Source organism: Alosa pseudoharengus, unplaced genomic scaffold, assembly GCF_046254945.1.
Source record: "Alosa pseudoharengus isolate Yale_2024_CS ecotype anadromous, Long Island Sound unplaced genomic scaffold, YU_APseudo_1.1 YU_APseudo_1.1_scf_3, whole genome shotgun sequence".
Classification (NCBI taxonomy): domain Eukaryota; kingdom Metazoa; phylum Chordata; class Actinopteri; order Clupeiformes; family Clupeidae; genus Alosa; species Alosa pseudoharengus.
Genome location: NW_027468718.1, coordinates 17,822,023 through 17,894,111, shown reverse-complemented (window position 1 = coordinate 17,894,111; position 72,089 = coordinate 17,822,023). Strand labels below are relative to the sequence as shown.

Genomic DNA, 72,089 nt, shown 5'->3' with positions numbered 1-72,089 from the left:
GTTTCAGGTCCCTAACAACCGTAGTCAAGAACGAACTCGGAGGATAAGCACTTGTGGTTTACACTGACAGCGCATAGAAAACAAGCTGGCTGAACTTGATATAAGATGAAGAATAAAAACATATTGCCGAAATATTTCGGTGTAGCCGAGTCTGGATTGTTTTCATCTAGGGTTTAGCGGATTTACCTATGAAAAAACAACGGATTTTACGGAAGGTAGGCTAAACATGTGGCCAGTCACTGTAAAGTTAAGTTAGGCTTAAGCTAATGTTAACGTTAGGGCTTCGACTGCAGAAACAATTAGTTTAGATTTAGTGAGAACATTACCTACTCAAAGGGAACATAATGACAGGGGTGGACAATCATTTCCACCTGAGGTCAGAGGATAATTACTTATTATTAGGGCTGTCAATCGATTAAAAAAATGTATCTAATTAATTACATACTCTGTGATTAATTAATCTAAATTAATCGCATATATAATTTTTGCTGTGAAAGTATTTTAAATATTTAAATTCAAATGAATCATTGAATAATCAGCATTAGTGACATTAAAGTTCAAAAACTCTTTTATTATTATTTTCACTGTTCAAATAATTGGCATAATAATCTATGATATGACCTAATATGCTAATATGCTAATATGTCAACACTTATTTCTTTGCATTGATGTGCGACTATAGAGTTGATGAACTCCAGTGATATGCAAATTCCTTGCTGCAGACATTGCAGAGGACTTTATTTTCAACACTTTTCAACACCATCAAGCCATTTTTTAAAAGTAAATGTTCCAATCAATGATCCAGGCAGCACGTTTTCTTCTCTCCTTCATTTTACAGTCTAATTTTTACTGACTAGAACGGCTCGGGGTCAAAGGTCATAGGGAATCGATTAATTTGCACTAATTTTTTTAATCAGTTATTTTTTCTCAAATTAATTAATCGAAATTAATCAGTTATTTTGACAGCCCTACTTATTATATAAAGTAGCCTGGCCACTCATTGAACTTTTGACTGAAATAACGTTACAATGCACAAAATGCATTGTGCTGGATGTTAACTGACAGGACAGGAGCCTATGACTGATTAGCTATAAGCTAGGCTACCTTATAGTAGGCCTATGCAATAATGTTACTTGCAAGCTCATGTCTTCTTTTCTAAAACAAACAACTCAAATGGAGTGTCAACTTTAACTTTAGGCTACCCTGCATATTGTCATTTGCATGAAATGTAGGCTAACGTTAGCCTCCGTCCTCATGGATCATAAGTCTCTCATTAAAATGATATGCTGAGGAATATGATAAAAAAATCACTACCCTATGTTATTTAGCCTACATGACTTGAGTTTTTCCTCTTGAGCATGAAGATAACATTTGTGGCATAACTTCGTAGCTTCATAATGCATGCTTCGTATCCAAATGTCTAGCACCTAGGCCTGCCTACTTTATTGTTTTAATTTTTTTTAGCTTTGAACGGACACATCACAAAAAAATGAAATGTCTCCTGTACCACACAGGGGAATTTTCGTCTGCTCTTCCCTTTTTTTCTCTTCCCCTCTCCTCTCCTCTCTTCCGTTTTCTTCTCTTCTGTATTTGTGTGTGTGTTTGTGTGTTCTGATTGTATGCATGTGTGTGTGTGTGTGTGTGTGTGTGCCCCATTTTTCTCCAGACTCCTGCACCACATTTATGATCACCGAAGAAACCATCATGCATAAACACATCATTGCCCAGTTGTATGTGTATGTGAGTTTGTGTGTCTGAATTCTCTATGTGCAGTTAATGTTTTCTGTTGTGTACAAAAGTGTGTTTGTGTGTGTGTGTGTGTGTGTGTGTGTGTGAGTGAGAGCGAAGGAGAGAGAGAGAGAGAGAGAATGTTTGACTGTGTGTGTAAATAAAATTGTGTCTGTGTGTGTGTGTGTGTGTGTATGTGTGTGAGCAGTTTTGTGGAGCGGAGTGGTACAGGGCCAAATCTGCCAGGGCCTCTAACAGCTGGCACACAGTTGCCCACTCTGATCCATGACAGGGAAACAGAGGGAGACAGTATGTGTGTGTGTGTGCGTGCGTGCGTGCGTGCGTGCATGCGTGTGTGTGTGAGTGTGTGTGCGTGTGTGCGCGCGAGCGTGTTTGTGTGTGTGTGTGTGTGTGTGTGTGTTTGCATAACATGAAAGAGCACAGAGGCATGAAGCAGTAATGTATGCTTCTGCATCAAATCGACGGAGTAGCCCCTGCAAAGCCCCCAGCGTTGCTGTTTACTTCCCCCCAAGCTCTAAGTCATCACCTGATGTGCACCTCCAAAAGAAATGTTGAGGCAGGGCAGACCACAAAGAATTTTATTGGTCAACTCACCCTGTCTGATGATAGGCGGTGTGCTTCAACAGCCTACTGTGGGTAGTAGCAACATGCTAGTTCACTGACTGAAGCTGTGCAAATACACTCAGACATATTTTGATGACAATAACGGGGTTATCTGATTGTACAGGGTCTATTGTCAGCATCATTTTAATATCAGCACTTCACCAGCAATCAGTACCACACATAAACTGGTGGGCAGATACCACACAAATAACCTCAGACATATTTTCTGGTTACAATAACTACTCCATTGAAATATACTGTGTTTATCTCTCGATAACTTACAAAATCTAATCTAAGCTAGAAAAGGCAAAAACATTTCTATTTAAACTCGACAATCTATAGAGTTTGCCACTCTCGGTGGTGAGCTATGCAGACACAGGAGATCGTCAAAGCTACGTTGAAGCAAAGTTGACAGCAGAAGCATAAACTGGCTTATGTCACTTCAGCACTTTTTTCATTTTTGTCACACTTCACACTAAGGGGAACACTCAACACTCTCCACCCTTTCTTTCTCTGTCTTTCCCTCCCTCTCTCTCTCTCCCTCTCTCTCTCTCTTTGTGTGTTTGTCTATGTGTCTATGTGTGCCTGTCATAACAACAGCAGACAAGTTGATTAACTGTGTGCTCTATCACTTTGAATAATGAAGGCATAATAATGTTCTCAATAATATTATTTCCATTCCTGGTTTGGTTCAGGAACAAAACAGCAACCCGACCTCAAGTCATCATCTAGTGTCACTAGAAGCTGTGCATATGTGTGTGTGTGTGTGTGTGTGGGGGGGGCTTGTCAGCAGTAGCAGCAGGCTATGAGTGATTGGGAAGCTAACAGCACTGAGTGTTACAAACAGAAAGAAACCCATTGACAAGTCCACAGATTATGGTTGGCCAACACTTTTCGTCTAGTCTCCCTACAAGTCCTAAAGGGGATCCAGTATCTCTCACTTGAGTTTTTTTTAATAAGACATGAAGTACGCCCTGAAGGAAACTATATTGGGTGTAAAAGTTAGGAATTTTATTTAATTTTTCTTATTTAATTTCTCTTTTTAGGGGGGTTTATGAAATCATGCCATCACAAATGTACGGTATTGTACCTTGGAGCATTAACACATTTCATGTGTGACGTTTAATTTCCTTAGCATAACAAGAGCAGAAAAACTCCATTTCCCAGGGTGCCGACACAGAGTGATAAAGGGCCGTGCCAGGCTAAATGCACTCAGGTGTAATAAGTTTACAGCAACCGGAGAAGCTGAGAAACCCCTGATGAACGAAACAGATGACTGCTTTAATTAAAAAGCCTCTTGTGCTGTTTGCTCTCTCTCTCTCTGTGTGTGTGTATGTTTGTGTGTGTGTCTCTAACTGTGAGTTTCTATGTGTATGTCTGTGTTTGTGTACGTGCATAGAGACTCCAAACCCTGTTGGGTTGCATTTCCAAAAACTCCAACCATGGGTCCACCAAATAATAAGAAAATAAACAGAGAGGTTGGTGTGCTGATGTCACCACGGACCCTAATCCATGCTCTCCAGCACCATTATCATCAGTAATCTGTGGATTCCACATTTATAAACCATCATCATCAGTAATCCTGGGTCTCCCGAGTCCCACACTCTCTCAGCCCTCAGCTGTCCTGCATGCCTTCTCCGCGGGCCTCCATGAGTAATCTGGCTGCTCCGTGGCGGACCGGCCCATCAGTAATGCTCAGTCCCCAGGCTCCATCAGTAATGCTCAGTCCCCAGGCTCCATCAGTAATGCTCAGTCCCCAGGCTACACAGACACCGGCGCTGCCAGACCAGAGGAGCCCCGGCAGTGACTCCACACAGAGAACACTCTGATCATCTGCACATCAGCCAGGACAGAGGTAGGGATAGGGGCAGGGGTATGGGCAGGAGCAGGGGTAGGGATAGGGGCAGGAGCAGGGGTAGGGGCAGGAGCAGGGGTAGGGGCAGGGATAGGGCAGGGGTAATGGTAGGGGTAGGGGCAGGGATAGGGCAGGGGTAATGGTAGGGGTAGGAGCAGGGGTAGGGGCAGGGATAGGGCAGGGGTAATGGTAGGGGTAGGAGCAGCCACCACCTGTGGAGAGTGGAAATCACCAGCTGAAGGAGAGTGGTTGCATGGCTCTGCGCCTCATGGGACAGTGCTGAAGGGCTGACTAGGATGATGGGACCTCTGACTAAAGTGTAATTATATTTTATGTAACTGTGTTTTATCTCTATCCTTCTGTTTCCACTTCCTTTCATATCTCTTCTCTTCGTCTTTCTCAGCTATGCTGTGCTGTTTTTTTAAATAAACTAATAACTGCATGGGAATCTTTTATTGAAAAGTTTAAATGTTTCCTGAGATTACCGTTCCAATAAAGGGGAGTATTAAAAGTCAAAGTTTCTCTGGCCCCCTCTCCTCGTCTCTCACCTTCTCCCTCAGACACTTTCTTCCGGAACAGTCTTTGCCTCGTCAGGCCATGGGACCTACCGGCTGAGTCTTTGGGCTCCTCCATCAATCACCGTCTCTGCTTACACACTGCAGGGGAGCTGAGAGAGAGGAAGAGGAGAGGAGGGAGAGAGAGAGAGAGAGGAAGAGAGGGGAAGAGAGAGTGATTAAGAACGAGAGTGAAAGAGAGGAGGAAACTGGGGTCCATTTCACATTCACACCCTCGTAAATTAATGTGGGGATCTTAGCAGGGCAGTGTTACGAGAGGACGGAACATGTGTGTGTGTGTGTGGTTGTGTGTCAGATGATAGCAGCACAGTGTGAGTGCACGTGTGTTGGTGATGGAGTGTGTTTGTAAGTATGTTCATGGGAGTGCATGTTGGGGTTGGCATCAGTGATGTGTGCCTGTATGCAGGGATGGATTACTGCACGGGCCTACCGGGCCCAGGGGCCCAAGGGGTCAGGGGGCCCTGAAGCCCAAGCCTTTGCATGGAATCATTGCCTCAATATCAACAAATCAGGATGTAGGCTGTGAATCTGATTGAATTTAGTATTGGCCATCCCCAAAATGCACCAGAATACAGGAAATCACATCAAACAAACTAAAACATTTCTGGGGGAGGACCCCCAAACCCCACCGCCCACATATACGACAATTATTGGGGGGCCCTTAATACATCTGGGCCCAGGGGCCCGAAAGTTTATAATCCGCCCATGCCTGTTTTTGTGTGTGTGTGTGTGTGTGTGTGTGTGTGTGCGCGCATGTGTGTGTCTATGGGAGACCTTGACTGGCCTCCTGCCTCCCCTGTTGGCCTTTAACGAGACAGACAGGAGGACAGAGTGAACAGAGAGAGGAGAGGGAGGAGAGAGGAGAGGAGGAGAGGAGAGGAGGAGAGGAGATGGGAGAGGAAGAGGGGAAGGCTTGCTCAGGCCCGGCTGTAATTCAGAGCCGTTTGAGGGCAAGAGGAAGACGAAGACAAGGGGGCGGCAAAGAGGGCCACCAGGGGAGCTGTACGCCCTGACACACGGCCCAGAGGGGACCGATGTCTGGGGAAGTGAGGGGGGGAGAGGGGGGGGGGGGGGTGGGGGGGGAGGGCTCCATGGCTCATGGAGAGTAGTAGGGCAGGCAATTTTGAATGGGCTTTTAAAGTCCCAACCAGAGATTTGATCTTAATGTTGAATAATTTGAAATAGAATTGGTATTGGGAATGCAACAGATTCAAAGACATTCCCAGATGACAAGACTCAGGCTGATACAGGGGTCTGCATGTCCATTTCACCTTCTGACACATGGTAAGAGGCTGGCAAAAGTATCACATGAAACAGTACCATCAGAGGACTTCCTGGATTGGGGCCTCTCTTTTCCTCCTCAGCCCCCCTGCCCTCCACTCCCCTCCCCTCCAGGTCCCTAGGGGGAGCTGTTGGTGCAGTGTGGCTCCCTGTGAGCGGCCCATAAGTCAGAGGAGGAAGCTGTCTGCCGGGGAGCAGCCTGTCGTATATCTCCCCCAGTGTCCAGGGACCACGGAGCCCCACTACCACCAGCACAAGCCACAGCTTCAGCAGCCATCGGCCACGGCCTCAGTCTGTCCCAGGGATGATGTGATGGGGATGACGTGTGTGTTGTGTGTGTGTGCATGTGTGTTGTGTGTGTGTGTGAATGTGTGTGTATGTGTGTGTGTGTGTGTGTGTGTGTGGGGGGGGGGTGATGGATAGAGTATGCCCAAAGCCCATGGTGAATATAAAGGACTGGTCAAATGGGGTAGAAGACCGGTCAAACGCTGCTCTCCCTGTTACCCCTCTGCAATCGTTAAAATGCCCACAAACCCCCACTCCACTCCGCGACCTGATTCGATCAAACTAATATAAACATAAAAGGTCCATTCTGAGGCGCCTACCTGTGTTGGTTGGCTTTGAGTTGTCAGGTCCAGTCAGTAAAAACAGATGATGGGGGGAGTTGTGTGTATTTGGGTTGGAGGGCTGAGATGTTCACTTCAGGCGGAAAAAATTGCAGGCACCTTTAGAAATCATCTCCTGGGCCTCACATGCTTGATTTATTGGGATGGAAGAATGTCTATATTGAATCAGGGGAGTGCATGTACTGTACATGCATACACACGTACACACACACACACACACACACACACACACACACACACACACACACACACACGTGCTGCAGATGGTGCCTGTAATGCATGGGTTCATTTCTGGGTGCACTGTGAAGGAAAGGGTAATTTGGGAATCAAAGTGTTGTAGGAGAAAGGAGATTCTCTGAGCAAAGACCCAGAGGAGAAGCAACATATTGCAGAGAGGATGACAGAAAATGTATAGACAAAGAAGAGCAAGATGATGAGGAGACATAAAATCAGAAATATAAGGGATGCAGCCATAACCGAATGGTTGGAGTCATGATTTTTTTATTACTTCTGTGGGATTATGTAATGCACCTTGGCTTGGTACTCCAGTGATTTTTGCTTTACTTTCTATTTCTGATTGTTGGCCTTGGTTTATCTAAACCTTTGTCAGCAAATCTTTCAAAGATTGAACATTTATTTAAGTTTTAATTTTTATATCAATGATTTTGGCTCCAATTCGAGCAACTGGCTGCTCTCAACATAACTCATTTTGGCTTCATTTCTATGTGACAGAACATGACGCCATGCTGACCATGCGTTTCATTGTTTTTTTTTATTCATATATATTCGTTTTGGAAGCTCCACAGTAGTCTGAAGAAGTCTGCCTCGATTTTTGGCCAGAGACACTTCCAAATTCACAGACATCTGCAGTTGTAGTTCAGTCGTAACTCATGGTGTACTTTACTTATTGATGCTTGTGTGCGCTTACAGATTATCACTGACCACAGGTCTGTGTTTACTGAAGCTACCCCAGTGTGTGCGTGTGTGTGTGTGTGTGTGTTTGTGTGTGTGTGAAGCTTGTAAAGTCTCCTTGATCCGGAGTTTGTGTTTATGGAAGCGCTCGGCTTGTGATCGCCAAGACGTCACAGATTCACACTGATACCTCTTCACTGTGTTTATAGATCCATCAGCATGTGTTTGTTAAAGGGTTGGAGATTATCGCTCATAGCAGGCCTATATTTGTTGATGGCAGCCATCGTGACCCCTTTCTCCTGCGCACACTGTCTGTCTGCTAACAACCAGTAGCCTTGAGACCTCTACCGGTGCTTCTAGCTTCAGGGCATGCTAAAGATATTACGTTCGTTTACGACTAAGAGAGAGAATGAAGAAGTGGAGGGCTGGAGAGAGGGAGGAAAAGGAGAACGAGAGAGAGATAAAGTAGAGGAGTGTGAGGAGTCTGGGGGTTGGGGTTGGGGGTGCTCGAGAAACGGATGCGCTACAGGGGGCAGAGTCATGTTCGAGTGATCAGAGGCACTTTACAGACTTCCGGGTTTCCGATCCAACCCCCTTTCTTCTTTATCACTGTCCCCAAGGTGTCTGAGTCAGTAGTCAGTTACAGGGCTTTGGCAGCTCCCAATCCTTTAGAGCAGCAGGTCTCACTCCTGGTCCTGGAGAGCTCCCAGAACACAATACTATCTGTTCCTACTACACACACCAGACTGTAGTCGGTGCAATTATAGTGCAGCTGCACACAACCACTAGAATTGATATTGATCAGCTGTAAATTATCAACATTAATTAGCTGATTAGCACAAATTTTAATTCATTTATATCATTTAAGCACATTCATAAAAATTTGGCTGGAATAAAATGCAAGTCTGTGTGCATTTCTTTCTGCAGTTGTACCAACTAATAATGAAAAATGTTAAATGTAAGTGACTCAACATAGGAGAACAGGGTAAGTTGAGCATAGGGGTAAGATGAGCCACTCCTTTTTTCTAGGAAACCATAAACACATTTAATCATGTGACAGCATTTTAAGGAAAAGGGAATCATTCCTTACAATCTGAAAGGTACCACACGTGGCAAATGTGGTAAGAAGTCGTTTCAGGAAAAGTCCACCGGCGTTCCTTGGAGCCCAGACATCAGGGGCGGACTGGGACCAAAAATCGGCCCTGGCATATTTGGCCCAAGCGGCCCTCAAATCGATTGGGCACACCTAATTAAATACAGAATCTTTGCCCTTAAATATACATATATTTTCAACTGTCATGGAGGCCTGAAAGTGCTGTAGGCCTCATTGGCCATCACTCTGACTGATCAGAGGTAGCCATGGAGCACATAATCTCCGTATTCAAGTAGGCTATACAAGCAATTAATAAAGAAGAGTTTCTGCTTGAAATCAAAGTATCATTTCAAATTATTCAATAGGCTACATTTAAACTATAGGCCTACAATGCTCAATTGACAGCTGCACTAAAGAAATATTGAAGCCTATGTGTAAAGAGCTAAATTACCTAGATTGTCATAGACATTAATGTAATTTATACCAGTTATCACTGTAGGACAAAACAACACGAAATAAACGGCTGTTGCTAGAAATATTTTATTCCTGTAGGCTATAGCCTACCTTTGGAACAGTATAGCTACATGAACTAATTATATTTAATGTCTTCCAGTAGCCTATCGTATAGGTTATAGCTTAGTTGGCTTGTGCATGAATAGCCTATGACTTGACGTTTTGTAGCCTTTTTTTTTTTTAGCAATATTGTATTTTTGAAGCTTCTACATTGCTGTTACTTTTGCACAATTGTCGCTACCGGCACCCACCGCAATTTTGAGTAGGCAACTTCGATTAACTTTTGATGCGCTCACAGAATCCTGGCTCTGAGCCAAAATGGGAGGGGTGGGGGCCTGACATGAGTTGTTATTGGATCAGTCCAGTGTCAATATGGAAATGTAACCAATGGGCCTCTGATGGTCCTTCCTTTGTGCCGATTGTTGGCCAAAATAATTAAATTATATAGCCTATTCTATCGGCCCAAAAGGTGCATCGGCCCACCGGGAAAATGCCCGGTATGCCAGATGGCCAGTCTGCCCATGCCAGACATGCAGCACTTCACCCGCTAACGCCGGTCACAAACCTGGAGGCGCTAACCCCACCTGCAAGCCCCAGGCTACACGTAAAGCGAGGCGGGGCAAATCTTCTCAACCTCCGGCCTCTGGTTTGGATGCCGTCACCATCGGTTTGCGGACCCGCTATTGCTACGGACCCAGTTGAAGTCAAAATGGCTTTAATCAACGCAAATCATATTTCTAACTCTTTTAAATCCCAGCTCAAAACATACCTTTTCTCTCTAGCGTTACCCGATTTATCTTGACAGGAGCCCTGCTTGTACTGTTGTCTCTATCGTGTATTTGTATGGTCTGCTTTATGATGTGTTTTTGTATGGCCTGCCTCTGTCTTATTTGTTATATGTTATATGTTTGCTTCCCACCGGTCTCTGTAAAGCACTTTGGTTGATGCAAGTCATGTTTAAATGTGCTATATAAATAAATCTGATTGATTGACACACACACACACACACACACACACACACACACACACACAAAAGCAAACACACATGCACACACTCATTTACATACACAAAAGTTGCAAGAGTAGCAAAAGATGCAAAAGTTGCAAAAGATGGAGTAGGAGATGGAGACAAATTGACAAGCATAATTTATTTTTGCGGAGAGAATGTACAGGACTGAGCATCGGTCATATTTTGCACCACTATGCGGTACATTTAGTTTTATTAAGATAAGGTCAGTTGCTACTCCAAACTCTCTCTCTGTCTCTCGCTCTTTCTCTCTCTCTCTCTCTCTCTCTTCTCTTATTAAGATAAGATCAGTTGCTATGCAGAGGGTAAAATCTAAATGTGATCTCTCAGTTTTCTTATTGACCCCCTCCCCTCTCTGCAGTGCAGCTGAAAGTACGTAAAGTGACATGCAAAGCACAAGTATTTAAACTGACACACAGAGAGCAAAAGTCTCCAAAACTCTAAACACACTTTCTGCTTTACACACATTTTGCAATTCAAAATGGCACTTTTCAAATGCAGTGAACACGGTTCTCTGCAAAAAACACAACAATCTGACATAAAGTCACATGTTTGCCATTCAAAATGACACTACATGAGCTAATTGGCCAACATATGCGCCACAATGGTTAATTGTTACCATTTCAATCAGGAAGTAAGCACTATGAAAATACCACAGGTGAGCAGCTTTTTTTTACAACAACAATGGAAGACATTGCAGAAAGAGGAAGAGGGAGGGTGAGAATGAGAGGGGGAGGAAGAGTGAGAGCTGGTAGAGGAGTTCATGGTCAAAGACAACAACATTTTTCTGCAATTTTCTTTTTCACTTGTTACTGTTTTTTGTGAGCATATTTTTGTTCACTCCAATGTAAATATATCTGCTGTGCATATGTTGCACTGACTTGTTTGGTGAAAAATAAAATAAAATAAATGTTTCAACAGCATGTGTGTATATGCAAATATTTCTGTGCATGTGAACAATCTGAAGAATATTCTACAATGTGTTTTAGTATTATGGCAAAGCATACTAAAGATGAGAGTGCTTTTCATTATGCCCAACAGTGTGTAGTTGGTCAGACAAAAATCTGGTAATATGAATGAAGTGCGTGTCATTCGATGCAAAAGTTTGATTTTGATAATGGTATATGTACTGTAGTTTTGGTTGCATTGCTTCATTTCGCAGGCTATATGAGATATTTTGCAGTTTGGGTGTATGGTTTTGTGAATTGTGTTAAGTATTTTGATAAGACCACAATAGTTTGCCAAATTGTGTTTTAGCAATCGAAAAAAACTGTAATATTGTCGTGGAAAAACTAGTCCACTTTCGAATCCACTAGCACTTGACACTTGACTATTACTAATTAGCACTCTGGGACAATGCGTCCGAAGGAGACAGAATAGACAGGAGATCTCTGAAGACTGCTGAATCTTTATTCACCGTATTGCAGTGATAATCCAGTCTAAACAATGTTCAGAACAGGTGTCAAGCAATAGGGTGAGGTGAGATGTCATCAGATGGCGGCCCCCGATGAGATCTACAATCAAAATGGCTGCGGCCTATCTTTTATACTCCTTAACCTTGAAGTTGGGCCTTCTTGCCACCCTCGAAAGACACCTGTTGGCCTATCAGCATCCACCAAGGTTACGGATATTGGTGGGACCCCTTGTCATATCATGCATAAAAATTATATGCAAAACTGTCTGATTCTGGTTTTTTCCAGTTACCATTACCTCATCCTCTCGCTCTTGACCGTCTAGGCCCAGTGTCACTGTGCACTCATTCACCCCACTCTTTGACACCTGGTCTGGTCTGCTTAAGATGTGTACAGGCCTTGAAGTCTCATAATAATTGCAGTAATATCAAAGATTATAAAAAACATACATGCATCCTTTAAGTCATAGAAATCCACCACAATATCTTTAGGTACATGTATTTAACGGTCTGATGTTACTGTTGTGTTATTATGTAGAAATGCCTGAACAGTGATGGTAGGTCTTAACTCAGGGGTAAGTGAAGTCTTACACAGTTGTCAAAATAAACTTTGTATTACACTCTCCAGAATATTATACAAAACTGAAAAGCAATTTATTTAAAGCTGAAAGTACATTACACACACATTACCTGAGAAACAATCATCAATTGAATTCATTATTTACCCAAGAAATCTCAAAATACCCTAAGTTAAAGATCCTTCCATGTCTGTTTCCAAATATAAAGAAATATTACAGTAAAGCAACTCTTTCATGCTTTACGTAATTAGCCCATTAGTTCATACCAAAAGCGGAGCCTCCTGTTTTCATAATTTCCGTAAAAATGTGCTGTATTATTTTAAAATCAGGAAGTACATGCATAAGATAAATGTGTGATTGCTGAGCAGGATCTCATTCTGTGTCTCGTCAATGCCACTGAAACCTGATAGGCATGGAACTCTCAGGGGAACCTGTCAGAGACAACAGACGCCAAAATAAAACGTTACCTGAGCAGGGGGTCTATGAAAGTGAGTTACTTGATACGTTATACGCTATATTTACTTTAATGTTTTTCCTTTGCTTCTTTCTTCAATTTTAGTGACAATATGGTCGTTTTTATAAAATTTGCCATTAAATGAATTTAGGTAAACACAATCATGTGAAGATAAAATACAATTCTCATTGCCAAATTGATGAAACACATCAGTTTGTTAATCGCCATTCTATGGAGTCGGGGAGGTGTCATTGCAAGATTTTTGGTACTGTATATCAAAACAACGTGCGCTCATTTTCCTAAATTGTGCTCTCATTTTACTTTACTGTGCGCACAATTTAGATATTATGTGCTTGTTTTTCTACATATTGTGCTTGTTTTACTAAATTGTGCACTCATTTTATTAAATAGTGTCATTTTTCAAAAATTTAAATGATAGCACAATTTAAAGAGAAACTATGCAGTTTTGGCCATTTCTTTGCTGTTTTCTCAGTTTTTACTTCTTTTCGCTGGCTCTGTCATGACGAATGTCTGAGAAACTCCATCGCTACCTTGTTCTAGCTGAAACCTGACAGGCATGGAACTCTCAGGGGAACCTGTCAGGGACAACAGACGCCAAAATAAAACGTTACCTGAGCAGGGGGTCTATGAAAGTGAGTTACTTGATACGTTATACGCTATATTTACTTTAACGTTTTTCCTTTGCTTCTTTCTTCAATTTTAGTGACAATATGGTCGTTTTTATAAAATTTTCCATTAAATTAATTTAGCCGGTGCCTGGCGTGTATGTGTATGTAAATGCAGTAAAGCAATTTGTTACACTTGTTATACTTCCCGACACTGAGGCCGTCGGCTCGCTGGCCCAAAGTTGCAAGAGTGGTTTTTCCACTCACAGGCGTTAGGGGGAAGCGAGACGGCCACCATTCAACCCGAAAAAAGTCATATAACCATACCAATGACTCCAAAGCTGTTAAGTTAAGGTAAATTGGTTTTGGTTATGGTTAAATTAAGCTACAAAAAATGGCATAGTTCGCCTTTAATAAAATGAGTGCACTATTTAGAAAAATGAACACACAATTTAGTCAAATGAGCACATACTTTTGTAAAATGAGCACACATTTTCTTGATTTACACAAAAGAAAATATCTTGCAATGACACCTTCCGGGTTCCGTACCGTTCATCATGTAAGGGATAATGGACTACAGCATTATTTTCGGTTAATAGAAAACAATACACTTTCAAGATAGTGATGCGAGGTGGTAGTGCATTATTTATTTTTTTGCTAAAACTGTCTGTTTGGAGAACTACAGTACTTCTTTCCGCCAAAATACCAACTCATTTCTCAACTTGCAGGACAAACTGCCATTACTAGTTTTAAATGGATGGTTCCGATGGCCAAAGGCCAGTCATTAGTTCTATCTCTCCTGTTGTCAAACAGGCATATCTCAGGATTCTGTTGAACCTTATCTTAATAATTCTCCTCTTTTTATTTGTTTATTTGTTGATGTTGATTTGTTTTGTTCATATCAAAACTGGTAGACCTATAAAAACAAATAACTTCTCAGACCTGGTGGTAGGTTAAGATATCATATGATGCTCAAAATCTGTCTCATAATATGATATATCTGCCTCTCTGATAGCCTAATATCAAAATCTGCTTCTCATAGTATATCTCACAAGGTTTCTAAAAAAAATCACAATGAGCTTATAAAGATAATGCCAGTTGCTATGCAAAGGGTATTATCTACTGGTGACTCAGTTCTCTTTGTTGCACCCTTCATTTCCCTGCTGGGCAGACACCAAGCCATCTATGTGTTATGTGGACCAGCCTGGCTTCCTCAAATGTATGGTTGCCATTCTGACTGTCCTCTGCATCACTTTGGGAGCATCTATGGTGACCTTGCATGTGTACAGTGAGTGTATTTTTTGATATCTTACACTGTGCACGCATGCATGTGTAGCAAATGGTATAGGTTTTTAAATTATGTTGCTCGAAAGATGTTGTTCTTTTTAGAGACCAACTCATTCATGACAATCTTTAATTATGGTGTATAGTGAGGGATAGTGGACGACACGGCATTCGGTTCACAGAAAGAAATGCACGTTCGAGGTGGTAAAACGGGCCGCCAGTGAGGGATGATACACCTTGTAAGTGCATTTCTTTCTGTGAACCGAACGCCGTGGAGTCCATTATCCCACTTATACCACTGTTGCCACTTGTGATGTTCATTTGCTGTTATAATTTAAACGTTTCAATCGCTAAAACTGTCTTGCTTGTAGAACTGCTTCTTTCCGCCACATATCAACTAATTTTTCAACTTGCAGGACAAACAGCCGTTACTAGTTATAAATGGATGGTTGCTAGGGCCAATGGCCAGTTGTTAGTTCCATCTCTCCTGTTGTCATGCGGGCATATCCCAGGATTCTGATGAACTTAGCTTTGAAACATCATGTAACTGATCTAAAAGCCACCTCAGTCATATGAATGCACATCAAAGTCTTGAGGCTCGAGATTCAGCCACTCTGTGTTAGCAGAAAATTTAACTGGGGAATATAGGACCCTCGGAGTATAGGACCTTGGGAACATACTGTAGGACCCTGGGAACATAGGACCCTGGGAACATAGGTATGCTTCCGGGTTTCTAAGACCTGCACACAGAAGCTGACTACACCACGATGGGACTTGCACCCAAAGAAGAAGTTTTATGGAACCTATTTCATAACCCTTAACCCATAAAATAGGTCCCTCAAGCTTTATTTAAAAATAGAATCAAAAATAAAATAGGTACATTAAGCTTTTATTAACAGAGTTGGACAGATAATGTACACTAACACATGCACACGAACGCACACACCTGTGTGCACACCAACACACTGGAGGGGAATGAGGAGGGGAATGAGGAGGGGAATGAGGACAGGCAGGACTGAGGCTTACCAGTGGGAGGTCAGCGAACCTCCAGGGGGTCACCCACTCACACGTGCTCGATTACACACACACACACATGGGCACTCAGCTCCTGAGAAACAGAGACACAGGGATAGTTGGCTCACACACACACAGGCAAACTAACCAGATTATCAAACAAAAGGCAACAGTACTGGTCAGGGACCTTATGCTGGCCCCGGCACCAGAGATCAACAGCTGTAAAAGGCCTCTGGCGAGTGATGGGTCATATAAACACACTACAACCAGAAAACACAGTAACACAATATAAACCAATATTCACAAAACAGGGCTGCAGACAATCATGATCAGCAGCACTATGGAGGTCAAAGAACAAGACAAATGCAAAGAAAAGAAATATCAAGTAAACAAATGCAATTGCAATGGGCCAAACGCTGTCACACTGGGGAGCAGCAGTGCTACACAAATGGCCTCCTACCAGTGGCAAACAGAAAAGGGAACTGATTGAGACGAATTCATAAACAAACAAAATAAACCAAACAAAACAAGCTCAGTGGCGTCAGTTACTCAATGCATTCATCAGACCAAATCACAACATTCATTTGTTCATATGCGCACACACAACTGAAGATGTACTGTAGGACAGGGAAAATCAGTCCAATCCAGTCATGCTAGCTGCGAGTCACGCTAGCTGCGAGAGAGGTTAGTAGTGGCAAAATAGTGGTAGGCAAAGCAGCAGTGTTCAGATGTTAGTAGGATGGGATAATTATTGCCACTCCCTTGTGTTAACTGGCCATCCCTGCTACACATACAACACAATTAAAAACCCAGGATATAAGGGAGAATAAAACTAATTTAAGTGAAGATGACAGTCAAGTGACAATCAAGCAAGGTCCATCGTCACGGAGTCCAGGTAAAGCGAATGGCATGAATTCCTAGAACCAATAGAATTTGAGTCTTTGTATGAGAACTGTGTTAAATTATGTAAAAATGTGTTAAAACAATGAAACAGTGTTTACACATTGCAAGAGATGACTTCTGCTGTACTAAGACATTGAAGATCAAGATCAAGGGGATCCCAGTTTCATTAAGTGCATCTAAGAATAACTGTGATGTATTGTGCATACACAGGGCAGCTATCTATTGGGTCTCAGTTTGAAGAGCTGAAGACTGAGTTCAAGAACATTATGAGAAAGCTAAATGACACCACTAAGGAAATGGATGACAGGCTGACAGAATTCAAAGACGAACAACAGAAACAAAAGGCTGAGCTGGAGCAACTGGAGACAAAATGTGCAGGTGATTGTTGCAGAAATGGAGCAGTACTTTGCTTTGCAGTACTTTTGCATTTGGCAGTTGCAGTCCACATAATACAAGTTTGTGCACATGAATGAGACTCATAGTGTACAGAAAGGGACACACACATAGAGACACTCTTTCTCTCTCTCTCTCTCACTCACACACACTCTCACACGCACACACACAACCTATTCTATTTTATATATACAGTACAGTACCAGTGAAAAGTTTGGACACACCAACTCATGTATGGTTGTTTGCTTTATTTTTATCTTTATTTATCTGAGTAGTAAAGGTGCAGTCAGGGATTTTAGGCGATTTCAAGCCCATAACATTGTCACATTCAGCAATCATCTTCTTACGACTGCTAGCTACCCATTCCGTGAATACACTGTAAACAAAGATAGATAGATAGATAGATAGATAGATAGATAGATAGATAGATAGATAGATAGATAGATAGATAGATAGATAGATAGATAGATAGATACAGTACACACACACACACAGTAAGTTAGGCTAACACATTTTTACTTGAATGACAGGAGGAGGAGCAAAAGTTGCATTCTCTGCCTCTCTTTGGGAGACTGGAGAGCAACGCTTTGATGTTTCCCCAATTCTAGCTTACACACGTATCTTCACTAACGTTGGAAATGCATATGACTCCAACACAGGTAACATAAAATCTACAGATTATGCAAATAGTGACAAGTGGAAATAATATTATATAGTTTTAAAGTGTTTTGGCCCTACTTAATATTAAATGTTATTACATGTGTTTAAAACACAATATAATTTAGTGCAATGACTACCACTATACATTTCATATCAAAATAGCTTTTGGGTTGGGTTTCATTAGAGGTGATAATAAGTTCTACATTACCAAAGTAGCAAAAGTATAACTTAGTACAAATGTAATTATACTGTGATAAACAGAAGTGATATGAAATGGATTCAGTCTCTCTCTCTCTCATATTCTTTTCCGCTGATCTTTCTGCTCTTTTTTAGGGAACTTCATTGCTCCTGTGAAGGGTGTCTACTTCTTTAGCTTCAACACGTTTGGCTACAGTGGCTCTGTGAGTGGTGCCATTCTCACCAAGAATGGCCAGCTGATGGTCTCCACCTACGAGTTCGCCTCCAGCGGTGACGCCTCTGACACCACAGGCAACTCCGTCGTCCTGCAGCTGGAGGCCGGAGAGAGTGTGTCTATGAGGTTGTGGGAGAACGCCCGGGTGTTTGACCAACATAACGCCCACAACACTTTCAGCGGATTTCTGCTTTTCCCTTTGTAGATGTAACCTGACTCTCGCCAGATGAATTTCGTTCTGCCTAGCTCCACTCATCCATCTGGGATCGATCCATTGGAGAGGTGTTTCAGAAGGCTGGGCCTTATCAAAAATCCATGCATATGATTTGGATATGTCACATCTATGAAACTCCCGCCCTGCGTCCTGATTGGCTCTACCATAAAATCTGGTGCCAAAATCACTCTCAATGGAAGCGATCCCAGATGGATGTGAGTGGAGCTAGGCGGAACGAAATTCATCTGGCGAGAGTCAGGTTATTGTAGATGGGCTCTGTGGTCAAATTCTTTGAATGTTCACTCAAACATATGCTTATTGTGGCTGGCCTAGTAAAACCTAGAGCTATGGATTCACTGATAATTATTCTGTTCCAAGTGATCCCAAACTAAATTGAAAACAATGTGTACCTGCAGTATAGAAATATGGGTAACCCTTTATTTTATGGGGTGTGTATAAGACTGAAATGAGACGGTCAGAACCATCATATGACTCTTGTCATTAACATGAAGGCAGATGACAGATGTATGACAGTAGTTATTAAGTATAATTTGGTTAATTATGTTTTATTACCGCATACCATTCTGACAAAATAGGCATAGAAATAAGCAAGATTACAAAATATTGCAAATATAATATCACTGTGGCTTTTGAAGTGTTTGCCACTTATCTAAAGAATAAACCAAATATATTTCTAAACAAATAAATGCATTGCTATTAAAGTTGACATACACTTTTTATACATGGTTTAAAATGCCCAAGCTACAATTGCTTTGAGCTTTTAACTGGGGTATGGGATTTAAAAAATCAGATGTTTGCAGGACCTCTTTTCCCATGATTTTTTACAGATTATTATAGGAACTTGAAAAGATGTTGTCCAGCTCTGCATGTGTGTAGGTGAGTGTATATGTCTGAGAATGTAACATGCTGAAGCAATGCTTACTGTGAATGCAATCACCAGCTGACCAGTGTACATCAAACTTGGCTTAGAGGGGAAAAAAGTATGATGGGATAATTATATAAATAATATACAAATTAATGTGTGAGGCAGTTACAATTAAAGGTGCTCTAAGCGATGCTGGGTAATGTCACTTCTGTTGTCTTTCAAACAAAACAGAAAACTAGCTCGCTACTTCCTCCCCTTCCCTCCCGTGCTGCTCCAGTGCAATTGAAACTCTCCTAAACGTGCATCTTGTCTGTGATTTGCTGGAACAGTTTGTTATATTTTTCTGGGCTAGGTTTGCCCAGGTTGTTTTTGTTGCCGTTTTAGGAGCCTGGGCAGTCCACAGAGATCACACTTTTTTTACAGTGATTCAGGACACAGACAGCTAGAAGATGGTTAGGTAATGTTTGCAGTAAGTGACATAAAATGTTTTAGCCTAAAAAATGTGTGGCATCGCTTAGAGCAGCGGTTCCCAAACTTTTTTCCCCGCGGACCACCTTCTACATCCTGACTCGGCTCCCGTACCCCCACCATCCAACACATAAAAAAGTAACTCATTCTATTGACGCATTCCAGGCATCGTTGTTTAATTAGCCGCCCTACATGATAACATAATCAAAATGTGCAACTGGTCTATGAGCTCTCACGTTAAAAAAAACAGTGTGGAGAACCACATTAGAATGGTTAGGTAGCATCTCACTGCAGACCACACACTGTGGCTTTGGGCAGTCTGTCTCCCAATCCACGTGAAGCCTAGGGCTATGCCTCATCATACTTTCGTTTTCTTTGCGCAGTCTTTTCTGTCTCGTTCTTTCTTTTATCCCCCTGCGCTCCATCTCCACCTTCATTAGTCTGCCCCCCATCCCATTCCATCATTACCTGTGTCCTGCTCTGTTTCTCTCGCTTCTCCTCTTCGATCGCTTTAATTAGGCCTTTTGGACAGTGTCCCTGTTTTTAGCCAGTTTTCCATGTTTACACAGCCTTCTACCTAGCCTATACTTCAACGAAACTAACGCGCCAGATATTCTGGCTGCCCGCAGGAAATCACGTGTAGCCTATTATGTGTAGCTTATTTTTTAATGAAAACATACCCTATTATAGAGTTTACAAATGATTTCCTTTAATTTCACGTTTCCATATCATTATAACCTGATTCGAAATTATGTATTATTTATGAATTAATTAGAGTATTAATTAATTAATCATTTTTAACTCCTTTCCGCCATTGCCCTTTTCATCTCGCGTACCCCCTAGTGGCAGCTCGCGTACCACCGGGGGTACGCGTACCACAGTTTGGGAATCCCTGGCTTAGAGCAGTCCCGGCGTCAAGGGGGGGGGGGGGTGGCTTTGGGGGGCCGGGCCCGTCCTGGAAGTCATCTGTGCCCGCCCTGGACGAGCTTGGCTGCACCAACCAACCCCACTTCCCCAATACCATGGATTGATTTTGAACACTATATAGAACAATGTAGGCCTACATTATAAGTTTGTCAATATAGCAAGTAGCAAATAAAACTTGTAATCTGTATTATTCCGTCTCGTATCATAGTTAGTAGAAGTAGGCCTAGTAGTTTCTGCATTTGTTTGATAGCGTTAACCTTTACTGTTTTTTTCTTCTGACCTAGTCAGAGAACATAGAGCTTGTTACCGCTCCAGGGCCGAAGTTATCCGTAACTTCGGGGCTATCTCCCTAACACTCTATCTGAAAGTGGTTAGCAACTGAACGAGGATAGCCTATTGGTTTTATCTGCGGATTTATTTTTGCATTATTTTGAATATGACTCAGTCCAGTCTCAACAGCACGTCTACTTTTTCCATATGCATCTCAGTTCTAACACACATATTCCCTCTCGCATTCTCTCTCTCCATCCCTGCGCACGGGGCTCTCTTAAAGGAACTGCACCATTTTACAACAATTGCATCTATATTTTCATATTAGAATGCTTTGTCAAATGTAAGCTTAAACTATCGTGATCAATTTAAGTTGCCGTGCCCCCCCGCAAAGGTGTAATGCCCGTCCGTGAATTTGTGTCTGCTGCCGGGTCTGGCTTAGAGCACCTTTAACAATTACATATCAAGTCCATTTAATGTTTAAAAGGGTTCTATGCTGTGTCTATGTATATATTCATTACAGACCATTTATTTACTTTTTATATTTCATATAGCATACTTCATATAAAATATACAGTACCCACGTATAGATAAATATACCCAAGTAGTCTATAGAGAATAATGAGAGAAAATAACAGAATAGGCAGAAGTATACTAAAAATGATTACGAAAGAGAGAACCCTAGGCTTAATGATCAAGAATGTTCCCTGTAACCTAAAGTACATAGTCCAGTTCAAACCCCTTCACAGAGCAACTAAAAATAAAGATGTAATACAGTAATCTACAGCTGTAATAAAAAGGTGAAAAGGTACCATCTGGTACAAATATCAATGTGTGCTAATTGTACCAGTGTATAATTAGAACTAGATGCTATTCGTACCCTGGTGTATAGCAATGTGTGCTATACACCCTGGTGTAAGTAAGTAGGCCTACAACAAGGTGGAAAGAAATTGCGCCTTCTCTGCAGATGCGTTGGTACACATGCACTCTTATACTTAGGGATGCAAAAAGCTACTTTTTTCAACTACAATCAAAATAAATCTCAAAGGATTTTGAACCCCAGACTCCCATGTACAATATTGTTTTGCTAACCACATAGCTACCTGCTTCCACTTATTGTATATCTATAAGTATAAGTATACTGTATATACTCTTTTGATCCCGTGAGGGAAATTTGGTCTCTGCATTTATCCCAATCTGTAAATTAGTGAAACACACTCAGCACACCCTGAACACACAGTGAGGTGAAGCACACACTAATCCCGGCACAGTGAGCTGCCTGCTACAGCGGCGCTCAGGGAGCAGTGAGGAGTTAGGTGCCTTGCTCAAGGGCACTTCAGCCGTTCCTACTGGTCGGGGTTCGAACCGGCAACCCTCCGGTTAGCAACCACTTCATATAGCTTAGGAACTACTATGTTTATCCTAGCAATAGCTTTGCATGCACTGGTATTTCCTTCAGGAAATGCATTTCTAACAATAATTGTTTTAATCATTATTATTCATTAACTTATTAACTCATTCAGCTCCATTTGTGAAGCCCTTTGGGTCAACCCTGTTGCGTTATAAAAAATAATTTGACTTCACTATACCTTATACATTAACACAATGTAAAATCACAATCACAGTCTTGGGGATAGCCTGTTAAAGTTCACAATATTTTCTCTAAATATGTTTGGTGCAGCACCAGTTATCAAACACATTAATGTTGGAAAAAAACTCAGGTTGGATCGAGATTTCAGTCCTGCAGCAGATGTCTGAACTCTAACTGGGCTGCTGTACTGTAACTGTAATCGAATTCTTCACTGGTAAGATCCTCAGAGAAAACTTAGTTTTAAAATAGGGAAACACTTTGTCTTCATTGATCCAAAACCAAAACCTGTGTGTGAATGTGTGCAGTTGTGTTTTATTATCAGGGTCGGAGAATGAAATTGTTCCTTTGTTGAAGTTCAGCTCCACTCTGACACTCTTTGGTTTCTGTTTCACTTTGAGAAGAGTGCGGGGCTTTTCAGTGATATAACCCTTTAGAGACACCGAGCCAGAATGTACTAAATACTCATCATCAACATAACCCATAATCCAGCGATTACTTTCATACTCATCCTCATCTGTTCCCTTAACCTGGGCAGAATCTGCCATCACACCCACTTCCCAGCATGTGTTGTCCCCAACCTCCACATCCCAGAAGTGTATCCCTGAGGTATAGCCCTCAGAGCCCAGGACACTGGGATACTCATCAAATCTCTCTGGGTTGTCAGGAAGCTGTTGGCTCTGTTCACTGTATTGTACACCCATCAGATCCCCAGACACAATAAGATCTCGGTGTGCAGTGTTGGGATCCAGAATTACAGGAGCTGCAGAGAGAAAGATCACACACTCGACCTTAACAGCCAACTCACCCCAAAGATGGATGATGAAACTACAGCAGAAACCAGTTGCATTAGTGTGAATTAAACGTTGCAAGATGTTGCCAGCCGTTGCAAGCCGTTTCTCAATATTTGTCATATCAATTTGCAGTTGCAAGGTTTTAGAACTCTTTTTTTGCCTCACAGAGTTTGACACATTGTCGCTCAGTCAGTCGAGGTGTTAGGGCAGAGTTTTTGTCAAATGAGTAGCAGAGAAATATTTATTAACTCAGTTTTGAAGAACACGAGTGTCTGCTCAACATCAGTCAAACTGGATATGTTAATTAGGTCACAAAATCAAACGTTATTTGACTGACTGTTGGCTAGTTAGCATGTGGGTTACTGGAAGACAGGAGTGAGGGACACATGTCTCATCCTCAGACACCCATGACTGGAGTGTGGATTGTGGAGCAGGGCACACTCAAAACACACAAATCCTTCTAGGAGTACCATAAGTTATTATACATCTGTGTTGGTAATCAGTAATGAAAGGATGGAATAAATGTGCGTATGTGTATGAATGCACTAACCATGTTCAATCACACACTGCATTTTCTTCCAGACTTCTAACCTCAGGTTGAAAAGGTGCTTTGCCACATTAATCAGAGATCCTGAAACCATTTCTGGATCCTGCAAAGTGCAGTGGGCTCTGGAACAGTCAGGATTCAGAGGGTTTGGGTTCAGAAACAACAGAAAAGAGAGATGGGCAATTCTTAACTTATAATTTATAATTATATTTATAATATATAACTTACCTTAATTCTGTCATCCTGTAGCGCTAGAAAATAAGGAATTTTTTTTTTTAAATTGCTGTAAATGATTGCAGAAAAGTACAGTATCATAGATACAGTATATCATCAAAAAAGTCAAAATAAAAATATATATAAAAAATAGAATATATAAAAAATAAACCTTAATGTAGTTAAGATTCACGTCGGTACCTTCAGAAATGTGATGTCATCAGTTCTCATCGCATCCTCTATGTCTCTGATGGCTTCTGAAATAGATGAGATCTCTCTGGTGATCTTCTCAATCTCCTTCTTCCTCATCTCAGTCTTCTGCTTCTCTTCCTTCCTCAGTTCAGCTATCTTGGCTGCCTCTTCATCCCACAGAAACTGGTGAAGCTTCTGAAACTCCTCCTTGATCTGCCTCTCCGTGTGGTTGGCCTGAGTCTGGAGTATCACATAATAAAATCCCTAATTTTGCTGTAATTTAGAAATACTAGTATATACAGTAGGTCTATAAAGCACCGAAAAAGTGTTTAAGGAGCACACTGACTTTTTGGTGCTTATTTACCGTATTCCCCAGAGTTTGATATACCCTTCTCATCTCCGTGCCTGCAGTTACTTGGTCTGACGCACATACGGCTAGCCTAGCTTAGCACAGGTGCCTCGAAGTGGCTGGTTCCAATAGCTTACACCTCCCAATAGTGACAAAAGAACTCCAACATTTTCCATTTACACGCTGTGATTTGTATAGTTATAACGTGTAAATGTGAAATGAGACACAGCCATTTTCTAAGCATAGGCATACTTAGAACTGCTTTCATTCAGGCAAAGCACTGCTCTTTGGCTTTTGAAGAAATAACATCGGAGCTTTTCAGGTGCTGCCTGCAAATCACTCCACCCAAGTAGCAGTGCTTTGCCTAAATGAAAACCTACTGTAGTGTCAAGTATGTATAATGCTTACAAAAGTTCTGTGTCTCATTTGACATTGTTATTTGTACGTGTATGTGTAATTATAGAAATCACAGCATGTAAATAGGAAAATGTTGGAGTTCTTTTGTCATCATTGGGAGGTGTAGACTATTGGAACGAGCCACTTTGAGGCACCTATGCTAAGCTAGGCAGACTGAGTAACACAGAGATGAGAAGGGTATCGACTTATGTAACTCTGGGGAATACGGTGAATAAGCTAATAAGTTCCAACAATTCGGTGTGTTCCTTTTAAATTATTAACATAACATTTAACACAGTATCTCACCATTATGAGTTTTATTGTTTGTTCACATGTCTTCTTAAAATCTTCAAACACCCCCACTTTCTGCAGTAAGGGATGTAGACTAATCTCAACCTTGTTCTGAAACAAATCAAGCATTTTCCCATTACATAAACCATTTTAAGATCATATGTCAAAATAAATGTGCTGCAAGTATATTTAGGCCTTGTTCACACGAGAATGAATAAAATGTTTTGAAAGACATCTTTTTCCTTTGCATATTCATTTTGTGTCCACATTACATCGTTTCCAGAAATATCCAAATCCAGATGGAAACACAAAACCAAGTGTAAGTGCTGTATATACAGTGGTGTAGTGGGGATTTTTAAAGTGGGGGGACACTTTTTTAATGACATCATTGCAAAAACTGTCACGCACCTCCACATACATCCGTGCGTAAGGCCAAGGCCAAAATTACCAGCTTTCGTGAACATGAAACCGAATTAAAAAAAAACAATTAAATGACCTGGATTAGCCTCAAAATGTAGCCTAATGTCTTCACCCAAACTACACTTTTCCACCAAAGTCTATGAATATATGGTCAGTAGCTTTTACTTTTGTTGTATCATACAATAAACAGACAAACCATAATGTAGAGTAGCCTATGTAATCTAGCGTAGTCTAATCTCCTTGACGCATAACATGCCCGCGACATGGCTTCATTCATTACCACACGTAAACCATAGCAATAACAATAGCACAAGCAGGATTCACGCATTCAACACGCTGTGTGGTCAATGTACATGTAGCTCAATTTGAGGGGGCGTCATATGAATGTCATTGCGAATGATTAAAATGCAGAGGTGCGGGGCGCTGCTGAGCATGGATAGCGAGTAGACGTGTCCCAAACCAGCTCCTGAAACATTCGAGAATAATGTAATGCAAACTTGATAGTTAGAAGCTGTAAACCTGCCAATATAAAACGCAGTGACACATTTTACTATCAAAATGTCAGGAAGGGGAAAGAACAAGGGGAAAAGCCAAGCTTCGACTCCAACCAGGGACGAAACGGCTGACAACGTGAACACTAATGGCACCGAGCCGACATTGGCTAACGTGATGAGTCTTTTGGAAAAGTTCAGGGAAGAAACGCATATCTCGATTGCAGCGGTACAAACAACTGTAATGTCTTTTGGGGGACGCTTGACGGATGTCGAAACCTCACTGGGAGATATAGACTCCAGAACATTACAACTGGAGAGTCTGTGTGCTCAGCTAGCTAAAGAAAATGCTGCTCTTAGCGTTAGGCTAGAAGACCTGGAATCTCGCAGTCGGCGTCAAAACTTAAGAGTGATAGGCATCCCGGAGGATACGGAGGGACCAAGGATCACAGAGTTTATGGAGGAATTTTTCAGCGAGACTTTAGACATGCCCAAGCAACAAAATCAGTTGCCTATCTGTGACAGGGCGCACAGAAGCCTCGTAGCGAAAGACCCCAAACGCCCCCCTCGACCGATCATTGTACGGGTGCATCACGACCAGGTGAGACAAGAAATACTTCGGCGATCAAGGGAGAAGGGTATGCTGACTTTCCGAGACAACAGAGTTCACATCTTCCCAGATTGGCCCCCAGACGTTGCGAAAAAGAGAGCTGCATTCAAGGATGTGAAAGCCAAGATGAAAGATCTCCCTGGTTTGCGGTATGGTCTGATTCCCCCAGCAAAGTTGCAGATCACCTTCCGAGGTAAGCGACAAGTGTTTGTCAAACCAGAGGAGGCGGAGATTTTCTTTGCCAGCACTATGGCCCCTGCCCTAGAGACAATTATGAATGAAGCAGCTGGGACCGACCGTGACAGTGAAACTACTGACTGATGCATAATCAAAACAATAGCGTTACGCACGTCATGTCGGCTGCTGTCTAAGATGTGTCAAGGGAAGATAAAAAAAAAAAAATACCACTTTTGGACACTAGATATCACGTTGTTACTGTGGTTTGGCAGGGCTCCAGGTGTTTGCAGATCAATAATGCTGTGTTAAGGAGCAATGGTTTTAGTGCTAAATGCACCAACTTGTGCACTTCGACGGGGAGAATGGAAGTGTCGGGGGGGAGGTGGGTTTTGTTTCTAATAGTCTAGGTCAATTTTGAAAATAAATTAACCCTGAAGGCAAATCATGTTAATTTTTGGCATACAACACTTTTAGGGGTTTTGAAGGGTGCTGAATTCAAATCTTCTGTATGCCAGGCTCAAAAATGTCCCATAATGCCTCAAAACGGAGAAATCCAATATGGCCGCCACCGCCAGGTCAAAATCGAATTAATCACTTATCTTTAGGACTGTACAAGGTAAAAACCTGAATGTAATGTGCTTTTATAGGTTTTTACATATAGGGAATTCAATGCCATTCTCAGATTTAAGATCAAGACTAGAGAAAATGCTTGAAATGAATGTACATGGTTACATTGGGGCGCAAGCCAAAGTCCTGAATGTGCTTCAACAGCAAGGCCACGTGTAGGCGGCATTGCACTTCTGAGGTTGCACAGATGAGCCAGTCGTCTAGATAGTTTAATATCCTCAGCCCCCTCTGCCTCCATGCACCTGGTAAAGGTTCGGGGGGCCAGAGAGATTCCAAATGGGGGGACTTGGAACTCAAAGACCTGACCCTCGAACGCAAACCTTAGGAACTGCCAATGCCCTGGCCATGGGTATCTGAAAATAAGCATCCTGTAGGTCGATGGTAGCAAACCAGTCCCCTGCATTGATGGCCTGCCGCACCCTCGGAACTGTGATGAACCTGCACCTCAGAGACCGGTGTACGTTGAGAGCCCTGAGGTCTAAAATAGGACGAAGGTCCTCTGTGTGCTTGGGTACAAGAAAACAACGGGAGAAGAACCCCGCTTGGGGGTCTGAACTCCTCACTTCCCTTATCGCCCTTTTGTCCAGGAGGGTGGACAGCTCTGCACATAAGGTCTGAGCATGGGTCATGGTGGAGAGCACCCATGGATCTGCTCCAGCCAAGCCTTAATGCATCGAGCTGAGAGGTGAGGCTGGCTGGCCCGGAGATTGTCAGGAATGACGAGAGCACCTGGAGAGGCCACGGCTAGTAGCACGCTGGCCCCCTTGCCAGCTTGTGGGCGGCCACCCCGCCCCTGGGATGCCTGAAGCCGCTGCCTGAGATCAGTCGGCCCCCAAGACGGATGCCGCAAGGTAGGTGTTGGCTGAGGCGTGAATGCTCTAGGGCGCCTAGCGCCCCTGGTACGCCTGCCAAGAGACCCTCTCACCTCTTCTGCACAGGGCCAGCTGTCACGCGCCTGCTGTGGGCCGAACATGGACCCAGGCTCCACCGGCACTCTCAAAAGACGTTCTCTGTCTGCCTGCTGGAGCTGAGATTAAGACAGCCAGAGATGGCGTCTAGCTACTTAGAACTGAGGCAAGGAGCGGCCCGATGCCACTGCCTGCTCCTTAGACACTGCAGTGAGGTACACAGAGGCTGACTGGAGCTCTATCAAAAGAGTGGGATCACCGGCACTGCTTTGCAAGAGACCAGAGAGGTGTCGAACATACAGGGACAGAATGGCCGCTGTGTTAGCCAGGCGGCCTTGCATCACTATGGGCCTATGCATGGGCCAAGCTTACCCAGCAGCGCCTCCATAGTCCTGCCATTGGCACTGAGGCAGGAGGGACCACCAAAGAGGGAGTTGGGGGAGTTGAAGAGGGGCTCCAAAGCTTGATCCACTGTGGGGAGCGAGCCACAACCTATCAGCCCTTCACCATGCATGTTGGAAAGCACCTTAGCCTGGCCAGACCACCTATGAAAAGTTGTTGGGGAGGAAAACTGGTGACAGACCAAGTCACTAAAGTCTGGTAGGAGGGGAATAAGCGCCGCCACTGGGCGCTCAGTCATGTCTGTGTGGAACCTAGATGCAGAGGCAAGGGGCTTTTCTGGAAGGGGAATATCAAGAGCCCTGGATGCCCTGCCAAGGACCTCCTCAAACAGACGGGCCAGCTCGCCTCCCACGGGGCTGGCTACACAGGGCAGTGCACAAGGTAGCTCCTCTCCCTCAGACGCAAGAACCGTCTCAACGTCCACAATGGCCTCCTCATCTTCCTCCTCCAGCTCATGCGGACTGGTAGAAGGAGCAGGTTGGGGAACTGCAGGCCTTGTGCTAAGAGAAAAAAGTGAGGCTTGTAAGGCTGCTGAGGACTCCCCAAGCGCCCTGGCTACTCTTGCCATCTTCCTTGACGGAACCTCGGAAACAGGAGAACCCGCACGTTTACCAGAGATAAAACGACAACGGGCTTCCCTTGTGTGTGTAGGCATAATTAAACAATTCATGCACGACTGGGGGGCACCAAGAAAGCATGTTGGTGGCCCAAACACAACACACACTTATCAGGCCATCCAAATGTGCATGATCAGTTAGTGCCACAGCTACTATCTCTCACCAATTCCAAAAGCTTGTAAGGAGATCATCTCCTGTGGTTGCGTCAAGGGATGTCTAAGCCAGCGCTACAGTTGCAGGAAAAGTTGCATGTTATGCATGGAGTCATGCAGCTGCAGCAGCACCTGTCAGAACACTGCTGGAGAGGAGGAGGATGAGGATGATTAGGATAGCCTAAGGGCCCGTCCCATTTCTCCCCCCTTAAAACTTCCACTTGCTTTTGATTGCCCTCAACATTAAAGCCCCCTCGACAAGGGAAGTGGAGGTGAAGATCTTTCCCTATAAATTGGGACACCACTAAATGTAAATTAGCGTAGCGAACATGCTCACCTACGTCACACGCAGCGCCGACGTGTCTACCGGTAGTAGCCTGATACTATTTTCATTCAGGAACATGCCCATTACAGCGGTCGTCCAGCGGCTGTGCTGGTTTATCTACGTCTAGTTAATCAACAAAGATATTCGTGTTCATGTGAACGCCAGAACACCCACCTTAAATATTGACGAAATTACCCAGATCAGATCAGATATATAACGTTATTTGATGGGCAGACTCTCTCAAAGCACTCAGCAGATATCATGAACATCGTCAGATAGCTTCGTGAGATATTTTCTAACATTAGTGTTCAAAACTCAACAGTCCATCAGATGTGCATCCAGCTAACATATTCTAACATATTCCGAAATTTTAATATGCTTATTTGCGAAAATATATGAAAAATTTGGCCGGCTCGCTGAGCTCGCACAGTATCCAGGGTAATTTCATCTCCCACTTCGTTTTAAGCCTGCATCGGTCCTGGCTATGTTTTGAGGGTTGATTTTAAGGGCAAAATAGCACTTCCCCTTGCTCCCTATAGTAATGGGACACCCTAGCCCTACACGTGCACGCGCAAAAACGAGGGTTAGGGCAAAAATCTAGGGGTAGGGGAGGTATTGGGACGGGCCCTAAGTGTTTAGCCTACCTCTTCATACCAAGAAGTTTAAAGAATTGATTAGAACAGAATGGATTAATTACTAAATAAATAGGTAAATATGCATTATTAAATAAATAGTTAAAATACAGATAAATAGATAAATACAGATAAATAATATAAATATATAATTGAAATATGGTAATCAACCTTGCTTCTAAACATGTTTCAAGTAAATTCTTCAGAAAGCCATCAACCTGTTTCATGGTCCTCTTTTTTCATGAATTATTCATTATCCGAGACAACAATTTTAACCATGTACATTCATTTCAAGCATTTTCTCTATCTTAAATCTGAGCATGACATTGAATTCCCTATATGTGAAAACCTATAAAAGCACATTACATTCAGGTTTTTACCCTGTACAGTCTAAAAGATAAGTGATTAATTAGATTTTGACCTGGCGGCGGCGGCCATATTGGATTTCTCCATTTTGAGGCATTATGGGACATTTTTGAGCCTGGCATACAGAAGATTTGAATTCAGCACCCTTCAAAACCCCTAAAAATGTTGTATGCCAAAAATTAACATGATTTGCCTTCGGGACTTTAAATAAGCACATTTTCCAAAATCCTGCCTAGTCTATATGTTTTTTTTTCTTTTTCTTGTTTGGACAGAACAATTTAATGTTATGTATATCTACAGTAGAAATGGCAGATTACAGGGTACAAATGCTCCTTTTCAGTGCACCACAAGTATTTACTACTTACATTTCAATACATCAGTATTGGTATAACAGCCCTTAAGGTGTGCTCATGGAATGTACATGGCATTCATAACCCAATTAAACGAAAAAAAATCTTAAGTTATCTTAAAAAAGAGAAGATTCAGATAGCTATGTTACAGGAAACACATTTAACTGATTCAGAACACCTCAAATTAAAAAAAGACTGGGTAGGTCAAGTATATCATGCATCTTTTAACAGTAGGAGTAGAGGTGTTGCCATTTTGATACACAAGTCCCTTCCACTAACTGAAGTGGAGATTAGGACAGATAAATGGGGTCGATATGTTTTAATCAAAGGCCTTTTGTATGGAGAATATACATCTTTTTTGAATATTTACGCACCTCCAAACCATCCAATAACATTCCATACGCATGTATTCTCTATTCTCTCAGACTGGTTGTTTCCCTCCTCAGTGGTGGGTGGAGACTTCAACTGCTGTCTACATCGCCTAGATAAGTCCCATAAGTTGCAACTTAATTCTAGCTTCAGTCAATCTATCTTGCAATGCCTTTCTGAATTAGGTCTGCTTGACACCTGGAGAACATTACACCCCAATGCTAAAGAGTATACATTTTATTCAAATGTACACAAGACCTCCTCTAGAATTTATTATTTCTTTACACCCAGTGTCAATGGGTAATGTTATTTCATGCTCAATTGGAAATATTTTGATATCTGACCATGCACCAATATTTCTTGAAATTTCATGTTCTGCTGAGAGACAATATGGTGGATGGAGATTTAAAAATTATCTGTTGAAAGACCCTTATTTCAAAATATTTGTCAGGGCACAGTTCCAATATTTTATGGCAGTCAATAAAACACCTGAGGTAAGACCTCAACTGTTATGGGACACAGCTAAAGCGTTCATACGAGGGGGCACTATCTCATACATGGCACACCAAAAAAAGACTCAAGCCAATAAGCGATTGGAGCTGGAAAATCAGTTATCAGATTTACAGAGGAAGTTCAATGTCAGTCCATCACCTGAAATACGGTTACAGCTTGATGCAACTAAAACAGGCCTTGAGACCATTCTTACTTCAGAAGCTGAGAAATCTTTACTTTTTTGTAAGCAGAGGATGTATGAGCATGGGAACAAGCCTAGTAGATACCTTGCAAACTTAGTACGAGAAAAAAGACAAACGCAGGCTATACCAGCTATAAAAGACAAACACGGCAATAGACAATATCATAACAAGGACATTAATGCTATCTTCCAGTCCTTTTACGAGAATTTATATAAATCTGAGACAACACACGAGTCCAGACAACATATGCTGCGCTTTCTGTCTACCATTGAGTTGCCCTGTCTTTCCTCAGACGAGAGCAAATCACTCAACGACCCAATTAGTAAGGAAGAACTCCTTATTGCAATAGGCCAGCTCAGTAATAATAAGGCTCCAGGGCCTGATGGCCTAACAGCAGAATTTTATAAAGAATTTAAAGACTGCTTGGTGGAGCCACTACTCTCTGCACTGGGACAGTCCTTTGAAGATGGTACTTTGCCAAGCTCTGCATATGAGGCTTGCATCTCTCTGATTCACAAGAAGGGTAGACCAGCAGATGAATGTGCATCTTTCCGCCCAATTTCCCTGCTAAATTTAGATAGGAAACTGTTAGCTAAAATATTAGCAATGCGACTTGAGACTGTGATGCCACAGCTAGTGTCTGCTGACCAGACAGGGTTTATAAAGGGTCGCAACTCTTGTAATAATGTGAGGAGGCTTTTAAATTTAATACAGTATGGTAGTAGGATGACGGACAAAGCATTGGTAGTGTCACTAGACGCAGAAAAGGCCTTCGACAGAATAGAAATGCCTTATTTATTTCATATTCTAGAGAGTTTTGGGCTTGGGAATAATTTTACGTATACAATGGGTAAAAGTATTGTATGCTGCGCCAAAAGCATGTGTGCTAACTAACGGCAAACGTTCTAATGTCTTTCCACTTGGGCTGGTACTGCTCAAGAATGCCCATTGTCTCCCCTCCTCTTCGCACTAGCCATAGAGCCATTAGCAGAGGCTATCCGCACAGACGATTGCATTAAAGGTATCCAGACACAAATGAAACAGCATAACATTTCACTCTATGCTGATGACATTTTATTATATATAAGCAAACCTGTAAACTCCATCCGTCGCATTATTGAACTCATCGATTTGTTTTCTACATTTTCTGGATATAGGATCAACTACCTCAAATCAGAGGCAATGTCTCTTTCCAGGCAGAATCCCTGTGTATCTGCTGATGTCCCCCTCAGGGTTTACATATCTAGGCATTCACATCACTCCTCTCTTACCCGATCTGTACAAGGCTAATTTTGTTCCCCTTATTCGCCGTATTAAACAAGACCTTGCTCGCTGGTCTGGTCTCCCACTGTCACTATTTGGTAGGGTGTACCTATTCAAAATGAACATACTCCCACGTCTATTATACCCCTTCCAAATGGTTCCAATACTACTGACACGCACATCCTATAAAGAGTTAAATAGTGCACTCATATCTTTTTTATGGCGCAACAAAGGCTCAAGATTGAAACTGGCAAGATTACAACTCCCAGTGGGGAAGGGTGGATTAGCTGTTCCCGACATTAAGTTATACCAATTGGCATGTCAGTGCAGATATATTCGAGACTGGTTTCAGGAGGATCCAGAATCCACATGGCTGGATATAGAGTCTGAGAAGACATCCCCTATACCTTTAAAGAACATTCTATACACGTCAAAGAAATGGGCAAGTTCAGCTGTAAAGGGAGATTTTCTTTTACAAAACACACTTAAAGTTTGGAGGCTGATAAGGAAAATAGAAGGCCAGGATGAAGTCACATCTTTACTGACCCCACTGCTTTTCAATCCAGGTTTTCCTCTCAGTCTTGAGAAAGGTTCTTTCAATGTGTGGTATGACAAAGGTATTAGAACACTAGGGGATATGTGGGTAAATGGCTCAGTGTTAAGCTTTAATCAGCTGATAACTGAAAAACAAATACCAGCCACACAACTTTTTAGATATTTCCAACTGCGTAGCTATGTTGTAAACACTGCCAAGAAGTGTCAGACTAGTTGTACAACTTCACCCCTGGAGATAATATTCACCGGTGAAAATGACTCAAAATTAGTTACAAGAATTTATATAGAGTTCTGCAAGGTAATGAAAGAGGACACAACAACAGTGCGTTTAAAATGGGAGACTGACTTTGGTGTACAAATACAAACAGAGGATTGGGACGAGCTATGGGTTAATCTAAATGGTTGTTTTACCACTAACAAAGCAAAAGAGCTACAATTTAGAATCACACACAGACTACACATCACCCCATTACGACGTAACAAAATGAACTCGGACCTATCAAAGTTTTGTAACAAGTGCAAAATTGAGGAAGGCTCATACATTCACTGCCTATGGGATTGTGTTCACATTACTAAGTTTTGGGGAGATGTACTCAAGGAAATCAATGTCATTGTGGATAAAACAATTTGCATCTCTCCTTTATTTTGCATCCTGGGTATGGACCCCCCAGATATCTCTGCCACCAAGTTGACACTTGTAAATATTTTGCTTTTCTGTGCCAGAAGATGTACTGTATTCTGTTAAAGTGGGTGTCAGAAGAGTCACCCAATGTAACACAGTGGATAAATGGGGTGTTGGAATTCATGCCTCTTGAGGCCCTCAGCTTTTACTTAAAAGAGGAACCTTACAAGTTTGACAAAATTTGGGGGCCATTTATGACTTACCTGGGCCCGGACTGTTTAGAGACACTAACAAAAGGGGTGTGTGGGTTGGCCTGGAGAGAATAATTGGTGTTGTCCATATATGCTTGTGCCTGTACATTCCTTATTTATTTTTTTTTAATTATTTTTTTTTTGTACTGAAGTATCACCATTGTGCCCATGTCTGATGCCAATTGTGATAACATGTAATTCTGTCTATGTTCAATAAAAAAAAATAAAAAAAAATGCAGAGGTGCACAGTCAATAAAACAAAAAAATAACAGAAAGAACATTGGGCAGGCAAGTGGCAGTCATTTGAAAAGTTTTTGTTTGGATGAAGTAGCTGCACGCTGCACCAATCGTAAGTTTTTTCTAAAGTTGTTCAGGTTCACCGTTGGGTCATTATACTTATGGTTAAATAGCCTTATCACTTATATTGGAGCTCCCTCGATAAAAATCACTCGTATTACTCACACATGCTTATCGTGTCATATGACCACTGGATTAGCCTACCTGCTTTCTGCAAAACACAAACGAAGGAATTGCAACAGTGGGCCATGAAGATGCTTGCTAGATTCGGATACAGGCAGTTGTATAATCTATGGTTTTCTAGCCACTTTCTAGCTACTTTCGGGTAACGCGGAATGACGAGCTGCGCAGACGTTCAATGTCTTTACGCATGGTGGAGTGCTACAGCATTACGGTCATTCTTGAATTTTATGACAAAGAGGCCTAATTGGAGACGTTTGTGTGATGCGTTGTTATCACTGGTAACAACACTTGTTATATTAATAAATGCTTATTAAAATGCTCAAAACAATGCTCCAAGAAGTGGGGGGACGGCGTTCCCCCGCATCCAACGCCCACTACACCCCTTTGTATATATACCCAGCCAGTAGGTGGTGCCTTGGCAGTGTAGAGGAGTGTAAACACATGACTGGAGACACCACCTGGAGCATGTGCAAGACTTAGCAAGTTTGTGTCAAACTGGCAATAATCCTACGGAAAATTAAATTTTAATTTAACTTTAAAACTAATAAAGTAGGCTACATTTTCAAGATCACGGTTGGTGAAGGCTATTGTGGAAATGCTTTTTTACATTTGGTGTCACATTACACTGGGGCACTAACATTAGCTTGTCATGCTAGTTGTTGTAATGCAACTGTTGTGCCTCTAGTTGGTACGACGGAGTATTAGGGCCACGACATTAAACTCGACATTTCGAGAATAAAGTTGAAATGTGATGTCGACTTTAATCTCGACGTGTCGACTTTAAAGTCGACATGCCGACATTAAACTCGAAATACAGTTTAAACATAGCCTATGTGACATGAATAATAGGCCTACTTCAAATAGGTGTTATTTCAGATAGATTGCTAGATTGCAGATATTCAGATAGATTGCGTCTTGTCTGTTAAAGGAGAATTCCGGTGTGATATTGACCTAAAGTGTGTTGAAACATGATACCGAGTGTGAACGTATGTCTCATAGCTCATCTCGGCTTGTCCCCTGCACTCAGAAATCTGGCGCTAGTTAGCCGATGCTACCAACAGTTTTTCGATGGGGGTGCCTCGGGCATCGGCCTAGCCATGTAAATAAATTACTGTTTTACACCATTTACGAGGCTCAAAGTAGACATTTAAAACGAGACATTGAGAACTTTGAAAAAGCACTGGTAGTTTATTTACAAGACGATTTATACAGACAGTACCTTCATGAAGTTTACCGTTCACCGCCATCTTGAATTTAGTCACGATAAGTTGAGCGACGAGTACGAATGAACAGATATGATAAGGGATTAGATTCCAAAAATAATTCAGTGGAAATGCATGGATTCCAGTTGCTGCTACTGGAAGCAACTGGAATCCATGCATTTCCACGGAATTGTATCACACTCAAGGTGTTTTTGACCTTGACATTTGACCTTCAACCTCCAACAGGTTGAAGGTCAAATGCATACGTACATACAAAACACTCATACCAAATTTGAATGTCATGTATGTCAAGCCGTTCTGGAGATATAATGCTGAATGCATGAAATATGGCTGGGACTTTTATTTTGACACACAGGAAACACTTTAACAGGATGTGTAGTTCACGGAGAGCCAGATTGTATGCTTAGAAGCTGAGACAGTTGGATTCCTCACAGGTGACACCTGTGCCAGTGTTCTGATTAGCCTGGGAACTGCTCTGAGAACTTCTTAACGAGCACAGCTGGCTCTATTATGACATCAGAGCCCCGATTCAAGTCTATGGGGGAGAAATACACTGTTAATTCAGGGTTTCCCGCAGCACTTTGCAGTCAAGGCGGCCACCTTGGCAAAACAAGCCTGCCGCCTTAACTATGTCGTAAAAAGAATCAGTCAAATCGCAAACAGCCACAGCTCCGTTTAAATGACAGGTGTGATGAAATGCGTTCATATTCCACTTTTTATGTCATAAACGTTGCAGGCCTATGGAAAGGTTTTGTGGTAGGATTGTCCAATGATCAAGTTGTTGCTTCAATTTGTGTTTTAATTTATGCGACGCACCGATGCTGGGTTCATCTGTTTGGCGCAAGTTTAAAATGTTTAGCCGACTGCGTAATTTGTCATTTTCGTTCTATAAGTTCCACTTTTCATGTCATGAATGTAACATGCCTATGATAAGGCTTTGCAGTTGTCCAATATGGTCAATTTATTGTCTCAATTGTGTTTCATATGACGCGCAGAAGCTAGGCTACATTCATGCATTGTTTTGCTCCAGTTGAAAATGTTTCTGTTTAATTTGTGAGCTGTGATCAAATGCGTTCAATAAATTCCTGTTTTATGTCATAAATATAACATGCCTATAACATGGTGTATCTAATTTAGGCCTCTCTTATGTTCAATCAAATTCGCTTTGCCCACCCGTTTTTTCTGTGCCCACCCATTTGAACATTTCTGGCTACGCTACTGTTAGAAAGGAAACTGATAAGTCAGTGTACTATTCCTACAAAACAACTAGATACTAACAATGTAGAGCAAGAATAACCATGTGGTGGTGACACTGTTCCAGTGAGTAAAGATTCATTTTGGAATCTAAGAGGACACAATTTGCGGAAACATGAGCAAAGAAAAACGTGAGCAATTTGAATATGATTCATATCAAGTAGAGGGCTAAAGTAAAACTTTGCTGCCTGTATTCTTTTGCCAATTAATCCCGACTGATCCCTTTAGTTTTAGGCTTATGTGTATTAACGTTGCCAAGCTTGTTTGTTGTTCAATGTATCAATGTTGCTATCAATGTCTTTTAAAATAAATGTTCTGAGTGAAATATATTGCCGTTGCTCTTAGTTCTTTGGGACCGGGGAGCGAAATTGACCTGACGTGAATTTGACCGGAGGAGCGGCCGAGTAAACAGCCACCTGCACTCAGCACAGTGTTGACTTGCGCGTCTTTTTAAGATGGTGAGCGTAAACAAAGGAAAGCCCCTCAATCGGACGCGCAAGACTGACAATAGACGGCCCGTCCAGGCCCATCCGTGCCTACGCCTATATGCTTTCTAAATTATTTAGCTAACTCCATCCCCATCAACAAACTTAGGCTATATGGCCAATATCTTTGAAATTTAACGGTCTTGGTTTTATTAGGAAGTACTGTAGTGTTGCACGGTGCACTGATACTACAAAAGTATCGCAATACCCTAAAATTAAAAATGTCACGATGCCTATTGTCTATTGCCTATGTGTCTTTTCTCCTCACACACACGTAAGCGCAGCTGTAAACAGCGAGACATGGCTGCTAGTTCAAGTGATGCTATGGTAACACATAATAATAGGCTAATATCAAGTTGATTTGCTCACTTGCATCTCTCAAGTTTGTGTTGCTAACCTACCTAGGCTGTGGGATTTTGGTCATTTAGGCCTACTATTTGGGTTAAATGTAATTTAGAAATAGGCTAAGCAACCATCGCAAACTTTTACATCTGAAGAGAGATCCTTGCTAACTATCCCGCTAGCTCAGGTCACGTTTGACAATAGTGCTTGCTAAAATCATTAATGAACATTGCAAGACACTTATCTCTTCTATGATCCCAGATTTTCTTTGACTTGTACATTTTTTGAACATTTATTTTATCTAATGACATACAAAACATAATTAATTGCATCCACATATCCTTATGCGCTATGTGCAACTTTTATTCACTAGACTAAAACCGTGAGTCAAGGTCAATTACTCTCACGTATCTCTTAAAGTGACAGGCACTCAATTACACCTACACATCACCAATGTGCACTTAAAGGAACACGCCACCCAAAATCAGTAGTGATATATGTTCTTACCGTAACTTTCACGAGTTGAGTCGTACCTCTCCCGCGTCGGTAGGTGCACTCAAACGCTCTGTCGCGCGGCGCGAATGTGTTAGCATGTTGCTATGCTAGCGGGCTCTGCCGTGGCCGTAGAGAGAGGCACATAGCAGTATTCAAACACCTCCATGTTTTACCTACTTAAATACAGTTGCACAAGTAGTTGATGAAAAATGTTAGGGCACACAACATGAAACGTGACGATTTTCCAAGCGAATAAACATGAGAACTACGATGTGTGGCGCAATAGCACTTGGGAGTACTTCGACCTAGCGTGGTAATATTATTAACACCTAATTGTAGATCCTATCCACCACAGAGTTTAGAATCCATGCTGGATCGACCCTCAGCCTCTCCCTCCCCTCTGAGCGAGAGAGGCACACACACTAGAGGTGGTGGCTGGTTGTTTTAATGTAGGCTATATGGGTGATGCAGCGCTGCTGACGTGAGGCTAGAAAGCCCTTGCCTGTTCTAGAAAGACTGATCTAATGCAGCAAATATATTAAAAGGCAAAAGTCGTACATTGGCTAGGCCTATCCCCAGAATATCAGCAGCAAACTCAGTCTCTGTCGCGCAAAACAGTCTCCAAATAAAACGCACATCGGCCTGTTGCCTATTCTGCCAGCTTGTGACAATATATCGTCCAAAATGCTTGATTGCATTGCATTCTCCACATTTTTAGCTACATTTTCATGTACCACATCAGCATTTTTGTTCAGGGAATCTTTTGTAAATTGCTTTACAATTACCGTCGGGCCTATAGGCCTATTGCCTGGCTTGCCTCAGCTTCGGTCACGTCCTTTTACAATTTTATCATTGTAATAAAAAACGCAATTTGCCACATAACTTCAGCATGCTCCTGGCCTACTAATTAATGCCTATTGTACTTTATTTTTTGCAAAAAGAAAGAAATCCTTGATAAAATAACAAGTCATTCACATTATAGGCTACTTTACACACTGTTATGTCAGGTTGACTGACAAGCCTGTTCTGAAGACTCCCATTCATTTTGACTGCACGAGCGCGTCTTTTTCAGACAGACATCGCAATTAATTTTATAGCAGGCCATCGGACAAATATGACGCCTCGATATTAAAGAAACTCCGACTCCATTCATTCTGAAAGTCCACCGCACAACAATGCAACGTGCATGTTCACATTTTTAGTAACAACCGCCAAACTTGCTTGCTTGCCTTACACATCTAAGTTTTCCGACTATTTTTCTTACCTTCTTTTTCCGCTGTGGATGTTAGTGAGTTTGTAGAAGTTTTAGCTCTTACGTTCTGAACATCTCGCACTGCCATCGCCCGATGTCATTTCTTAGTCATATCACTCTCTGTCTCTCTTTTAAATGCCTATTCCCTGAATGGTAGGCTACAATTATGTGTTTTATATATAGGCTAATATCTAAACAAAATAACCCAGGCAGTCTCATCTAGGATATAACACAGGTTGAAGTTGGTTCTATTTAGGGAGGTGAACATCTGTAGATGACTCAGAAATGACATCGGAAGACAAGGAGTGAATATGGCAAGAGGCAAGCCGAAGTCTGCTGACAAGGGCCCGACGGTAATTGTAAAGCAATTTACAAAAGATTCACTGAACAGAAATGCTGATGTGGTACATGAAAATGTAGCTAAAAATGTGGAGAATGCAATGCAATCAAGCATTTTGGACGATATATTGTCACAAGCTGGCAGAATAGGCAACAGGCCGATGTGCGTTTTATTTGGAGACTGTTTTGCGCGACAGAGACTGAGTTTGCTGCTGATATTCTGGGGATAGGCCTAGCCAATGTACGACTTTTGCCTTTTAATATATTTGCTGCATTAGATCAGTCTTTCTAGAACAGGCAAGGGCTTTCTAGCCTCACGTCAGCAGCGCTGCATCACCCATATAGCCTACATTAAAACAACCAGCCACCACCTCTAGTGTGTGTGCCTCTCTCGCTCAGAGGGGAGGGAGAGGCTGAGGGTCGATCCAGCATGGATTCTAAACTCTGTGGTGGATAGGATCTACAATTAGGTGTTAATAATATTACCACGCTAGGTCGAAGTACTCCCAAGTGCTATTGCGCCACACATCGTAGTTCTCATGTTTATTCGCTTGGAAAATCGTCACGTTTCATGTTGTGTGCCCTAACATTTTTCATCAACTACTTGTGCAACTGTATTTAAGTAGGTAAAACGTGGAGGTGTTTGAATACTGCTATGTGCCTCTCTCTACGGCCACGGCAGAGCCCGCTAGCATAGCAACATGCTAACACATTCGCGCCGCGCGACAGAGCGTTTGAGTGCACCTACCGACGCGGGAGAGGTACGACTCAACTCGTGAAAGTTACGGTAAGAACATATATCACTACTGATTTTGGGTGCCGTGTTCCTTTAATTAGACCTACACACCACATTAAAGATATGCCTAAGTGTAATAGTTTAAAAATAGTTATAGTTTTAGAATAGTTTTCAAATTGCTAAATTAAACCACTTTTCCCCAGCAGATTATTATGTTTTGCTTTATGACATTATGTTTTTTTGCTCTAATTCTGGAATGTCCCATATTCAATATTACTGATGATGATGTCAAGGTGGTGGGGCCCCCAAATCAAATACATTTTTTAAAAAGTATCGAAGAAGTATCGAAATCGCAATTCTTGACTTGGTATCGGTATCGAAACATTAATTTTGGTATCGTGACAACACTATTAGGAAGACAGTTGGGCATGCCTCAGACTCGTGGTGTGAGCGGTATCTGAGCGGAACAGAGCGGCCACTCCGGCCTCTAAATTAAAAAGCGCTCCGCGCTCAAATTCCATCCATATTACATTATCCATAATAATCTAAACTTCATTCACTCTCGGTGTATAGATCAGGACAGACTTGCGGAACAGGCTGCAGGGAAACAGACTGACAGCCTGCATGAAGATAAGCATTAATGGTCCAATAGTAAAACAGTGCAATTACCAAAGGGCCCTTGAAATGATCTTTTTAAAGCCAAGGAGGATGGCTTGTAACATGCTAGTTGTCAGCTCTGCCATAAGTAGTGACTGATGATCACATTTGCACATTTTGTTGTTTTGCACTTTCTTTTGCACTTGTTCTATAGTTTGTAATAGTCTTTGTTAAAATTGCACAAATTACACAAATATTGTATACTGTTGTATAGGATTTGGTGTTATTAACTGTTAACTGTTATTTTGAGAAGCTGGTTATTTATTTAATATGTAGTGTTTAATAAATAATTGTTAAATGTACAGAGTCTGTAGTGTATCGCACAAACAAGACGCCAGCACCCCCACCCCCCCACCGGTCAGACCGACACCATAACCCCCGACCCCGGTCGGACGGCAACCGATACCAGCCCCCCCGACCTACGACCTGCCACCTTGACTAACACATTTCCTGCGGGAAACCCTGCATCCTAAACTGAGATAAGATAGGATTTCAGAGTTAGGAAGTTTCTGTATTGAGGCCCCTGTATACTTAAGCCTGAGAAACTGACAGTTGGTGCAGGTGGCCTGTAGCCTGGAAACCAGACTCTCTGACTTCGCAGAGAGTCTGGCCTAGATCCATAGGCGTACGTTTATTTCCGGGTGGGAGGGCACAGTTTGAGGTTTAAAATCATTGGAGTTCATTTGAACCGCTTTGAACCAATCACTAACAACCGGCGTTTCGTCATACAGAGAAGTTTCTCTGCATCATGCCCATAACAAGCAAGCGTGCATCTTATCAGCAAACGTACACTAACAATGTTCTCAATGCTCGAGTTCATACGTAGAGACACTGATGATGCTTCGATCAAAGTTTCATGTTATGTCGAGCCTTCTTAGTGTTTGAAAAATAGCGATTTTGACGCGACCATGTAGCCTCGTAGCCTATTTCAAGTTACAAAATCTATGACCAAAGTTTAGCTGACGATTAGGGCTGTCAATCGATTAAAAAAATTAATCTAATTAATTACATACTCTGTGATTAATTAATCTACATGAATCACATATATAATATTTGCTGTGAAAGTATTTTAAATATTTAAATTCAAATGAATCATTGAATAATCAGCATTAGTGACATCAAAACTCTTTTATTATTATTTTAATAATGGCCATAATAATCTATAATATGACCTAATATGCTGAGAAAATAAATTTAAAAGTGCTTCGGGAAGAAGTTTTTTTTTCATATACAAGGTATTTCAGGCCCCAGATATAACCTAGGGGACACAAACAAAATAAATGAACACTCTCCTCAATGTCAACACTATTCCTTTGCATTGATGTGCGACTTTAGAGTTGATGAACTCCAGTGATATGCAAATTCCTTGCTGCAGACATTGCAGAGGACTTTATTTAAATCAACACCATCAGGCCGTTTTTTAAAAGTAAATGTTCCAATCAATGATCTAGGCAGCACATTTTCTTTTCTCTCCTTCTTTTTACAGTCTAATGGTTACTGACTACAACGGCTCGGGGTCAAAGGTCATACGGAATCGATTAATCTGCGTTATTTTAATCAGTTATTTTTTCTCAAATTAATTAATCGAAATGAATCAGTTATTTTGACAGCTCTACTGACGATATAACATCCTACTCGACTGTGACTTTGTTTGTGACACTCCTGTTAATAGGCTAAACTAGAAAATAACTCACACCGACCTTATTTGCCCCTTTTATTCACATTTGCTCAAAGATTTCATAAGCCCTTTTCGCTCCCTACGTTGATGTATTCCAAGCGGTCTGCTTCGGGGGCGGGGACGTAGTAATTGAAACACCATGCCTGGGTAACGTAATCGCTCTCAGGGACGCCCTCTGTTCGCTGGTTGGTTTGGCTGCCCAACCTCCGAAGTAAACGAGGGCGAATGAACCTATTCCAGACGGAGTACTGTAGGGAAAAGAAATCGTGCGAAAGTACGTAGACAGGCAGAGGCCAGGATAGGTGGCCTGGCCACCTGGCCCAGGATTCTAATTGCTTAATGGCCGTATTGTGATGTCATCAGCCAAATGTTAAGTCTATGGGTCTATTTTGAATAGTTTTTAATTAATAGTTTAAAAAGTATAAAAGTTACAAAGATGAAAAATACAAAGCCCACATGTCCTAAGTAAGACCTACGTAACATAGCTTGAATGAAGTTTCTACGTTAAACGGTTGAAGCAGTATTTATTGGTTTAGAAGAAGAAGAATGACTAGAAAAGCATTTCCTGAAGGAAATACAGTGCATGAAAATGCAAAAAATGCATGTTATGCCAAATTAAGTGGTTACTATGCTGGTTGCTTGGGTATTCCTGTTGGTTGTTATGGTGGTTGCTAGGTTGACATTGTGGTGCTGTTGCCTGGGTATTTGACATGGTTGCTAGGATGTTGCTAGGGTATTTGACATGGGTTCTAGGCGGTTGCTAGGGTACTTGAGGTGGTTGCTAGGCTGCTGCTAGGGTAGTTATGGTGGTTGCTATGCTGTTGCTAGGGTACTTGAGGTGGTTGCTAGGCTGTTGCTAGGTTAGTTGTTGTGGTTGCTATGCTGGTTGGCTAGGTTGTAACTGTGGAAGTGGTTGCTAGGCTGTTGCTAGGGTATTTGATATGGTTGCTAGGCTGTTGCTAGGGTACTTGAGGTGGTTGCTAGGCTGTTGCTAGGTTAGTTGTGGTGGTTGCTATGCTGGTTGCTAGGTTGTAAATTTTCTAAATTAATGATTTGCAAACCCGGACAGCAAAAATCAACGTTAATTGTCGGTCAGATTGATCGAATCCATTTCTGCTTGGGACATTTTTATATCACGCATAGTTAATGAGATAATTTGCATATTTTAATACGTTAGTGAATATAAATGCATAATAAAGAAATGTATTGATAATATGGCTGTAAGTAGATAGGTTAATGGGCAAATAATATTCAAATTGTATCAAATATAACACATGAGCATACAAAAGTATGTTTTTAGATGGGATATTGCAGTTGCATTATGCAAATTATATTTTTTTAACCATTTTTGTTCATGTGCCACTTCACCTTTGCAAGAACATGATGGCAAAGCAATTATGAATGTTTTTACTTAATTAGTGCAAATATACACTCTTTGCATTATTTTGTGAGAGCTAATTTGCATATGGGTATCATTTTGTTGACTAATTTGCATGCAAGAATGGGTCTGTGAAGAAATATTTGTATTGTTACAAATATTGTTTTCACACTGTGTTGTAACTGATCTTACCCTCCAGTTGTCCAATTAATTTAGTAATAGTAAAACGCTTATAGAAATAGTATACAGTAATAGTAAATATCCAATTTTTTATATCATGCATAGTTAATGAGCTATTTTGCATATTTTGACTAATTAGCAGAAATAAAGGGTATGGATTGTTCCACTTATGTTTCGGTGACATTTTATGATTAGTTAAAGAATATTCTATCTCTTTCAGGTGTAAAGTTATCTGCAGTATAAATTCTGGTCATGTTTATATTAGTAAATTTACATAAATAATACACAAAAATGACAATGCAGACTCATAGTAAGCACATAGCAAGCTTTTGCAACCCATTTTTTCAGTGATCAAATGTTCAATGTCGTCCGGCAAATCTTTCATCAGATAAGCTTCCATATCCTTCACTTTCCTTTCGATCAATTTCAGAACGTCCTCAGTAACATTATGGGCTCTAACATAACGATCAAAAGCGCGGCACAAAGCGTGTTGTTATCACGACGCAAAGCTTATTCTGATTGTACACTCAAGTTTTTTGCCATGTGCATCTCTTTTATTGAACAATGCGCTCAGGGGTGTGGCAATTAACAACTTAAGGTGTGGCCTGGCGCAAGATCTAAAAATCGCTATCGTAAACTATCTAAAAAGCATTGCACCACTGACCAAGAAAAAACTGGTCTTTAGTGAGGCGCATATGGAGCACAGCTGAAGACGCACTGTCACGAGATGTAAGCAGCAACTCCTCTGCAGGATAAATGTCCTTTAAATGTCCTTTTGGTTTTTTGTTCAGTCATTTGAACATTATTATGACCGCCGCGCAGCGAAGCGGCGGTCATATAGGTTTAGTCAGATTTTTTTTCTTTTTTTTTTTTTTTCTTTTTCGCATGCCCAAATTTCTGTCAATGAGTCCCGGGACACTGAAAGACCGGGGTTCACGAAACGTGGTGGGCATGTAACCCCACATGGATAGCATGGAACCATCGTTTTTCGTTTTGATCTGTAGCCCCCCCGCTGGACTGGACCCCCCGAAAGGAGGGTAGGGCAGACACAGTTTTCTGTGAATATCTCGAGAACCGTAGGGTTTAGGAGGACCATTTTTTTTTTGTATGTTGATCTCAAGGGGCCATGTCAACCCATTCCATAACCACTCATTTCATGTATAGCGCCACCTAGTTAAACACAAAAAAGTAAAAATGAGGTGTTGTAATTGAAGGTATCTGTGACCTAACATAGTCAAAACTGCACGAAATTGGAAGTGTATGATCATTATGACACCCTCTGTATGTACGCCAAATTTTGTGGAATTCCGTTCATGGGGGGCCACACAATAAATTAATTTATGTTACTATACACCAACTGGCCTGTAGGTGGCCGGAGACAGTTTTCTGTGAATATCTCGAGAACCGTAGGGCCTAGGAGGTCCACCTTTTTTATGTATGTTGGTCTTAACGGGGCATGTCAACCCATCCCATTACCAATTATTTCATGTATAGCGCCACCTAGTTAAAAAATAAAAAGCAAAAAATTAGGTGTTTTCATCACAATATCTCTGGCTGACAAGGTCAAAACTGCACGAAATTAAAAGTGTAGGATCATTATGACACCCTCCGAATGCATGCCAAGTTTTGTGTACTTTCGTTCATGGGGGGCCTTACAATAAAATAATTTATGTGTACATTTAGTGACGTACACCAACAATGATTCCCGGGACACTGAAAAACCGGGGTACACAAAACTTGGTGGGCATGTAACCCCACATGGATAGCATGGAACCGTCGTTTTTCGTTTTGATCTGTGGCCCCCCCGCTGGACTGGACCCCCCGAAAGGAGGGTAGGGCAGACACAGTTTTCTGTGAATATCTCGAGAACCGTAGGGTTTAGGAGGACCATTTTTTTTTGTATGTTTGCCTCCAGGGGTCATGTTAACCCATTTCATGTACACACATGTGCACAAACAGATACACACACACACACATACATTCACAGTAATCATACGTATGACACATACTCACACAGTAGACATATGTACGCTTGCACAGGCACATACGCAGGCACACACACAAGCGCACACGCACACACACACACACACACAACATAAACATGAACATGCACACATGCACACAATTCAAGAATTTCTCAGAATTATGAACAGGCAAGATGGAGGTGGGGTTGTATAAAATGAATTTTACATGTGAAATCTATGAACTAATCATGTTTTGGTACTTGTTGTCTAGCAGATATCAGTGAGAATTGAGTACGTGTGGATAATGCAATTTAGTGAGACAGTTAGAATCATATAGGCCTTTCAGCGTGATTTATTTTTGTGGAAAAAATGTGCTGGACTGGGCGGCGGTCATATTTTGTACCGCTCTGCGGTACATCTAGTTGGGGTAAGTGTTGCTTTTTTCAGGCTATGTTTTTCGATGGTAACCCATTGTCAGTCAATAGTGAAAGTAATTAACTGTGTATATCTGTTTTGTCTTTGACTATGACACCACGGTGAAGTTAGTTTCACTTTGCCAATGAGTTCAAATAATAGACGAATGCAGATGTGTGTAGGCTATACTCTGCTAGGTTTTAGTAAAGCATGGTTTAGTGAAATACCTGTTCCATACGGTCTTGCGTGCAAGCAGATTCCTTCAACTGCGCCGCTGACTATCAAAATACCGATGCGCTGTTTGAAGTTGCACTGCTTGCTGTTAAAGGGAATGACAGATGTAATTATGACCGCCGCGCAGCGAAGCGGCGGTCATATAGGTTTAGTCAGATTTTTTTTTTTTTTTTTTTTTTTCTCGCATGTCCAAATTTCTGTCAATGATTCCCGGGACACTGAAAGACCGGGGTAGACGAAACTTGGTGGGCATGTAACCCCATATGGATAGCATGGAACCATCGTTTTTCGTTTTGATCTGTAGCCCCCCCGCTGGACTGGACCCCCCGAAAGGAGGGTAGGCCAGACACAGTTCTCTGTGAATATCTTGAGAACTGTAGGGCCTAGGATGACCATTTTTTCCGTATATTTGCCTCCAGGGGTCATGTTAACCCAGTTCATGTGCACACATGTGCACAAACAGATACACACACACACACACATTCACAGTAATCATACGTATGACCAGGGCCGGCCCGAGGCATAAGCGAACTAAGCGGCTGCTTGGGGCCTCCTGGCCACCAGGGGGCCCCCAATCGAGTTTCTTTTTTTTTTTTTTACATAATAAATAACGTAAACAAGTGACATCAATGAATGAATAAATGAAACAATTATCATTCAAATCAAGAAAATTATGATTTCATGATTAATATCCCTGCCTACTGCTACTGTGTCTGCCAGCCTTTGAGTCACGCGCATAAAGTAGACACCTCGGGTGCATATACAATTCGTGCAGACACTGCATCAAGTTCAACAATCGGAAGAGACGGTAATGTTCAGACAAGTCACAAAAAAGGACGTATCCCTCTGGTGCCGAAAACAGAACGAAGAAAATGACAGAGGAGGAGAAAAACGAGCAAGATACAGGTATGTTTTGCATGATTATTTACAGTATGTTTTGTGCTTGAGGTAGCTAGCTAGCTGTCATGATCTAATATAAGCCATCACCAGAGCTAAATCTCCGCCATCAACAGAGAAATGTCTCCCATTAATATATATTTATCTAGATGTATTTCAGATGTCAAGGATATTGGGATTGTTTTGGATGTTCAATCAAGCATGTACCCTAGCTCTAGGTGGGCTTATTATGTCGTAAATTAAAGTTAGCTAGCTGACTGAAGTGGACATTAGCACTACAGTAGCTACATGAAAACGTAGCTGAAGGCACATTTACCACAGAGGGATTGTTTCTGATTTCGCACCTGAAAGTGTTGATAGTTTATTACTGCTCTATAATATGTGACATAGTGGTAAGTCTGATAGCAACAACAGACTAAGCCCAGGCTCCCAGTCCCAACCCAACCCACTGACTAGCGCGACTCTGGGCATCGGTAACGTTCCAGCTTCATAGGCAAAGATGGAACAGTACGTCCGCTCTGCTCTAAGATCTTTGGAGAGAGATGGTAGTGTTTGAGAAAATATACCATGTTGGGTGGGGAGACTTCTGTGATGAAAATAAATTTACATTTGATTAAGATAGTGGCAAGTGATGTAGCGGTGCTACCCTAATATTTAGGCTGCAGTAGATCACCATGTTAAGCGTTCACCATACTGCAATTAAGTATACTCTTTTGAGTATGCCTCATTTGCCAATAGAATATGAATTGTTACATGTGGAATTGCTTGTTATTTGAGTGTAAGTAATGATAGCAAAATAAACTCATTCTGCTCGATCAACTATGCACTTATGCAATATTTTTTTTTTTTCAGAGACACTGTTGAAGTCCTTTGGAGCACATCTCTACCTCTACCTAACTCTACCTACCAGAAGGTGAGGTTTTCTTGATGGCAAATGGTTACATAGCCTGTTAATATGACACGACACATTTAACATCGGTTTTTTTTATTTTTATTTATGTATTTATTTAATCATTGCAGATTCGTCCACTGCAGAGTTGCAGATGCCTAAAAACCAGGAACGAAGTAGGAATAATTATCTATTTTTTGGGACATTTTATTTTTGATTATTAATGTTTGTCTATTTTGTTTTTATTTTGTAGTTGAAAAACTGATGTACTTGTTTACAACAAATACAAATGCTGTTGTATTTTGTTATTTGTCAATTCAACTTCAGTAAACCACCCTTAGTGCTTCACTTTGAATATGAATGTTTCAAATAAATCTGTGATTTTAGTACCCTCTAAGATTAAAAGGTGACAGGGTTGGTGTAAATAACAACTATATTAATACATTGGTTTACCAAGCACATGGGGCCAGAAGTCTAGATTGGAGCCCCAAAACATTTTTGGCATGTGAGCAAGGATGGATTACTGAATGAGCCTACCGAGCCCAAGAGGTCAAGGGACCCTGAACCCCAAGTAGTTGTGTGAATTCACTACCAATAAGTCAAAAAGCAAAAGGCTATGAATCTGAACAAATTTAGGTACTGCCCTTCTCCAGCTGACCATCCCAAAAATGCACCAGAATACAGGAAATCACATCTAACCCTCCCCCCCCCCCCCACACACACACACACCCGTTTGTACCCACATTTGCACAAAGAGGGTAGGGGGAGAGGGTCCTTATGCATCTGTGTCCAGGGGGACAGTAGTTCATAATCAGTCGCTGTATTAATACATAACCTCACTGTATTAATTTATAATATGACATTATAGTGTGAAGTTGTCAATTATCACCAAGCACAGGTGACTGCGTTGTGGGAGGGGGCCCCCAAATCAAATTCTGCTTAGGGCCCCCAAAAGGCTTGGGCCGGCACTGCGTATGACACATACTCACACAGTAGACATATGTACGCTTCCATGCACAGGCACATACGCAGGCACGCACACACACACACACACACACACACACCCACACACATAACATAAACATAACACAAACAATCAAGAATTTCTCATAATTATGAACAGGCAAGATGGAGGTGGGGTTGTATAAAATGAATTTTACATGTGAAATCTATGAACTAATCATGTTTTGGTACTTGTTGTCTAGCAGATACCAGTGAGAATTGAGTGTGGATAATGCAATTTAGTGAGACAGTTAGAATCATATAGGCCTTTCAGCGTGATTTCTTTTTGTGGAAAAAATGTGCTGGACTGGGCGGCGGTCATATTTTGTACCGCTCTGCGGTACATCTAGTTTTCATTGGTTTAAAGGATGTTACATCCAAACCACACCCATGACTGATTAAGAAACATAAGACCAACCTTTTTGCTCTAGGCACCAACGTTTGATAACAAAACCACCCCCAATGTGGACTGGACAAACCCCCGAAATTTGTTTAAGCTATTTGCCAGTGACCATGCATTTTAGATCACCAAAATATAGACCAATATTTCAATTTTTCCATTTCTTCTCTGTCTGGTGTAGTCTCTGAGCAGCTGTAGGGGAAGGCAAGTGACAGGTAGCAGCTTCCATGGTAGTATACATCCACAACAAACACATCAAATGATTGTCCACTCAAAAGAAGACTTAGGGCCCTATCTTAAAGATCGGAAACACAAGTAGCCTATCAAATGCAAAACGCAAAGTATGTCCCAAGATGTACTCCACCTCACAGTGCAATAGAAAAATTATGAGCAAGCACATCTTAACCAAATTGTGCACATGCTACATTATTGCCAAGCATGTGCCCTTAAAATAGCATCTGAAAAACGCACCACTGACTTTAGACTAGGTTTTTCCTGGTCTGTGGCAGAATTGTTTTCTGAAACGGCAAAATAGCACCAGGGAACGTTTGCGCCGGAACACGCCTCCTCTTTTCTCTGAACCGCCCCCGGGAGTGCAAGTTCATTCCCTAATTTACCGATGTGAGTCTGTGGAGGGAAAATTACGCTGTATTCTGCTCGAATGCAAAATAGGAATGAAACAAGCGCCAGTGTACAAAGTCACAGTGCACTGAAAATATGACCAAAAACCTTTAAATTGTCATAAGATTTCTTTGACATGTAAACCATTGCTTCCTACAATGCAAATGTTACGTTAGCCGGACATACCAGTCTTGATTTGATAGCTAACAAATTATGCTGATGGAAATACTGGTTGAAAGGTACATTTCGTAGAAATTAATGTTTATTATCAATTCACATTGAATAGTAAAATGTTTTCTTTTTTTATTTTAATATTACGGTATACTATTTCTATATACAATGTATTATTATGACCGCCGCGCAGCGAAGCGGCGGTCATATAGGTTTAGTCAGATTTTTTTTTTTTTTTTTTTTTTTTTTTCTTCTTTTTCGCATGTCCAAATTTCTGTCAATGATTCCCGGGACACTGAAAGACCGGGGTAGACGAAACTTGGTGGGCATGTAACCCCATATGGATAGCATGGAACCATCGTTTTTCGTTTTGATCTGTAGCCCCCCCGCTGGACTGCACCCCCCGAAAGGAGGGTAGGGCAGACACAGTTTTCTGTGAATATCTCGAGAACCGTAAGGTTTAGGAGGACCATTTTTTTTTTGTATGTTGATCTCAAGGGGCCATGTCAACCCATTCCATAACCACTCATTTCATGTATAGCGCCACCTAGTTAAACACAAAAAAGTAAAAATGAGGTGTTGTAATTGCAGGTATCTGTGACCTAACATAGTCAAAACTGCACGAAATTGGAAGTGTAGGATCATTATGACACCCTCTGAATGCACGCCAAGTTTCGTGGAATTCCGTTCATGGGGGGCCACACAATAAATTAATTTATGTTACTATACACCAACTGGCCTGTAGGTGGCCGGAGACAGTTTTCTGTGAATATCTCGAGAACCGTAGGGCCTAGGAGGTCCACCTTTTTTTTGTATGTTGATCTCAAGGGGCCATGTCAACCCATCCCATTACCACTTATTTCATGTATAGCGCCACCTAGTTAAAAATTAAAAAGCAAAAAATTAGGTGTTTTCATCACAATATCTCTGGCTGACATGGTCAAAACTGCACGAAATTGAAAGTGTAGGATCATTATTACACCCTCCGAATGCATGCCAAGTTTTGTGTACTTTCGTTCATGGGGGGCCTTACAATAAAACAATTTATGTGTACATTTAGTGACGTACACCAACAAGGATTCCCGGGACACTGAAAGACCGGGGTACACAAAACTTGGTGGGCATGTACCCTCACATGGATAGCATGGAACTGTCATTTTTCGTTTTGATCTGTAGCCCCCCCGCTGGACTGGACCCCCCGAAAGGAGGGTAGGCCAGACACAGTTCTCTGTGAATATCTTGAGAACTGTAGGGCCTAGGATGACCATTTTTTCCGTATATTTGCCTCCAGGGGTCATGTTAACCCAGTTCATGTGCACACATGTGCACAAACAGATACACACACACACACACATTCACAGTAATCATGACACATACTCACACAGTAGACATATGTACGCTTCCATGCACAGGCACATACGCAGGTACGCACACACACACACACACACACACACACACACACACACACACACTCACACCCACACACATAACATAAACATAACACAAACAATCAAGAATTTCTCATAATTATGAACAGGCAAGATGGAGGTGGGGTTGTATAAAATGTATTTCACATGTGAAATCTATGAACTAATCATGTTTTGGTACTTGTTGTCTAGCAGATACCAGTGAGAAGTGAGTGTGGATAATGCAATTTAGTGAGACAGTTAGAATCATATAGGCCTTTCAGCGTGATTTCTTTTTGTGGAAAAAATGTGCTGGACTGGGCGGTGGTCATATTTTGTACCGCTCTGCGGTACATCTAGTTACTAAAATCAGTGGACAACTGCAAGGGAAGATCAGTTACAATACAGCCTCAAAACTAGAATCTATTTCTTTACAGACCCATCCTCGCATGCAAATTAGTTGATAAAATGCTACCCATATGCAAATTAGCTCTCACAAAATAATGCACAGTGTATATTTACACTAATTAAGCAAAAACATCCATAATTGCTTTGCCGTGATGTTCTTGTAAAGGTGAAGTCGCACATGAATGAAAAAGGTAAAAAAATACCTAATTTGCATAATGTAACTGCAATATCCTATCTAAAAACATACTTTTGTATGATAATTTGTTATATTTGATACAATTTGAATATTATTTGGGCCTAAAGCCATTAACCTATCTACTTACAGCCATATTATCAATACATTTCTTTATTATGCATTTATATTCGCTAATGTATTCAAATATGCAAATTATCTCATTAACTATGAGTGATATAAAAATGTCCCAAGCAGAAATGGATTCTATGCGAAAAAGTACTATAGAATCAATTGAGAAATGTTTGGTAGTGACCTTAATCAGATCGTTCTGGGTTTTGCCCTGTCTAATTAGTTCATGTAGCTATACTGTTCCAAAATGTACCAGCAATGTAGGTAGGTAGTAGGCTATAGCCTACAGGAATACAAATATTTCCAGCAACAGCCCTGTTTATTTTGTGTTGTTTCAGTTGTCCTACAGTGATAACTGGTATAAATTACATTAATGTCTACGACAATCTAGGTAATTTAGCTATTTACACATACTGTAGGTTTCAGTAATTGTTTGGTGCTGCTGCCAATTGAGCATAGTTTAAATGTAGCCTATTGAATCATTTGAAATGATACTTTGAATTCAAGCAGAAACTCTTCTTTAATAATTGCTTGTATAGCCCACTTCAATATGGAGATCATGTGCTCTATGGCTATCTCTGATCGGTCAGAGTGATGAGGCCTACATCACTTTCAGTGCTCCATGACAGTTGAAAATATGCATATTTAAGGGTAATGCAAAGATTGTGTATTTAATTAGGTGTGCCCGACCGATTTGAGGGCCGCTTGGGCCAAATATGCCACGGACGATTTTTAGTCCCAGTCCGCCCCTGCTGTTGAGTAGCCTACTTTGAAAGGTGACATCAAGAGTTGACATGTTCAGCATGTTCCAAACAAATAGCCCTATAGGCACTGTGCGTGTCTTGGCATGTAACTCACCATATCTGTTGTCTTGAACGCTAAAAAAAAATATGGGTTGCAACTTGATGAACATGGGAAATTGTGGGTTCCAAAGCCAGACAAATTAAGAACCACTGCCTTATGAGACTATAAATTTGTATGTATCGCCATTCGCCAGTAATATTTTTTTTCCAAGTAGAATGCCGCCTGTAAATCATTTGAAAATTTTGAGATCTTTTCCTTCACAGAGGTTGTCTAGAGTTAAAATGCCTCTTTGTGCTCATTCTTTCCAATAGAAAGATTTCCCAATTTTCAAGCTAGGATTGTAGGCTACCATATGCTAGATGACATATTTAAGAAGGGGTCATACTCTTCCGTACTATTGTGCTTACTACTGTATAATAATAAACTACACAGTACTTTAAATATTAGCTGTTAAATAACTAAGTAACTGTTTGTTAACAATTAAATAACTATTTACTGAAGTTTAATGGACTGATTGCCATTTATAAGCGAAGGTTATTATAAAGTGTTACTGAATTACTCTTACCTTGTATTCAGATGCCACATCACATAGGGGACTAAATTTGTGATTATTGTGTATCTCAGCATCTCGACACACCAAACACACAAGCTGTTGATCCTCCTGACAGAAGAGATGGAGTTTCTCACCGTGCAGATGACAGAGAGCCTCAGACCCTACTGAAGCTTTTGGAGTTCTCATCTTCAAAAAAGCATCACAAAGGTCCTTTAAAATGCGATTCTGTACAGGTTTGTTTTGTGTTGACTTATCCCTGCAGATTGGACATTCTCTGAACCCTTTCAGATCCCAGCACTTCTGCAGACAGGCTTTACAAAAACTGTGAGTGCAGATTAGGATGACCGGATCTTTGAAGATGTCACAGCACACAGGACAGTGAAGATCTTCCTCCATTTCTTCTTTGGTGATAATGTATTGATGTTGAACGGTCACTTCCAGGAGTTTGGCAAATTGTGTGATGTCCAAAAGAATAGCCCTGACTCAGTTGATCCCTTAAACCTACAAAATTAACAAACAGAAGTGGTCAAGAGAGAATATGTCAAGTAAAACCAAACAACAATTCAATTTCAGTTTGTAGGGTGAGATTCATTCACCAGTTAGCTTAGTTTTGAAACAAACCAAACCATTTTTGTTTTTTCAGTATTACAACTGTACAACATTTTCCTTTTTGAATTATCAAACATATTCTGTCAAACACACATTTCTATGTTGTCAAACAGGACTAAGTAGAAAGCAGAAATAAAACCGCATTTACCTGCCCCTTCATATAAAAAAAAAACTTCTCATCCCAGAAACATTTGTTAATTTCGTGTGTCTCCTTTCAGTGAATATTTCCCAAAGGCCCGGTCAAGTTAGTGGAGGCTACTTCTTTACTAAAGACCAGGGTCAAAACCCAGACTGAGGAAAGAGCAGTCAAAAGTATAAACGTTTGGGTGCAGGGTTTAAATGCACACAGATCAGCTCCATGACACGCTACAGTGTATGTGAGTTAAGACACGTAACAGTAAACTGAAACCACAAGTATACAGTAATGCTGACAGGCTGACCAAAAAAATGTCACTTCATTTTTTTTTACTTTCAGATTCACATGCAACAGTACAACAATTCTAGCTTCAATCACAAGTGTGCAGTATAATGCTGACTGGCAATCACTTCCTCATTTCTGTAAAGAGGAATAGGTAATTTTCAGACAAGCCACATAAACGTTCAGACTCAATTTATTTATCATTACCCTTCATAGTTTTATCTGATTGAATGAACAAAAATACTCTTATTCACACAAATCTCCACGCAAAGGGTTAACAACTGGGTTCCAAAATAAAACAAATAAGGAACATTCCAAGCATATTTGCAGTTAATCAATTCTAAAAATGCAAAAAAATGAATACATTTTAATACATTAATTCCATACAAAAGGAGAAATGTCAGTCAATGTGTGTATCAATATTCAGCTGCTTCTCAAATCCTCTATACCATTACAGTAATTATGACCACTGCTAGCGTAGCTACACACACACACACACACACAAACACATGCATCCAGTAACACGCACACACACAACACACACACACACACACACACACACACACACACACACTGTTACATCCCGGTCTAGGGCTTGTGGGATATAACAAAAAACGGGCAGACACAAAACTTAAGAAAATGGTGTATTTATTAATACAAAAAAAACCAGTATGGAAAAATGTCTAAATTAAGAAAAACACGGCCTACAAAGTAGGCCTCGGCGGCCAGGCGCTCACTCCTGGTCTCTCACCTCAGGGAGTAAGAGAGATGACGGCAAGTTGCTCGGGCAAGGCCCGAGGCTGGCCCTAGTGGCAGCGATGTGCGGCAGCGACGGTGGCAACGAACGATCCCCACAGCTAGCCAGCGAGACCGAGCTCAGTGACGTCAGCCCCCTTTTAAAGGGCCGGGCTACCCTGACGTCATAGGGTTTCACACCACCCCTCAGCTGCAGCCAATCTGCCTGGAAGCACACAACAAAAGTAACAAACACACATAATACACAAGACCCACAGGGTCGTAACAACACACACACACACACACACACACACACACACAGAGAAAAGCACACATATACACAAAAGCAAACACACACATGCATGCACACACTCATTTACATACACAAACGTTGTAAGAGTAGGGGATGGAGTAGAAGATGGAGAGAAATTGACAAGCGTGATTTATTTTTGCGGAGAGAATGTGCAGGACCGAGTGGCGGTCATATTTTATACCGCTATGCGGTGCATCTAGTTTATATTAGGGCTGTCAATGTTCAAGTGTATTGAAATATCATTCAAATGTCAGGGAAATGTAACTTGTATTTTCACTTGTATAAAGTGAGTTATAACAATACCTCTGTGGTAAAATGTTGCTCAACAAACTATCAACTGCACCCGCAAGTAGAGAAGCTACGGTTTGTCAGCTGACTTCACTGAATTCAGTGAAGTTTCTTCTAACACAGCATGTGAGCAGGAGAGGTCATAGCTGGTTGTGTTTCCCGAAACCACCTTAAAGGACAATTCCGGCACAAAATGAACCTAGGGGTTAATAGCACATGTGTACCGAGTTCGACCGTTCGCTGGGATTTGTTTTCATGCTAGTCGAATGTGACCAGTTTTATTGCAAACCGCTTATTAGCGTTTAACGCTAGCCTTCGGGGCACACGTACAGTAGAAAGAAATCGCTATTTCTATACCACTAACAAGGCTCAAAATAGCACCACACTTACACAGTAGCATAATGAGGGTCTCTACATGTAAACCGAAGCATTGAGAACTTTGTAAGTGTACAGGCAGTTTATTAAAAAGAAACACATTACCGTTCACGTCTGGTTCACATATACAGGCAGGCGATGTGAACTAAAATCAAACGTAATTTGCTCAATATAGGCCTATCAGAAATAATGTAACATAACTTGTATAGTGTACTTACTTAGTGGATGTCCATCTGGTCCCTCTGGTATGGATCGCCGCCGCCTTTGACTACAGGTAGCTTCTAGCTCTCTCTCTCTCATAGCCCTTTCACGGAGCTCCCGCAGCTCTTCGTTGGTATATTCCGACTCGAAAAGATAAGGCCGTCCAATAAGGGTTCATCCTCGATGTCTTCAAATTCGTTCAAATAACCTGCCATCTCTTATGTCTCCTGTTGCGTTCAGTGCTTCTCTTTTGCACAGTCCTTCTGCAACAACGTTTCACCCGAGATTCACTTCACATCCCAGAGTTCTGTTTAACCAAGGCGCCTGCCTGTATGTGAACCAGACGTGAACGGTAATGTGTTTCTTTTGAGCTATTTTGAGCCTTGTTAGTGGTATAGAAATAGCGATTTCTTTTTACTGTACGTGTGCCCCGAAGGCTAGCGTTAAACGCTAATTCGCGGTTTGCAATAAAACTGGTCACATTCGACTAGCATGAAAATACATCCCAGCGAACGGTCGAACTCGGTACACATGTGTTATTAACCCCTAGGTTCATTTTGCGCCGGAATTGTCCTTTAATAAGTTGAACAATTGACAGTTTTATTGCCTCCAAAACAGCAGTGCAAGTACACAGCATTAAATGGGCAAAATATAAATGAAATGATAAGGAAGAGCTCTTCAAACAAATAAAATATGAAAATCAAAGGAAACTTAGGATTCAAGCCCCTTATTCCTGTATGTACTGATTCAAAGAGTTCAGTTCCTGTATGAAAAGTGTGTATACTCCTAACCTCCTTCTCAGCCAGCATCACTGCTACTAAGACAGCTTTCTACAATGACAAGATCAACAGCGCTACAGACACTCGAAAACTTTTCTCAACCTTTAAATCGCTACTCAACCCTCAGCTGCCTCCTCCTCCATCCAGCCTTACTGCGGATACCCTTGCCTCATTTTTTCAAACAAAGTGGCGGCAATCAGCAGTCAATTCTCTACATGCCCACACAACGCATCAGACTCAGATACCGCACTCCTACAACCTCTAGGGGCTGCTGGAACATCTTTTTCAGCATTCACGCCTCTCTCCGAGAGTGAAGTATATAGACTCCTGACATGTAGCCATCCTACCACATGCTCGCTGGACCCTATACCTACGAGCCTACTTCAGTCCATCAGCCCGACCATCGCACCAGCTATCACACATGTGATCAATGCCTCGCTAACCTCCGGCACATTTCCAACAGCGTTCAAAATGGCCCGGGTAACACCGTTACTTAAGAAAACTTCTCTCAACCCTGCTCAAGTCGAGAACTACGCCCTGTCTCACTCCTGCCTTTCCTATCCAAAGGCATTGAACGAGCAGTCTCCAAACAGGTCTCTGACTTCCTTTCACAGAACAACCTTCTGGATCCAAATCAGTCTGGGTTCAAAAGTGGCCACTCTACCAAAACGGCTCTGCTGTCTGTAACAGAAGCCTTAAAAGAAGCCAGGGCGACCGCTGGGTCATCAGTACTCATTCTGCTTGACTTATCGACTGCCTTTGACACGGTTAAATACCGCATCCTTCTCTCCATACTCTCTAACATGGGAATCTCCGGCTCTCCTCTCTCCTGGTTTGAATCCCACCTCACAGGACGCTTGTTTAGCGTATCATGGCTTGGTCAGCTATCTGCACCTCACTATCTCACCACAGGGGTCCCCCAGGGCTCAGTGCTGGGCCCCCTTCTCTTTGCTATCTACACCACCCCCTTGGGACAGATTATCCGTTCGCATGGCTTCTCATACCACTGCTATGCAGACGGCACACACCTCTATCTGTCCACCTGATGACCCCTTGGTTTCAGCACGGATCTCGGATTGCCTCTCAGATATAGCTACATGGATGAAGGCACACCACCTCCAGCTGAACCTCTCAAAGACTGAACTGCTGGTCCTCCCAGCTAAACCTACCATACACCACGACATCAACATCAAATTTGACTCCCTGTCTGTTTCACCTACCAGGACTGCAAGAAATCTAGGAGTTGTTCTCGACAACCAACTAACCTTCTCAGATCATGTTGGCTCAGTCGCCCGGTCATGTCGTTTCGCACTCTACAACATACGGAAAATCAGGACTTACTTGACTCAAGATGCTACTCAACTTCTGGTTCAGGCAATTGTGATCTCATGACTTGACTACTGCAACGCCCTCCTGACAGGTCTCCCAGCCTGCGCAGTGAAACCCCTTCAGATGATTCAGAACGCGGCGGCGCGCCTGGTCTACAACCAACCCAAAACCAACCCCGCTGCTCATCCAGCTACACTGGCTACCTATGGCGGCCCGCATCAAATTCAAGGCTCAAATTCAAGGTTGTTAGTCTCTTTGGTTAAAAATGCATCAGCCAAATGTAATGTAATGTATATTGATTCCCAAAGTTCAGTTCCTGTATGAAAAATGTGTATATTGATTCCCAAAGTTCAGTTCCTTGAACGTGTGTGTGTCAGTGTTGCGCGGTCTGCCCGAAATTAAGCGGTCGCCCGCGGATGACCGCGGTCACCCGCGGTTATGAGTCATAAACAAAATATTTTAATGATATTCGGGTCATTTGCGGGCGGGTCAGTTAAAATCAATTTAATATATATTTTCTACAAATAAGCCTACTTAAAATATCACGAGAAGGCTAGCATCAATACAGTAAAGGATCAATACAGTAAAGTCAACAGTAGCAACAAGCAAGACGCGAGTTAAAATAATAAAGACACCCCTTCAGGAAAAGCGATATAGGCTATGGGAAATATTGGGAAAAGTTGTTAAAGAAGATGACAGTAGTACAAGTTATGGTCTAGGCCTACTTCTTGTGAAGCCATTTAAAAGTATGACAGCCAAAACGGGCAGCCTGCAGGAATAAATGTTATGGCACAGACTACACAGCCATATCTACCGGTATGTATAGGTTCGCGCATGCATAAAAGTTACCTTAGTTCGTTGTGTTTGTGACTTTAAACAGTGGACGTAGTAAGCTTTGTGCTTCATTCAGCATTATAAACCAGTTCTTACGCTAACGTTTTGACCAGCAATGTATCTTGCCTACCTTGCCTCACCATTTCTGTTTTCGAAAGAAAGATGTATGTCCATGGCCTTCAAATCTTATCCTGTTCTAATCCTTGGTGGTTGCGTGCGTGCTTGCGCTCTTATTCTCATTCTCTCTCCTGCGCAAACATTATGTCCTGCATGCCTACCGCGTGTAGTTCTACTGCATAAAGTTTCGCAAATAAATTCGTTTGTTTTACAGAAATGGCCTACTGTAACACTGCATGCAGGCTATAACCAAAAGCACACATTTTGTAAATAAGCGGGTCGGATCGCGGGTCGGGTATAATTTTGTCCTAATTAATATTCGCGGTCCGAGTTGCTGTCGGGTTGATTAAAATATCGGGCGACCGCGGGCCGCTTGTGACCAAACCCGCGCAACACTGGTGTGTGTGTGTGTGTGTGTGTGTGTGTGCGTATCGATTCCCAAAGTTCAGTTCCTTGAATGTGTGCGAATATGACTACTGTGTTGAGTCAACAGTGTGGAAAATCTTATCTGGTGTTCGATGAAGGAATTAACAAATCTTGGGTTCTCTGAGACAAATCGTACGGTTGGCCACACTGCTTCCACGATCGTTCTCAGTCTCACTGGGCTGGGCTCACCATCTGGGATCTAAATCTGATCGTTCAAAAAATCGGAGTTCCAATTTGCTGTAAACTCGACAGAATCACTTTTCTTTCTTATTCAAAGTTGAGTTTAAGATAGACTAATATCTTATGGATATAGCTAGAACTAAATTATTGACTTTTCAAAAGTGTTTCGTTATTATTTATCTTCAAATCCAGGAGCTCTTTAAGGTGCACGTTCACAGAAAATATGTCGCTGGTAGAGGGAGAGAATGTTTGCTAGTAGGACGCTCTAGTCTTCTAGCACAGCGGTCCCCAACCACCGGGCCGCGGCCCAGGACATTCCTAACCGGGCCGTAGCCTACACATGAGTTAAAAAAAAAAAAATGCATGCAAACTAAACTCAATTTAATTCGCAATAATGTCACGTTTTTACATGACATATGCCTATATGCAGTTGTTTGATTGCATGCATGTTTGCATTTTGCAAGGTCTATTTTCTTACGTCTGTCTGTCCCGCCTTCAACACTTTACATATTGCCTTCAGCGCTGCGCAGCCTCAGGTCAGCTCACTTCACTTGATCAGTTCTTGGCGAACGGTAGTGTCACACGAAGTTAGCTAAACTGCTAGAATGAGCAACAAAAAACAAGCATCTTTAGCAGGTCACTGGCCAGAGTGTTTGAGTTGCGAGAGCCGCTGCAGAGATTTCTTACAGAAAAAAAGTCACCGTTATCTGCCCATTTTAGTGATGAGGACTGGGTGTCAAAACTCGCTTACCTGTGTGACATATTCGGGTTGCTTAATGACCTCAACCTGTCACTCCAGGGGAGAATGACGAATGTCTTTAAACTGGCAGATAAAGTCGCTGCATTTAAAGCCAAGCTTGATTTGTGGGGACGACGAGTGGACCAGGGTGTATTTGATATGTTCCGAACAGTAGTTGGGGTTTTGGGAGAGACTGCAGGGCCCTTTCTCTCGCAGCTGGTGCGCGATCACCTTGTTGCGCTTTCAAATGAGTTTGAGCGTTACTTCCCATCCTCCAAAGATCCACGACAAACCAATGAGTGGGTCCGCAACCCATTTGTCAATATCCCGAATAGTCCTAACTTGTCAGCGCAGGAGGAAGAGCAATTGATCGAAATTGCAAATGACGGTGGTCTTAAGAGTGTGTATGAGGAAACCTCTCTGGCGGGTTTTTGGATCAAAACCAAAGCAGAATATCCTGAGATAGCTGTAAAAGCGCTGAAAACGTTGCTACTATTTTCCACCACGTAGGCCTATCCAGGGTGCGATTTGTAGGGGGGGATGGTGAGGATTTCCCCCCCTCTGGTTTTCCTATCCCTACCTCTGCTAAATTATTTTTATCGTCGGGGGGGACAACATTTATCCCCCTCTGCCCCTCATATTGATTAATGCTACTTCATATAGGCCTAAGTAAAGCGCTGCAACGTGAGAACAGTCTAGTAGGCTAGCCTACATAATAATCTGACATCAGAAACGCACCGTCACCGTCAGCACTGATGCTGCTGACACAGTGGCTGCGTGATAACTTAATTTGGCCTTGATCGTGCAGGACATTTCAGAATGTCGAGTGTGTAATCCATCATAAATGGCTAGGTTCAATGGAAAAGTTAGCTGGACAAATGAAAGAAAAAGAGAAGGATTCAGTGAAGCATAATAATGTTTTAGAACCTTCAAAATTAGAAAACTGATGCAACTGAGATGGAGGACAACTGCACGTAGAGTAGAACGTAGGCTTATTGTCCAAAGGAACTTACATTAAATGAGGAGATATTTGCTGAATGTCACAAAAAGTGAAAAGAAATTGCTTGGCTTCGCTTATTCAGTGGCTCTCTACCAAAACACCTGTAGTTTGCGGAGGACGAACGAGAAAGCACTCGTTTGATAAATCAGCCAGTAGTAGACAAATAACTTTTAGAAATAATCTGTACTGCAAAATCGAATGTTGGTGGGTATTTAAACTATCTAGCGGGTGTTTTAACAGCTGCAAGAAATAGAAGCTTCATGGTCTTTATGTTCTGGTTCGTAAATTATTTTCATAAAACTTCAAGTTGCCCTATAACTTTACTCTCCAAACTCTTCACTGCACTGTAGGCAATTAACTGACAGTATGATAGGCTATTTATTTTCTGTAGGCTACTTAAGACTTCAGTGCCATCATATATAACGTTTTTTTACACAACAAATACAGAAAGGATGGAGGCAGCAAAAGTAGAGAAGTCATTTCAGATGGGGCAAGAACAAGGTGAATTTGTATGCTTGTCAAAACGTAGTCCTACCCTGCATTAGAGGAGCTGATCATCATACCAAGCACACTCGCTGTTTAAAGTCATACACCACGGTAAACTAAAACTAAAATGTTACAAAGGTGGCAAAAATAATATAGGGTATTATTAGCCATGACATTACTAGGCTATGAATCGTTCGTTCAAGTTTACAAACTTATTCAAAATCATCCCCCCCTCTGGTTTTTACACAAATCGCACCCTGGGCCTATCTATGCGAGGCCGGGTTTTCGGCAATGACTGCAACTAAGACCAAATTGCGCAATCAACTGGACATTTCAAACACACTGAGGGTGTCACTATCTTCCATCACCCCCAGATGGAACCTTCTTGTTGCAGGGAAACAAGCACAGGGCTCCCACTGATTATATTCGTAATGCACGTTTAGTTCCCATGTTTTGTTCCCATATTTTGTTAAACATGTTCACACTTGATAGATGTAGCTTCAAGTTGTTCAATATTCATAGTTCATATTGTTTAATTTTCACTTCTTCAAGTTCACGTTTTCCACATGTTTAAGAGTTTGTTGCCTACTAGCTCATACGTTCGTTCATTCATAACTGGAGCTAGTTCTTTTCAAGTAATGCATGCACAACACGTATGGAACATTGAACCCCCCCCCCCCCGCCGCTTGTCCGTGAAAAAAAAATGGGAATCAAACCGGTCCATGGTACATAAAAGGTTGGGGATCCCTGTTCTAGCACATAGAGCACCCTCCATAGGAAGATACATGTCACCGGATCTAGATTAGTAGCCCTAATTTCATGAGAGTTATTGGTTTCTTGATGGCTAGCTCGCCAGCTACTGGGGGTTTAGCGTAGCAGTCACTTGCTACCAAAGCTGCAGAGGGAGCTGTGTAGTGAAAAATGCGAAATGCATATTATTTGAGGTTTTATCACTGAAAACGATTATTTCTGAAAACTTTGGCCAAAGTTGACATGTGGGAAAACTCGTGGTTTTACTTTCATCAAGGGAAAACAGCGCTGTTTCATTGTGACATGTTTCCTCGTTTGTTTGAAATCTCTCTTCCCACCTCTTTGAAGGATTTGCGACAGGCTTTCCCAGCCGTTTAACATGTTTGTAGCATATCAGTGTTCAACAGAATTATTTTTAAAAACGGAGGGGATATACTGTAGGCTATCAGTTTTTTCCTTGCCTACCCTACTACATATCTCTTAGATTTTGCTAATGAGTGTTGTAGGCTAGGAGTTATTGACGGCACTAACTTTACAAAAGACCAAAAAACAATGTTAATAAGGCATTTGTGGAGAAGAAGGATGGTTCGTGTGTTTTCTTCCTACACCTCACGGTAAGCTATTTCGTTGTCGTAGTGCAGAGGCATTCCCCCCCTGTATCGGTTGAAACACGCCCCATAATTACATCCCAATGGAGCAGTATCAGACTCATATTCTGACTAGAATTGAGTATGACTACGTCAGGCTAGGATAGAGTAGGATATGAAGACAAATTGACAAGTGTGATTCATTTTTGGAGAATGTGCAGGACTGAGAGGCGGCCATATTTTGTACCGCTTTGTGGTACATCTAGTTATGATGTAATCGAATCGAATAGTCTATTTGATGTCTCCATACCAGCTGACATTCACAGATAGCGATACAGTACATCATGTGAATTATAAGTACCAACACTTTTTTTCCTCCACTTCAAGCACTGATTTGACTTCATGCTAAAGCAGGGATCTCACATTTATTGAACTGCAGGTACATTTTCTACCTGTTGAACTTGTCAAATACTTCAGCCATTTACCTTTAGAGACCACTTCAGCCAAGATGCCCACTTGCATCCACTTTCTCAATTGCAGAGTGGCACAATAGTTCACCTGGTATGTGACTTGTTGCAATACTAAGGTTGGTGGTCCCACCTGTGCCAATGGGCTTTCACTCACTATGGGTTCTTTCTCACTGTAGAAGTCACAGTGGGTTATAGTCACAAATCACAAGTTTCTCAAAAACTATTGAGGGATCAACTGCTTGGCCCCGATCATCGCTGCTCTGCCGCTATACTTTCATGTTTGGGACTGTGTTTATTTTTCCAAGGCATTGATTGCTGTAGAATGCTAAATGCCAAAGCTTGATTTAAAAGCAGTCATAACACTTTATAATAACTACACACAATTCATCATTTATTAAGCATGTGTAAACAATTAGTAAATGGTTTGTTCATCATGTGTAAAGTATTGTTCCTACATTAATTCTCATCAGTAAGGCATGTGTACACACAGTTATAAATGGCTTATACCATATTTCAACATAATGTAGTATAAGCATTGTAACAACGCATTATGTTTTAACACCGAATAACTCGATAAAATGTGATACATTTTTCATGTCATTATATAATAACTGCCCGTATTTTGTAATAATATGCTGCATTATGTAATAAACTGCCTGAATGCCATATGTAATATATTTTGGCACATTATGTATGGTAATAAGTTATTACATATTGAGGTTGTTATTACAAAATGCAGGTGTAGCAATTTTTTTTATCAAAATGTAACAATATGGTGTATTATGTAATAACAAAATGAAATTGATGTCTTCATTGATAAAAATAGCATAACAACGTGCATTTTACTCAAAATTAATATTTAAGAGGACAATATATCATACTATTGCTCAGTTTACATTGTAACAATCCACCTTTTAACTTTGGTTGTGTTCATTTAAATGCACAAGGGGTTCTTTTAAATGAATAAAGACATTTGCAATAAGCACAGTCAAATCAGTCATGAGAAGTTTGCACACGTAAGTGCTTCTGATAGTTAACCAAATTATAGAATTGAAAATGAAAAAATGTGCAATTTGTAATAACAATCGCAATATGTCTTATTACATAAAATGTATTACAAAATGGGTTCAAGCAGTTTATTACATAATGCGGCAGTTTATTACATAATGATGTGAAAAATGTATAACAGTTCTGTTGAGTTATTACATAATGCGGCGTTATTACATAATGCGTTGTTACAAACATACAAATAGAGAATTGAAAAATATACCCAAATATAGAAAAATATATCCAAGTCATCTATAGAGAAATATGCCCAAGAGAATAATAGAGCAGGCAGAAGCATACTAACAAGTCAAGTCAAGTCAAGTCGGCTTTTATTGTCAATTGTTTACATGCACTGGTCATACAAAGAATTGAAATTTCGTTTCTTACTTTCCCATGCAGACATAGACATACTTTAAATACAGACATAGACATAGACAATCTATCTATAAAGCAAGAAGCGTCTGTGTGTCTGTGTCTGTCTGTGTGTCTGTCTGTCTGTCTGTCTGTGGCACGCATATCTCGCTGACCGTTTCAAACTTGGTAGGTGTCTTGCTATGGGCATGAGTAAGTGCAGTGCCAAATTTGACGTTGTTTGAATAAGAAATGCAAAAGATATCGTTAAATATATCGGTAAAAGAAGCACATTGGCTTTCGCCGCTAGCCACTCCCCCTCCCACACACCACTGTACTGTAAGCTACCAGTGAGGATAGAAGCAGGGCTTTGGCTAAGCTGGATCAGTGTAAGTTATACGGGTAAAAACTTAACATGTCTGACCTAAACAATAAAGTGAACTCCACGGATTTTGCAACACGCCAAGACACACAGGTATGCAGTGGCCCTTCATTCTTCAAAATGACGTAAAAAATGATGTGCAATAAACGGACACTTCGAATAGCCCAGGCTACTTTGGACTGTCTTTAGACTTTGAATAAGCAAACGACAATTCCAACTGCAAGGTCCTAAATTGAAACGAGCGATAATGGTCCCGAATTAAAGAACGTCTCAGAATGCCACACATGCAAAGCATAACCAGCGACAAGCAACGAGTGGCAGACAGAGTGTGATGCTATATGAATAGCCCAGGCTACTTTGGACTTTCTTTAGACTTTGAATAAACAAACGACAGTTCCAACTGCAAGGTCCTAAATTGAAACGAGTGATGATGGTCCCGATTAAAGAACGTCTCAGAATGCCACACATGCAAAGCATAACCAGCGATAAGCAACGAGTGGCAGAAAGAGTGTGATGTCACTTATAGGCCACCAGAGACTGTTTTTGAGTCACACCGTTGCAAATTCCATATGATGCATCATTCCACAAAATGGTTTGTTTTCTCTATCATCAAGTTATTCAATAGGCTAAGCATATAGCCTTGACTCAAAGCAGCTGTTAGGATTATGAAATTTTGATTTGTAAAAAATGTCACATGTAGCCATGCTTAAATTCTGCTCACTTCACATTTATTATATTATCTGTAGGCCTATTCATTATTGAATGCTTACCTGGAATTATGTTTTTCCCTATTCTATTTTCAAAGCAGGCCTACCTGCAGGCATGTAATTGGGCTACAGGAATAGCATGTTTGAACGGGCACTGTAAACATTAAATTAAAGTGCGAGACTGAATATAGAACATATATCAAAAATAGAAATATAGGACATATATCAAAAAAATAGAGGTAGTTGTGTTGTATATTTACATAGTCTTAACAGTTACATGAAGTTTAAACTTGTGCTTGTGTGACCTGTATATTTACATTGATATTCAGTAATTTCAAGTATATCAGGCTTGATGTGAAGCAGCAACATGTTAGGCTGCGCAGTCACAGTGCAGTTCCACAGGGCGGTGTTGGGGGGGGGGGGGGTTAGGGTAGACAGGATCCTAGGTTCCTAGGTTCCTGACTGGCTGGTGGGTGGGGGGGGCTGTCAGTGATGGGAGAGTGGGTAGAGTGTTCAGCATCCTGATTGCTTGGTGGATGAAGCTACTTGCAAGTCTGGTGGTGCGGGAGCGGAGGCTCCTGTACCTCTTTCCAGAGGGCAGGAGGCTGAACAGTTCGTGTGCAGGGTGGGTTGTGTCCTTGACAATCATTAGTGCTTTGCGGGTGAGGCGGGTGGTGTAAATGTCCTGCAGGGAGGGGAGTGGTGCTCCAATGATCCTCTTAGCTGTGTTAACAATGCGCTGGAGGGTCTTCCTGTTCTGATCTGTGCATTTTCCGCCCCACACTGTGATGCTGCTGGACACGATGCTCTCGATGGTCCCTCTGTAGAATGTAGTCATGACGGGAGGCGTGGCACTTGCCTTCTTCAATTTGCGCAAGAAGTAGAGGCGGTGCTGGGCTTTCTTCGCCAGTGATGCTGTGTTGGTGGTCCAGGAGAGGTCATCGCTGATGTGCATCCCCAGAAATGTTGTGCTGCTCACTCTCTCCACAGCATCTCCGTCGATGGACAGTGGTGGCAGTTGTTTGTGGCCTCTCTGAAAGTTGACAACAATCTCCTTGGTCTTGCTGACATTCAGCAGGAGGTTGTTGTCTTTGCACCATTTAGCCAGCAGGTCTACTTCTTCTCTGTAGTGAGCCTCATCGCCCTTAGTGATGAGGCCCACCAGTGTTGTGTCGTCCGCAAACTTCACCAGATGGTTGGAGCTGTGAGTGTTTGTACAGTCATGTGTTAGCAGTGTGAAGAGCAGGGGGCTGAGCACACACCCTTGAGGGGCCCCCGTGCTCAGGGTCAGAGTGCTTGAGGTGTTGTTCCCGACACATACTGCTTGTGGTCTCTGCAACAGGAAGTCCAGCAGCCAGTTGCAGAGGGAGGTACTGAATCCTAGCCTGTCCAGTTTGCTGATGAGTTGTTGTGGTATTATGGTATTGAATGCTGAACTGAAGTCTATGAACAGCATTCTCACATATGAGTCTTTATTGTCCAAGTGGGTGAGGGCTGGATGGAGGGCAGATGCCATTCTATGAGACAACAGTAATGAAGAGAATCAAGAATGTTTCCTGTAACCTAAAGTGTATAGTCCAGTTTAACCCCATAGAGCAACTAAAAATGGAAATATACAGTAATCTACTAGCCTATACTAAAAGTCATACAGTATACGATACAAAAACAACAATTCAATTGGTGGTAAATAATTAGGTTCGGTTGATCTGTTTATAAATGATTGGACGAGAGGCATCATGAATGGGGACAACCACACTCATCACCAGCTATTAATCACTTAAAGCGAGAGAGCAGCAATTTCACAAATTCAGAGAACATCACATTTTACAGTTATTGAGTGAGAAAATGGAATAGAAGATGGAATTGGAATTGGGTGAAGGCTAAAATTAACATGTAACTTGTATTGAGCATTTATTGACACATCACTCCTGTGTTGGCTCAACTGCATTACCTGTGAATAATTTAACTGTTTTTAAAATCTTGCTATTTGCTTTTAAACCTCCTTAATGGATTTGTCATTGCCTATGAGACCATGTGAAGTTAGTTTCCGTTCAGTTTTTCCATGAGTTCAAATAATAATAGGCAATTGCAGATGATTGTAGCCTACACTCTGCTACTCACACACAGGTTTCAGTAAAAGGGAATGACAGATGTCACTCTCATTGGTTTAAAGCAGTGTTTCTCAAACTTTTTCAGACGAAGGACCACTTAACCAATAAAAACGCACGGACCACCTAGCTAAAAAAAAAGATTAGACCTACTTCAACAGTATATTAGCCTACACAATAGGTCTACTCACTGAACCACCTTGCTTATTGTCTTTGCACTTTGCTTATCGTGTCAGAGGATTCATATGATTTAAACTGGCATATCTTACAGTGTTGAGAACTGTTTGGATTTACATACAAGTTGGTTCAATATTGCAAACAACTTGTCTATATTATATTTTATCATGTCTGCTCACGGACCACTTGGAATAGCTTGCAGACCACCAGTGGTCCCTGGACCACACTTTGAGAAACACTGGTTTAAAGGATGTTACGGCCAATACACACCCACGACTGATTAAGAAATACTGTTATGTTGAAATTCAGTGAGATGCCGTTAACTAACCTGCACTAAAAAATTAAGCTAGCCTATATTAATTTATATTTATATTGCTATATAGGATGGTTAATGTTGTGTTGTGGTGGATATTATTTCATGGCCAAAACATAACCTATTGTCAAATTATATCAATTATTGGTCAGTAATTTAGAGACTTGTTGTTTTAAGAAATCCAACACAGGCAGGAAATAGAAATAAGGCAGTTGAGGAAAAAGAGGAGGATAAGAGAGGGAAATAATAGGTGCAGGGCCCTCCCAAGTGAGAGAGTCAAGATGTAGGCCTAACACTCATTGTGTCAGAAGGTAGCTCTGCAGTCTATGACCCTGCAAATTATAAAGACAACATTTGCTACTCTGATGAGGAGAAGCAGAGCATTCTTAATTAACAGATTGAGCAGGATCCAGTAAATATCCAAAGCCAATTCGGGAAAAAGCTCTTAAACCCTTTATACCCTTTATACAGTATTTCAGCCCTCTCTATGGTTTAGTCTTGTTTAGGCCGATATGCTATTTTGCTAAATGAGTGTGATTTATGCTATAATGTATGAAATATATTTATGTCAATTCCTCAATTAGTTTCCACAAAATTCACCAGAAGTCATCATTTAAAGGGTTCATTTTTCAATTGAGGGGGGGGGCTCAGAAGAACCCCCTAGCATTTCGGGGTGCCCAAAATTTCTAGCAATGCCCCTGAACTTGGTATTTGAAAAATCCTGGCTAATCACTCTGGTCAAATGACACATTTTGCTTGCAAAATGCTCTTACCCTCTCAAAACATTTAAAACATGCAGCAAGTTTCAGCCTTAACTTTTGCTATGTCTGTGCCATTTCTTTTTCATTTTTGAATAAAAATTGTAT

At 41.5% G+C, this 72,089-nt stretch overlaps 2 protein-coding genes across 2 annotated transcripts; one reads left to right on the top strand and one right to left on the bottom strand.

The window, feature by feature from the left end:
- Positions 1-13,244: 13,244 nt before the first annotated feature.
- LOC143100337 (cerebellin-1-like) lies at positions 13,245-18,174 on the top strand. The gene is made up of 5 exons (XM_076263409.1): positions 13,245-13,330; positions 14,475-14,591; positions 16,715-16,882; positions 17,428-17,556; positions 17,891-18,174. Exons 1-5 carry the CDS (start codon positions 13,255-13,257, stop codon positions 18,172-18,174), a joined length of 774 nt encoding a protein of 257 aa, XP_076119524.1. The 5' UTR covers positions 13,245-13,254.
- Positions 18,175-22,495: 4,321 nt separating this feature from the next.
- LOC143100336 (zinc-binding protein A33-like) lies at positions 22,496-56,458 on the bottom strand. The gene is made up of 7 exons (XM_076263408.1): positions 56,260-56,458; positions 55,515-56,003; positions 25,120-25,215; positions 24,078-24,308; positions 23,892-23,914; positions 23,667-23,785; positions 22,496-23,085 (listed from the first exon to the last, which is right to left on the bottom strand). The coding sequence occupies exons 2-7, from the start codon at positions 55,896-55,898 to the stop codon at positions 22,496-22,498; spliced, it is 1,443 nt and encodes a 480-aa protein (XP_076119523.1). The 5' UTR covers positions 55,899-56,003; positions 56,260-56,458.
- Between the last annotated feature and the right edge of the window lie 15,631 nt (positions 56,459-72,089).

Coding starts and splice junctions, on each gene's coding strand:
- LOC143100337 (XM_076263409.1), top strand. CDS start 13,255: ATGGAACTCTCAGGGGAACCTGTCAGGGACAACAGACGCCAAAATAAA. Junction 14,592..16,714: donor GGTGACCTTGCATGTGTACA/GTGAGTGTATTT, acceptor GTGCATACACAG/GGCAGCTATCTATTGGGTCT. Junction 17,557..17,890: donor TGCATATGACTCCAACACAG/GTAACATAAAAT, acceptor GCTCTTTTTTAG/GGAACTTCATTGCTCCTGTG.
- LOC143100336 (XM_076263408.1), bottom strand. CDS start 55,898: ATGGAGGAAGATCTTCACTGTCCTGTGTGCTGTGACATCTTCAAAGAT. Junction 25,216..55,514: donor ATGTGGCATCTGAATACAAG/GTAAGAGTAATT, acceptor GATTTGTTTCAG/AACAAGGTTGAGATTAGTCT. Junction 23,915..24,077: donor ATGACATCACATTTCTGAAG/GTACCGACGTGA, acceptor CTTATTTTCTAG/CGCTACAGGATGACAGAATT.